Source organism: Acomys russatus, chromosome 3 (assembly GCF_903995435.1).
Source record: "Acomys russatus chromosome 3, mAcoRus1.1, whole genome shotgun sequence".
NCBI lineage: Eukaryota > Metazoa > Chordata > Mammalia > Rodentia > Muridae > Acomys > Acomys russatus.
The window spans coordinates 84857014-84929102 of record NC_067139.1 but is presented as its reverse complement, the minus strand read 5'-3'; the positions used below and the strand labels follow the sequence as shown (position 1 = coordinate 84929102).

The following is a 72089-nucleotide window of genomic DNA, read 5'->3' as shown; positions in this document are numbered from 1 at the left end:
ATCCTCCCATTCCTCCCCCCCCCCATTTTCCCATTATTCCCCTCCCCTATGACTGTTCCTGAGGGGGATTACCTCCCCCTGTATATTCTCATAGGGTATCAAGTCTCTTCTTGGCTACCTGCTGTCCTTCCTCTGAGTGCCACCAGGTCTCCCCCTCCAGGGGACATGGTCAAATGTGAGGCACCATAGTACGTGAGAAAGTCATATCACACTCTCCACTCAACTGTGGAGAATATTCTGACCATTGGCTAGATCTGGGAAGGGGTTTAAAGTTTACCTCCTGTATTGTCCTTGGCTGGTGCCTTAGTTTGAGCGGGACCCCTGGGCCCAAATCTGCCTATCATATTGTTCTACTTGTAGATTTCTAGGACCCTCTGGATCCTTTTATTTTGCTGTTCTCCCATGCGTCTCTCATTTAGAGTCCCAATAGGATGCCTTTCCCTCTGTCCCAGTTTCCTGGTAAGTGAAGGCTTTTGTGGGACATGCCCCTTGGGCTAGTATGCAGATATAAGTGAGTATATACCATTTGATTCTTTCTGCTTCTGGGTTAACTCACTCATTATGATCATTTCTAGCTCAATCCATTTATCCACAAATTTCGGGAATTCCTTGTTTTTAATAGCTGAGTAGTATTCCATAGTGTATATGTACCACAGTTTCTTTATCCACTCTTCTATTGAGGGACACTTAGGCTGTTATGAACATGGTTGAGCAAATGTTCTTTTTGTGTGCTGAAGCATTTTCTGTGTGTATTCCAAGGAGTGGAATAGCTGGGTCTTGAGGAAGCCCTATTCCCATTTTTCTGAGATAGCACCAGATAGATTTCCAAAGTGGCTGTACTAGTTTGCATTACCACCAGCAATGAAGGAGTGTTCCTCTCTCCCCACATCCTCGCCAGCATGTGGTGTCACTTGAGTTTTTGATCTTAGCCATTCTGATGGGTGTAAGATGGAATCTCAGAGTTGTTTTGATTTGCAGTTCCCTGATGACTAAGGAGGTTGAGCATTTCTTTAAGTGTTTTGCAGCCATTTGATACTCCTCTGTTGAGAATTCTCTGTTTAGTTCCAAGCCCCATTTCTCTATTGGGTTATTCGGTTTGGTGGTGTTTAATTTCTTGAGTTCTTTATATATTTTGGATATTAGACCTGAGAATATAAGATCACATCCTTAATGGAATAAGATGTTACCCAGAGAAGGTGGGCAGGGCTGTATCCCCTGTTCAGGTAAATATTGCCAAGGCCTCTTTTCTCCCTAGAGCTTCCAGGCCCAGGCAGAGAGGTCCCAAGTGCAGCTCTCAGAAGCCTGGCAGGAGCCCCAGTCCACCTAGTTCCTCTGTGATCATAACACAAAAACAAGTTGTGGTGACAGAGATCCAGAGGCACTATCTAAAGAGAGGGCTGGATAGGAAAAGAGAGAGTGAGCAAAGACAGAATGGGAACAGGCTTGCACGGCCTGGACAGTTGTCTGAGTTCATCCTGCATACAGTCCACTGAGCTATATTGGAGGGCTTCAGAGACTCTTTTTTTCCATCAAAAATGACAAAATTTCTCCCATTACATTCATGTCCTTTTACCTGGCCCCTTCTGTCATTACTTTCTGGAGATGTCACTCACACCTATTATGTATGTTCACTGACCCATTACAATGTGAGCCCCATTTGATTCCCTTCTTTCTGTTCACAAAGTCCTAAGGCAATTACACCCTCATCAGTGAGATCCCCACATGAGCAACCAAACTACATCCCCCATAGTGTCTGAGCGCATGCACAGACTCTCCAGTCCTGAGTCAGAACAGCAGTCAACTCTGAGAAAGGACACATGTACACCAGGCCTCTCTCAGTGTGGCAGCTTGACAGTGCCAACTAGTTCCCAAGAAGCCCCGAGAGAATCAGGCTCTGCATCATGTGTGAGGCAGAAGGCTCCTCAAGAGCCTGCCCCAATAACTAACAGGAAGTATAACTACCATGAAAATGTGGTACCACTATCAAGATGTGAGAAATCAGAAGTGAAAATTGTGACAGATCTGGACCAGATGGGTTTAATTGATATGAATGTATACATATAATTGATATATATAATTAAATTATATATATATATATATATATATGTTCTCCCATTAACTGTGAGCCCCATTTAATTTTCCTGTAGTTACTCACAAAGTCCTAAGGCAACTACACCACATTCTTCAGTGGAATCCTTAAGCAAACCAACCACATTCTCCCAGTGTCTAAGCTCATGCACAGATTCTTCAGCCATTGGTCAGAAAAGCAACCAACTCTGAAAAGGACCACAGGGAGCACCAGGGGCACTCACAGCGTGGACTGGTTCCCAGGAAGCCCTTAGAGGACCGGGCTGTGTGTGAGGCACAAGGCTAGCCCAAGAGCCTGCCCCAATAACTCAGAGGACATTTAACTACCAGGAAATGTGATACCACTATCAAGATGTGAGAAATCAGAAGGGGAAATTGTGACAGAGCAGGACCAGATGCATTTAAATGATAATCAGTTGCTGCAAGAGCAACAGTGTAATCTAACATCTTAACTTTTCTTTTTCGTTTTCTTTTTTTTTTATTTTTTTTATTAATTTATTTTTGTTATATCACAATGTTTATCCCATCCTTTGTATCCTCCCATTCTTCTCTCCCTCCCATTTTCCCCTTACTCCCCTCCCCTATGACTGTTCCTGAGGGGGACCTCCTCCCCCTGTATATGCTCATAGGGTATCAAGTCTCTTCTTGGCAACCTGCTGTCCTTCCTCTGAGCGTCACCAGGTCTCCCCCTCCAGGGAGCATGGTCAAATGTGAGGCACCAGAGTATGTGAGAAAGTCATATCCCACTCTCCACTCAAGTGTGGAGACTGTTCTGACCATTGGCTAGATCTGGGTAGGGGGTTAAAGTTCACCGCCTGTATTGTCCTTGGCTGGTGCCTTAGTTTGAGCAGGACCCTTTAAGAAGGACAGTAGTATGTATTTTTGGAAATTCACTCCATAAGTTGTGCACAAATGAGAATTAAAAGCTTCACAAAACCATTAATTGACAGAAGTGAATGAATAAATAATCACTAGATAAACATAGCATTTTAAAGTCATTAATGCATACTACTGACAGTTTTGAAATAAAACTAATACCATCGCATCATTTCCCCTCCCTGTCCTCCCTGCAAATATACTCATGCACCTCTAAGCTCTCGCACACTCATGGCCTCTTCTTCCTTGTTAATGTTGTATATGTTTTACGCTTTTTTCTTCTTTTATTTTTTTACATATACATGTATATTATTGCACATGTATACAATAAACTACCTACAGCAAGAACCACGAAATAATCAGGAATTATATTAATGTTACATTCATAGTGTTCTGGCTGTTTGTATTTGGCAACCTTGAAGTAAACATCATTCCAATTTTGGTACATCTAGAGTTATGAATGTAAATCAATATCAATCATATCTCATCATTATCAACTTAGAAGATCTATCTAGACCTAAAAACATCTTAACCCCTAAACTACTAAGCCACATTGTAAAACTAAACTGTCTGGTCTTCAACTCCATCAGAGACTACAGAAGGAATAAAATCAATTACCTGAGTAAACAGGGAATGTAGGTGAGCAGCTTCCAAAATGAGAAAATTTGTTGCCCGAACAGTCACCCAAAGCTCTCTTCAGCCTCCTGGCCAAATCTATCTGGCAGACATATTTGTGAGGCAGGAACTATTGAAGACTTGCTTACCCTGTCTTGGCAAAGTCTAGCCTCTGACTCTGCCTGCATCCAAGCTTGCCCAATTTTAGGCAGAATTCTGTCTGTGATAAAAATGAAAACATCTTGCCCAATGGCTTGTTTGCCACATTTGAAGCTATGTCCATAAGGAGGTTTTTTGATGCTTGTTATCTTCTTTGAAGTAGGCTAGTTGTTCCAGGAGTTAACCTGTCTCGTTATCAAGGAACCTTTAAAATAATAAAAAAAAAATCTTTAAATGCCATATTGTGTAGGTCTCTGAGATTTTAGAAGACCTTATCTAACTATTTTACCTTATCTTTCTATAAAATCATACCTATCTGTTACACTTAGGATGTATATTCTTGTGATAAAAATAGACTAGTAATTGACATGGCCATGATTTGATCAACTAACAATTAGCTTGTATAACTTACTTATCCTAAACAGCCAGAATTAGCACTTTCAAAGTATTAGAATTAAACTTTGTATTATAACTGAGTTGTATGGGTGCAATACCTCATATTAGATATAATGTGTGGGAAGAATACTTTTAAATCAGAATTCTATGCCAATATATCAAAATTAAACTTATTTTGCACCAATACACAAAATTCTATGCCAGTGAATTAAAAGTAACCTTGTGAGTAACAATTAAGTCATTAAGTTGAGGAGTATATTCACTAATATAATTTTTTCATATCATCCCAATATATTTCTGTATTCCCCCTTCTTTCTCTTCAACCCCTAACTCTAAACAAAAAGAGAAACATCCCTGAGTCTAACCTTCTCTCTCTCTCATATATATATAATAAATCACATGGATTCTGTAACCAACAAGAAACATTGTCTGTGCATAGACATTCGTGTCTCAGCCAGTCTCAGTGCTGTTCCCATGTAGTGGGATTAGCAGTATAAGTTACCTGCTTGTTCTGCAGTTGAAATTCTTCATATCCTGATTGTGCCCTCCTCTCATTGCCTCCCAGTCTCCTCTCCCTCCCTCATCACCTCTCCCTCCCTTCCCTAGTCCTCAGAAAAGGGATCCCTCCTCCCTAATATTTGACCTCATCCTATCAAGTCTCATCTATATTACCTGTGTCCTCTTCCTCTGTAGGATGACAGGGCCACCCTTCAGGGAGAAGTGATCAACATTTGGGGCCAGAGTCCATATCAGAAGTAGTTCTTATGCCCCGTATTGTGAGACTCACAAAGAGACTGTGCTGCCTCTTTACTACATATGAGCAGAGGGTCTAGGTCCACATCATACATGGTCCTTGGTTGGTGCATCAGTCTCTGTACTGTAGTGTGGTTATACTGTATTATGTGGCTAATGTCAGCTTATGAGTGAGTATATACCATGCTTGTCTTTCTGGGTCTGGGTTACCTCACTCAGGATGATCTTTTCTAGTTCCACCCATTTGCCTGCAAATTTCAAGATTTCCTTGTTTTTAATGGCTTAATAGTCTTCCATTGTGTAACTGTACAACAGTTTCTTAATCCATTCTTTGGTTGAGAGACATCTAGATTATTTCCAGATTCTGCCTATTACAAATAAAATTGCTATGAACATAGTTGAGTAAGTGTCCTGTTGTATGGTGGAGCATCTATAGGGTATATGTCCAGGAGTGGTATGGCCAGGTCTTGAGGCAGAATTATTCCCAATTTCCTGAGAAAGTGCCAGACTGATTTTAAAGGTGGTTGTACACATTTTCACTCCCACCAAAAATAGAGGAGTGTTCTACTTTTGCTGCATCCTTGCCAGTAGGTGCTGTCACTGGATTTTCTTTTTTTTTTTTTTTTTTTTTTTTTTTTTTAATTTATTTATTTATTTATTTATTTATTTATTTATTTGTCACTGGAATTTTTTGTCTTAGCCATTCGGATAGGTGTAAGATGGAATCTCAGAGTTGTTTTGATTTGCATTTCCCTGACGACTAGCGATGTTGAGCATTTCTTTAAGTATTTCTCAGCCATTTGATACATTTCTTTATGTATTAGCCCTTTGTCTAATGTAGGGTTGGTGAAGATCTTTCTCAAGTGTGTACGTTGTTGTTTTGTTCTGTTGACAGTGTCCTTTGCCTTACAGAAGCTTTTGGGTTTCATGAGATCCCATTTATTAATTGTTGATCTTAGAGCCTGAGCTGTTGGTGTTCTGCTCAGGAAGTTGTCTCCTGTGCCAATGAGCTCAAGGCTTTTCTCCACTTTTTCTTCTAACATATTTAGTTTGTCTGGTTTTATGTTGAGGTCTTTAATCCATTTGGACTTTAGTTTTGTGAAGGGTGATAGCTGTGTATCTATTTGCATTTTTCTACACATATCCATCAACTTAGACTAGCACCATTTCTTGAAGATGCTATCTTTTTTTCCATTATATGGATTTGGCTTCTTTGTCAAAAATCAAGTGTCCATAGGTTTGTGGGTTTATTTCTGGGCCTTTGATTCAATTCCACTGATCAAACCAGGGTATTTTTAAGCTAATACCATGCTGTTTTTACTACTATTGCTCTACAGTACAACTTGAGATTCAGGATGGAGATTCCTCCAGAAGGTCTTTTATTGCACAGGATTGTTTTTTAGCTATTCTGGGTTTTCTGTTTTTCCATATGAGGTTGAGAATTGATCTTTCAAGGTAGGTAAAGAATTGTGTAGGTATTTTGAAGGGAATTGCATTGGCTCTGTAGATTGATTATGGTAGGATGGCCATTTTCATTATGTTGAGTCTCCCAATCCACAAGCATGGGAAATCTTTCCATCTTCTAAAGTCTTCTTCAATTTCTTTCTTCAGAGATATGAAGTTTTTTTCATATAAGTCTTTCACTTTCTTGGTTAGATTTACACCATGAAACTTTATGTTATTTGTGGCTATTGTGAAAGGTGTAGTTTCCCTAACTTCTTTCTCACCCTGTTTGTCAATTGTATACAGGAGGACTACTGATATTTTTAAGTTGTTTATATATCCAGCAACATTTGCTGAAGGTGTTTATCAGCTGTAGGAGTGCCTTGAAAGAATTTTTGAAGTCACTTATATATTCTATCATACCATCCACGAGTAGTGACAGTTGACTTCTTCCTTTCCGATTTCTATCCCCTTGATCTCCTTTAGTTGTAGTATTACTCTAGTTATATTAAAGAGAGATTATTGCTCTACCCTATGGAAGATATATGGAGACAGTGGACAGCCTTGTCTTGTCCCAGATTTCAGTGAAATTGATTTAAGTTTCTCTCCATTTAGTTTGATGGTGGATATAGGCTTGCTGTATATTGCCCTTATTGTGTTTAGGTATGTGCTTTGTATCCCTGCTCTCTCCAGGACTTTTAACATGGATGGATGTCAGTTTTTGTCTGCATCTAAAGAGATAATCATGTGGTCTTTTTTCTTTCAGTTTCTTTATGTGATGAATGACATTGATGGATTTCCATATATTAAACCACCCCCTGCATGCTTGTTTCATTGAATTTTCCTGTAATATTTTATAGGATTTATTTAATTCCTCCATCTGTTTGAATATATTTTCCTGTGTTTCTTTGAGTGATTTATTTTCCTCTTTCCAGGCTTCTATCATTTCCAACACCTCAGATTTAAAGTCTTTTTGCACTGCATGGGTGTTCATATCTCCAGTACTTGCTGCAGTAGGATCCCTGGTTTCCAGTGGTGTCACATGGCTCTGAGTTTTGTTGCTTGTCTTCTTGCACTGGCCTCTAGGCATCTGGTTGTCTCTGGTGTTAGCAGGCCTAGAGGTTCCTCCAATGCTGTCACTGTCTGTGTCCCACGTGGGCCAGGCAGGTTGGGAGAAAGCAACAAGTTATCCAAACTGCAGACTATTTCCTAAGGTTCCCCAGAGGCTTCCTCAGGATGATAGAGAGTGGGTATTAGAGCCTACACCCAGATCAGCTCTGCTGGATTCACTGTCTGTACCCCAGTTGCATCAGGCAGGAGAGGATCAGGCTGAGAGAGTTGCAAGCTCAAAGCTGCTCAGATGCCCTACACTCCTTTTCGAGATGACAGTGCTCTGCCTACCTGCTCTGTGTCCCAGATGGGCTAGGCTTCTACACATCTGGGGGTGATCCAAGCCCAAATCTTCTCAGATAACCCACAGACCTTCTTGTGATGGCAGAAAATATGGGTTGTGGTCCACACCAGTCTCTGCTCTGCCTATCTTCTCTGTGTCTCAGATGGGACAGGCTGGTAAGTTTCTGGGGACAGGATGAAAGGGATCTGATCCCAAAGCTGCTCACAGGATGGCAGCTAATGTAGAGAGTGGCCACACAGGAATCAGCTCTGCCTGTCTGCTCTGTGTCCTTCATGGGTCAGGCCAGTAAGCTTCAAGGTTGGCAGAGAGAGATCTGAGCCTAAAGCTGTTCAGGTGCTCCACGGGCTTTCTCAAGATGATATGGCTCTGCCTATCTGCTCTGTGATCCAGATGGTCTAGGCTGGTAAGCAGTTGGTGGGCAGAGAGAGGTCAAAGCACAAAGCTGTTTGGGTGTCCCCGAGTCTTTCTTGGAATGATAGCTAACGTGGATTGCGGTCAGTGCCAAGATTCAGCTCTGCAAACCTGCTGTGTGTCCCAGATGACAGAAGCAGCACTTGAGCTGAGAGAGCTCAAAGGTGCATGGTGACTCACAGTCTTTAACAAGATGATGTCCCTGGGGCTTTTCTGTGAGTTAGCCGGATGATCAGGGGTCACACCAACTGTGCTTCACACAATGTGGATCCCTTTCACCTGAGAATCAGCAGTACTTGTGTTTTGTAGTGCTGTGTTTGGTCTTTTGGTCGCTGCACAGTCCTGGCTGTCGTGATAATCAAACATGGTGTGCAATCAGCACCTCCACCTTGGATCCATCCTGTGTCTTCAATTTTCTTTTATTTATTCGTTTGTTTATTTTATTAAGTTATTCAGATTACATTTCAATTGTTATCCCCTTGCTTGTCTCCTCCCATTCCTCCCTCTCTCTTTCACCCTATTCCCATCCCCTAGGTCTATGACAGAAGGGGACCTCCTCTCCCACCATATGGTCACAGCCTAACAAGTCTCATCTTGGTAGCCATCCTAGTCTTTCTCTGAGTGCTACCAGGCCTCCCCAACAAGAGGAAGTGGTCAAATATGGGGCACCATAGTGCATGTCATAGTCAGTCCCCCCCCCTCCACACAACTGTTGATAATGTCCTGTCCCTTGGCTAGATCTGAAAAGGAGTTCAATATTTACTGCATGTATTGTCCTTGAGTGGTTCAGTAGTTTGAGCAGACCACCCCGGGTCCAGATCTGCCCATCATGATGTTCTTCTTGTAGGTTTCTAGGACCCTCCGGGTCCTTCTATTTCCCCATTCTCTTACCTAGAGTGCCAATAGGAGATCCCCACATCTATTGCAATCTCCTGATAAGTGAAGACTTTCAGGGGATATCCCTGTTTGGTTAGTGTCCAATTATAAGTGAGTATATACCATATGAGTCTTTCTGAGTCTGGGTTAACTCATTCAGTATGGTCATTTTTTAGTTCCATCCATGTGCCCACAAATTTCAATATTTTATTGTTTTTAATAGCTGAGTAGTATTCCATACTGTAAATGTACCACAGTTTCTTTATCCATTTTTCAACTGAGGGACATTTAGGTTGTTTCCAGGTTCTGGCTATTACAAATAAGGCTGCTACGAACATTGTTGAGCATATGTTCTTAATGTGTGGTGGAGCATCCAATGAGTGCAATAGCTGGGTCTTGAGGTAGCCTTATTCCCAGTATTCTGAGAAAGCACCAGATTGCATCTTCAATTTTCTATGTGTGTAATCTCATAGATTTCATTTTAGCAGATATATAGTACCACACAGATATTTATTAATTACTCTAACATTACTGAATGTGTTCATCATTTGCAAATTGATGGGGAAAGGTTGCAAATAGATTAACAGAGTAACAAGATAACAATATTCTCTTTAATATCTCCTGAAAGGAAAACACAAGAGAAAGTGTTTGAATATTCCAGCTTTGGTATGACATATGCAAAGCCACCATGAGGACTACAGGCAGCAAACATCAGACATCTCCTTATGTCTGTGCCACATGACAAGATTGCCAAGAACAATAATCTCATTGTCCTATTGACTCTGGCATTCTGTGAAGAACTGCACTTCAGTTTCACATTCCAACGCCAGCATTCTCCAGGCACCTGCAGGTACAGAACTGCATGAGGAACAACAGCTGACTCCTCAGTGAAGACTGAGAAGTGAGAACCAAAGAGCTTTGCCTGCATCACATCCTTCCCTGGAGGACCAGATTGCCTTGACAGTGCAGAACAAGAGCAAATGCAGGCACCTGACACAAACAGCACAATTTGTTTCTGCTCTTCATCTCTACGATGGTCCAACTAACCACTTTGGTGATGAAAGATTTTAAATCCTTGAAATGTCAAAAATATAAGGACATCAGTGTCTATAGATTGTATTGGGAACCTAAACATTTGCCAATCAAATCCTTCCTATGAAGCTGCCTTGTTCAGTTGTTTTACTAGTGTGGCACGTAGAGATGTCACTTTTTAAAGGAGACAACTACCTGATCACAAATTCAAGACACAGAAGCACCATGCTGCAATTCCCTGAGCACTGACAGGAGAAGGGGACTTTGCCACTTCTTAGTGTGGAAGCCCTCAATAGGTTCATCCACCCTTCTCAGCGTGCAAAATTCCTGTGGGGAATGTGGGCATGCTCACCAGCAATGGATTCACTGTGCTTCCTGCACACTCACCATGTAGATGCTGCAAGAACTCTTAAATACCACACAGGAAGTTAGTGGTCTCAGGCCTGGGGCCTCTTTCCTCACCTGATGGTTTAAAAGTTGTGAGAAGTAAACAGGTGGCAACAGAGACCTGGTCAGACCTCTGAAGAAGATGCTCCTGCTCCTGGTCTTTCTGGTGTCTGTCCTACCACTCAGCACTGATGGAGGTAAGCAGGCTTCCCTTCCCTAGAGGACTGGCATGTGGCACACTGACACTTAGATAGTACCCTTCTCAGGCTATATCTAAGAGATACACTTCACTCTGCTGAACTGAGAAGGTTGCTGAACACCAGTTTTACAACTGGATAAATAGGGCACCAAAATCACACTGGCTTACTCTCAATGGCATCTGGTACGTGAGATCTCAGTCATCTAAATGGGATGAACTATAAAAATATCATAGGACCGTAGTGGAAAGATGCAGTTGAAATGGGGCTCAAAGTTCTAATTGGCCAAACCTAAGACTGAGTGAATGTCTGCAGCGGCCGCTGTCTGCATTAAGACTAGAAGAACAGTTCAATTCAGGTTCCAGGTGTCCCCTTTTCATCTTGTGTCTGTTCTTCTGAACTATATGGGTCTACCATGACAGTTACCCGCAAGCTTACAGAGCCGGCAAAGGGTGACTTTATCCCTGCTCCACAGGTTGGTGGAAACAGGCTGATACAGGATCATTTAACCCATTTTCCCATCTCACTGTGAGCCCTATTTCCCTGTGTTCGCCCTTCTTCCTGGAGGGGATATCAAGGCCTTAGGAAGACAAATCCATTCAGAAGTTTACACTACATTATGAACTCTCATCCCAGCTACTGGCGTGCCACATTTGGGAAGGTTTTTTTAATTGTTTATAAAATAATCTTGTTTCAGAGTAGTTCTTAGAACGTCATGAATCAGAATGGAACATAAGGCAGCCAGAGCTTTCAAGTCCCATGGTGCAGGATGCTTCCTTCAAGCACAACCCAGATCTTATTGATCAACTGTAGTTGGCTGGAGTCTATTCTAGGTCCTCTGTATGCTAAATTCTTCCAAATGTGTGCATGAGGTTTAGTTTGATTCAGGGAAAAGTCTTGGCACCATCACTGCTACAAGAAGAAACTGAAAACTAGGGAGAAATTGAAGGCATGCTGTGAGCTCTGCATGACCCCATTCAGAGGCCAGGCACCCTCTCTTGTTGTGTGACAGTCCGTACTACAGGCTTTCTTCCCCAGCCCTGCCACATCCACAGACTCTCCGGGCGTGGAGTGTCCCTAATCCAGCCACTGGAATTGTTGCAGTTTTCCTGAGCACAGAGGTTCAGAACAAGTTTTCTGTTTCAGGAGAAATCTTTTTGGGTACAGAATCCAAACCCCATTCCCGACCCTACATGGCATTCATAAAATATTATGATAGAAACTCGTACATCCACCGCTGTGGTGGTTTCCTGGTGGAAAAGGACATCATAATGACAGCAGCTCACTGTCTTGGAAGGTAAGGAGAAGCAACTGGGTCTTCTTGCCTGGGACTGACAAATAACAACACATCTTGGCTCTTCCTAATCATATACAACTAAAGGTTAAGAACAACCTGACCATATACATTTGACCTAAAGTGATTGTGAAATACAGGGACATATGGTTTCAGTGAAGGGTCAGAGTGATTGGGGAGTTAACTGAAGACACAATGTTTCCCTAAATTCCTTGCTATTTGACTCAACCAATCTCTGCCTTAGGCTGAGCCCTCAACCTGCATTTCAGACACTACTTCATTGCTGCTACCTTGTACTTAATCCATCTTATTTTCACAGAAAAATGAGTGTAACATTGGGTGCTCACAATATCAGGGAACAGAAAAACATCCAGATCATTCCTGTTCATAAAGCCAAACCTCACGAGGACTATAATGGCATAACACTGGTTAATGACATCATGCTACTAAAGGTACCATTTTACTGACCTCTGCTGTACTCCCACAGATTACGAGTGTATCATTCCAGTGTTCTCTTGGTGGCTGATCTATTGGTCCTATGGCAGGGGAATAGGGCGGGAGGGTAGTGGGGGCTTTATAAGTGGGAAAGATAAAGGCAACCTATTTCCTGATTAAGCTTGCTAAGAGGGCCAGACCTGAACCACTATTCTTCATCTTTCTTACCAGCTGGAACGCAGAGCTCAACTCAATAGTTTTGTGAAGACCATCGCCCTGCCAAAAAGCCAGGACTGGGTGAAACCTGGCCAGGTGTGCACAGTGTCAGGCTGGGGTGAACTGCCCAACTGTAGTCTGTCTGACAGACTTCAGGAACTAAACCTAGAAGTTCAAAATAGCCAGAAGTGCCAAATCCTCGAAAGTTACAACAACTCTACCCAGCTCTGTGTGGGAAATCCCAAGGAGACAAGAGCTACTGGTGAGGTAAGGACATAGTCATCTTCAAATGTTTACCTAAACAGAGCTATTCTACGAACACACAACCGGGTCTTCTCCCACTGTAAAACCACTGCTAGTCTAGAGTATATGTAGTGGTCAACATACAGGGATCTAGCATTTTCCCTCAGCCAGTCTTGTCTTTACAGCATGGGAAAACAGGAGCGCTAAGTCTAGCTAAACTGAAGAAAGGACACAGCCAAGCACAGACACTCTAGTGAGTCACAGAGTTCAGTACCAAAAGCAATGGTGGCACTGAGCCTTTCCCACCTGAAAACACATGCCTTAGTGGGGTCAGAGAATAACATGGAGAAAACTAGTCTAGAAAGAGGCAATAGGATATTTACTAAGACTTCTCCTTTTTCTCCCTACAGGGAGATTCTGGAGGACCCTTTGTGTGTGACAATGTGGCCCAGGGCATTGTCAGCCGACCCCACTGTACTGGACAACTTCCTCAGGTATTCACCAGAATATCCAGCTTTATACCTTGGATTAAGAAAACAATAAAACTCCTTCAACAACCCTAGAAGACAAGACCTGTGTCTGGCTCGGTGTTTAACATCTTGAGGTGCAACTATCTGAGTCTTAATAAAGAAATCTGTGTTCAGGTTCAACCTGGCATCATTTTCTTCCATGAATGCATACCTTAAAACATGTTCCTGCATCATCGTCCTCTTCACAGTCTTCATCTCATGGTAGCTATCTTCAGCTACTTCTCACAAAGCTTGTGCATCTTACCTGTGCGCCAACCCCATCACAACAGCATGTGTAAAAGCCAGTACCTGTCAGTCCTGGAAAGCCATGTCTGATAAGGGGGTCTTCTCTTTCTAAATTCTTCAAAAATATCAGACTTCAAAAGGGGAGATCAAAGGCCCTTACATCCCACTCTAACCATTTCTCTAAAGATGTCCTACAGAATCTGCTGTTCTCTCAAGATCCTTCTACATCTCCTGATCCAGCCTCTCTACCAAGCTGTCACTTCATCTTAGAAGTGTATCCACTTCTCTTCACCTTGCCCAAAGGGACCTGAGATGGCAGAAGCAGATCAGCACTTCTCATATAATATATCGTGCCCCAGAGCCCCAGTGTGAGCTCAGAGTCACAGTGCAGATTGCTCACAGCAACCTACTGAATGACAAACATCTCATTCAGTTTGTACACCTGGTCACAGACTGCAGCTTGATTTTTTTTATATTTTCTTATATGTATTCCATGCATACTGAACATTCTTAACCCCTCTCATCTCCCTACCATCCCTGTATATCCTAGACTCTCCTCACAATCCCCATGACACAGTCATGTCTGTGGGTTTAGGTTTGTAACTCACTGAGATTAACAAAGATCATCCATGTGACTCCAACTCTAAAGGAATAACTATAGGCAATTAAGGAATCATGAGAACAGAATAAAAAGGATTGAGCCTCTGATGTTTGTCTAGTACCAAGTATTCAGACCTGAAATTATATGCAAACTCAACAAGTTATATTCATATATGTATACATTTGTATATATGTAACAATAGTAATTACAGGGAAAAAAGTGCTTTGGGGTTGGGGAGATGGCCCCACAGGTAAGAATGCTTACTGCTCAAAGTACTCTGAACTTGGTCCCCAGCACCCACATCAGGCAATTCCCACCTGCCTGTAACTGCTGTCTCCCATCTCCCAAAACATAGGACACACATACACATAAATAAAAATGAATATATACAAAAAGCAAGAAAAGGGGCTATGAATATGAGAGGAAGCAAGGAAAGCATTGAGAGGAGAAAGGAAAAAGGGGAAGTGATGTAATTTTACCTTAATCTAAATAACAATAATAATTAAAGTCACAACAACGGTGAAAATATTCAATTTGGATGAGAGATTCAAGTTGGCAGCACCAAGCTTGCATGGTATCTGGGTAGCAGGACTATAGTGACTGCAGAGCAAGCAAGAAGCCATGCTGCAGACACCAAAATGTGGCTGTCTATGTTTTCCAGGAGAGAGAAGACCTGGGAACAAACTGTTCCAGCCTCTGGCCACCCTGCTATGCCCAACATCTTGGGGAAAGTGTCCAGGATCCAGGGGTGCTTGATTCCAACATCTGGCCACCAAGCTATCCCACCATCCCTAGAAAAGCTCCCAGGTACCAGGAGCATGCATCTCCAGCCTCTCTCCACCTGATTCCTGGGATCCAGGGAAGTGGCATAGCCTCTGGTCCACAGCTCTACCTGTCTCCCTGAGGAGACAGGATTTGAGAAGGAGAAATCAGGATTTGAGGATCTCATCCAAGATTGCAGCACCCACCTCATGGTGTCTGGGCAACTTGAGCTAAGAGACAATGGAACAAGCCAGGAATGTCAGGGGTGTTCACTACAGGAGTTCCCCCACCACCACAAGAGGAGTGGTCCCAAGGTCCTGGGGAGATGTGCTGGTCCTCAGAATCATACAGACTAGACACCACAACTCCAGTATCTTCCCATGGGTCTACCTAGGACACAATCACAGCAGGCTATTCTCTGAGACCCAGCAGTCAGTCCACAACCACACCCACCTTTCCATTCTCAGAAGGCCTGCTCCAGCACCATACAGCTTCTTGCTCAAGTCTCTACCCACAACCCAAAGCCAATGCCAGAGACAACCAGATGGCTAATGACCTGCATAAGAACACAATCAACATGGCAATAGGGCTCCACCAGAACCCAGTTATCATCCCACAGAAAGCAATCATGCACACTTTAACGTAACTGAAACACAAGAAAATGACCTTAAGCTATGCTTAGGAAGATGATAAAGGCATTTAAAGAGGAAACAAATGAATCCATGCCAAGAAGAGACTTGATACCCTATGAGCATATACAGGGGGAGGTAATCCCCCTCAGGAACAGTCATAGGGGAGGGGAATAATGGGAAAATGGGAGGGAGGGAAGACTGGGAGGACACAAGGGATGGGATAACCATTGAGATGTAACAAGAATAAATTACTAAAAAAATTTTTTAAAAAAAGAAATAATAGAAAAAAATAATTACAGGAAAATACAAACAAGCAGGTAAAGGAAATTAATAAAACACATCAGGATATGGAAATTGAAACAATAAAGAAAATGGAGAAAATTCTGGAGATGAAAAACTTGAGAAAGAAAACAGGAACTACAGAAGTATTACCAACAAAATACAAGAGAGGAGAGAATCTGGTGTAGAAGACTCAATAGACGAAATCCATACATATGTGAAAGGAAGTGTTAAATCCAAAAATTCCTGACATTATACATCCAAGGAATCAAGGATACCATGAAAAGCCAAAACCTAAAAATAATTGGAATATAAAAAAAGAATATTCACAGCTCCAAGGCCCAGAAAATATTTTCAAGAAAATGTCACCAAACTAAAAAAGAGATGTTTATATCATACAAGAGGACTACAAAACACCAAGCAGATTAGACCAAAAATAAAATACTCCTGCCACTTAATAATCAAAACACTGAATGTACAGAACAAGGAAACATATTAAAAGTTGTGATGGAAAAGTGCCAAGTAACATATAAAGACAAACCTATCAGAATCACACCTGACATCTAAACAGACCTTTCTAAATACCAGAAGAGCCAGAAAAGACATCTTGCAGACCTAAGAGACTACAGATGTCAACCCAGACTACTATACCCAGAAAAACATTCAATCACCATAGATGGAGAAAACAATATATTCTATGGCAAAACCAAATTTAAACAATATCTATACACAAACCCAAGCCTACAGAGAATACTAAAAGAAAAACTACAACCAAAGGAGGATAACTACACCCAAGAAAACATAGGAAATAAAAAAATTCCACTGCACCTAAAACAAAATAAGAGAAACACATAAACACACTACAAACACCAAGAAAAAAACAACAGGATCTAGCATCACTGTTTATTACTATCTCTCAACATAAATGGACTTACTTCTTCAATAAAAAAAAGACACAGACTAACTGAATGCATGTGTAAGCAGGACTTATCATTATGCCGCATACAAGAAACACACCTCAGTAGAAAAGACACCCGTTACCTTAGAGTAAAGTGATGGAAAAGTTGTTCCAAGCAACTGGACCCAAGAAGCATTTTGGTCATTCTAGTATCTAACAAAACAGAATTTCAACCAAAATTAATCCAATGAGATGAGGAAGGAAAGTTGTTATTCATCCAAAAAATTTCCACCAAGATGACATCTCAATTATGAATATCTATGCCTCAAATTCAAGAACACCAACATCTGTAAAAGAAACATTACTAAAGCATAAATCTCACATACATTCTCATACATTAATAGTGTGAGACTCCAACACCCAACTCTCACCAAAGTACAACCATTGATAGAAAACCAAACAGAAATAATAAAGCTAATAAAAGTCATTAATTAAAAAGACCCAACAGATAACTACAAAACTTTTCACCCAAACACAGAAGCTTTTCAACACCTCCCAGAACTTTCTCCAAAATTGACGCTATAGTCAGCCACAAAATAAATTTCAACTGACACAAGAAAATCGAAATAACACCTTGTGTTTTATCAGAGCACCGCAGATTAAAGATGGACTTTAACAACAATAGAAACAAAAAAAAAGCCTATAAACTCATGGAAACTAAACAACCCTCTACTTAACACCTGGGCCATGGAAGAAATAAAAATAAATAAATTAAGGACTTCCTAAAATTCAGTGAAAATGGAGGCACAATATACCCAAATTTATGGGACACAGTGAAACCATTGATAAGAGGAATGTTCTTGGCACTAAGTGCCTAGATAAACAACATTGGAGAGATTTCATAATAGCAACTTAACAACACACCTGAAAGTCCTGGAAAAACAAACACACCCAAGAGGAGTAGAACACAGGAAATAATCAAGCTCCAGGCTGAAATCAATAAATTACAAACAAAGAGAACAATACAAAGTATCAATGAAAACAAGAGCTGGTTATTTGAGAAAATCAACAAGATAGGAAAACCCTTAGTCAAACTATCTAAAAGTCAGAAAGACATTATCCAAATCAACAAACTGAGAAATGAAAGGGGGAACATAATAGATATTGAGGAAATCCAAAGAATCATTAGGTCTCACTTCAGAAGGCTGTATGCCACAAAATTGGATAATCTAAATGGAATGGACAATTTTCTTCATAGACTCCACTTACCAAAGTTGAATCAAGATAAGGTAAACAAGTTAAATAGTCCTATATCCACAAAAGAAATAGAAGCAGTCATCAAAATTATACCAAGGAGGAAGAAGAAGAAGAAGAAGAAGAAGAAGAAGAAGAAGAAGAAGAAGAAGAAGAAGAAGAAGAAGAAGAAGAAGAAGAAGAAGAAGAAGAAGAAGAAGAAGAAGAAGAAGAAGAAGAAGAAGCCAAGGACCAGGTGGATTCAGTTCAGAATTTTACCAGACCTTCAAAGAACTAATACCATTATTCAAACTATTCCACAAAATAAAAACAAAAGGAACACTATCAAATTCATTCTGTGAGGCCACAGTCACCCTGATACATAAAGCATATAATGATTCAACAAAGAGAGAATTTTTCAGAAGAATTTCCCTTATGGATATTGACACAAAAATACACAATAAAATACTCACAAACCGGATACAAGAACACATGAAAATTATCATCTACCATGATTAAGTAGGCTCCATTCCAGCCATGCAGGGGTGGTTCAATATATGGCCATGCAGGGGTGGTTCAATATATGGAAATCCATCAATATAATCCACCATCTAACCAAACTTAAAGAAAAAAACACATGGTCGTCTCATTAGACTCCATAAAAGCATTTGACAAAATCCAACACCTGTTCGTGTTAAAAGACTTGGAGAGATCAGGGATAAAAGGCACATTTCTAAATGCAATAAAAAGCAACATACATCAAAATAATATCCAATTTCAAACTAAATGGAGAGAAAAATTAAAGCAATTCCATTGAAATCAGGGATGAGAAAAGGCTGTTCACACTCTCCATAACTCTTTAATATAGTACTTGAAGTTCTAGCTAGAGCAATAAGACAACTAATGGAGATCAAAAGGATACAAATTGGAAAGGAAGAATTCAAAGTATGACTATTACTCGATGATATGATAGTGTACAAAAGTGACCTCAACTATTCTACCAGGGAACACCTACAGCTGATAAACACCTTCAGCAATGTGCATGGATACAAATCAACACAAAAACATCAGTCACCCTACTGTATACAAGGGACAAACAGGTTAATAAAGAAATTAAGGAAAATACACCCTAGAGAGAGAGAGAGAGAGAGAGAGAGAGAGAGAGAGAGAGAGAGAGAGAGAGAATATCTAGGTGTAACTCTAACCGAGCAAGCAAAAAACTTGTATGAAAAAAACTTCAAGTCCCTGAAAAAGAAATTGAAGAAGATATCAGAATATGGAAAAAAACTCCCATGCTCATGCATTGGTAGGATCAACATTGTAAAGATGGCCATCTTATCAAAAGCAACCTACAGATTGAATGCAACTCCCATAAATGTGCCAACACTATTCCTTCCCGAACTTGAAACAGCAATGCTCAACTTCATATGGAAAAAAACCAGAATAACTAAAACAATCTTGTACAATGAAAGGTCTTCTAGACATGTATCCATCACTGATTTCAAGCTGTACTACAGAGTAACAGTAATAAAAAACTACATGGTACTGACATAGAAACATATCAAATCAAAGACCCAGAAATAAACCCACACACCTACAGACACTTGATTTTTGACAAAGAAACCAAAACCATACAATGGAAAAAGAATAGCATCTTCAACAAACGGTGCTGGTCTAATTGGATGTCTATATTAGAAACATGAAAATATTTCCATATTTATAACCATGGAAAAACTAAAGTCAACATGGATCAAGGACATTAACATAAAACAAGAAACAGTAAATCTATTAGAAGAGAAAATGGGGAAGAGCCTTGAACTCATTGGCACAGAAAACAACTTCCTGACTAGAACACCAACTTCTCAGGCTCTAAGATTAACAATTAATAAATGGGACCTCAGGAAACTGAAAAGCTTCTGTAAAGTGAAGAACACTGTCAATAAAACAAAATGACAGCCTCCAGACTGGGGAAAGATCTTGGCCAACCCTACAGCTGACTAGTGCTAATAGCCAATATACATAAAGGACTCAAGAAATTACACAGCAACAAACCAAATAATCCAATTAAAAATTGGATACAGAGCTAAACAGAGAATTCCAACAGAAGAATATCAAATGAAATGCACTTAAAGAAATGTTCAATGTCCTAAGTAATCAAGGGAATACAAATCAAAATGACAATGAGATTCCCTCTTACACCCATCTGAATCCCTAAGATGGAAAATACAAGGGACACCATAGCTGGTGAGGTGTTGGGAAACGGGAACACTCCTCCATTTCTGCTGGGAGTCAAACTTGTACAACCACTTTAGAAATCAATCTTGAGCTTTCTCAGAAAATTGGGAACAGCTCTACCTCAAGACCTAGCTATGCCACTTCTGAATATATACCCAAAAGATGTTCCACTAAACAACAAGAACTTTTGCTCAGCTATGTTCATAGCCACACTATTTGTAATCGGCAGAAGATTGAAACACCATGATGTCCCTCAACTGAAGAATTGCACTAGCCAAGTACAATACAGGCGGTAAACTTTAAGCCCCTACCCAGATCTAGCCAATGGTCAGAACAGTCTCCACACTTGAGTGGAGAGTGGGATATGACTTTCTCACATACTCTGGTGCCTCACATTTGACCGTGTCCCCTGGAGGGGGAGACCTGGTGACACTCAGAGGAAGGACAGCAGGTTGCCAAGAAGAGACTTGATACCCTATGAGCATATACAGGGGGAGGTAATCCCCCTCAGGAACAGTCATAGGGGAGGGGAATAATGGGAAAAGGGGCAGAGGGAAGAATGGAAGGATACAAGGGATGGGATAAACATTGAGATGTAACAAGAATAAATTAATAAAAAAAAATTTTAAAGAAACTGTAGTACATCTCTGTAGGCTCAATTTTCTTAAACGATATATTTTATTACAACTTCTTAACCAAGTGTACGTCACTTATAACCCGACTAACCAAAACAGTAGAAAAAGAGGATTAAGGAACACAATAACAAAACCATAAGAATATCAGTTCCAAGGAGTGATTCTCCTGGCCTAATCACCATGATTTCTTCACTGGAACCTGGAGTAACCAGAACCCGGAACCTCAGCAGGAGTTGGAACCCCAAAGCTTTTTCTTGAATAGTTCTGTCTAGGAGCATCTCGAAGTGCAGCGATGAACATCCAAAACTATCCGAAGTCTCCAAAAAGGCCCCCCTCCAGTTTTCAGCTCATTTATATATCTCCTCCCAGAGTCTGTTCACGGGATCTTTTCAGCTGACAACAATCAAGCTCCCCACAAGGTGGTTGGTCTTCTAGTGGATTAACCTCACCTGTTCTCTCACAAGACCGTTCTGATCCCACACTTGGGATCATAGAAAACAGGTTTGTCTCTCCTTCACAAGTCTATGGGATACTGTTCAGCTATTAAAAACGGGGAAATCATGAAATTTGCAGGCAAATGGAAGGAACTAGAAAAGATCACACTGCGTAAGACAATCCAGACCCAGAAGGACATGCATGGTGTATACTCACTTATAAGTAGATATTAGCCATTAAATACAAGATGATCATACCACAATTCACAGACCTAAAGAAGATAAGTATCAAGGAGGACCCTAGGGAGGATGCTTAATTCTCATTCAGAAGGGCAGGTAGACTAGACACTAGAAATTGCTGAAGACAGGGAATAGGACCAGATTACATCATAGATGTCCTCTGAAAGACTCCACCAAGAAGGAGATCAAGGCAGATGCTGAGACTCACAGCAAAGATTTGGGTGGAGTGCAAGGAGTCTGGTGGAAGAGGGCAGGGATGAAAGGACCTGGAGGGGACAGGATCTTCACAGGAAGACCAACAGAGCCAACAAATCTGAGCCGAGGGAGACTGATGCACAAAACAAGAACCATTAATGATGAGGACCTGGGCCCCTTGCTCAGACGTAGCCAATGGGCACCTCAGGTCCATATGTGTCACCTAGTAAGGGGAGCAGGGCCTGTGTCTGCCATGGACTCTGGTGTCTGCCCTTTGATAACTTCTCCTTTACGACCACAGACTAAGAGGATGCAGGCAGTACTGATAAGACTTGATAGAATGAAGTCAGTTGGTGGGAGAGGAGGGCTCCCCCTCTAAGAGGACAACAGAAGGGTCACAAGGGAAGAGAGGGAGGGGGGATGGTGATAAAGTAATGGAGAGTGGAACCAGGAGGAGAGGGGGTGAAAGCTCTGATCAAGATATAAAGTGAATAAATTTTGGGTGCAGGTCCACGCGGCAGGCAGGGGTACATGAGGTTCGAAAGATGAGGTCCTCAATGCATTCTGCGGAGGATGATTGTGTTCAGGAGCTACACAGAAATAGTCACCCCAAGAGTGGGCTGATTGGCAGGAAACAATTAGAGCAATGTATTAGAAATACTCAAGCCAAGATCATCCAAAATGGCATTGATCACACTGTGTCTGATCCATGGAATGGCAGTGACTGCACAGACACCAAAGGATCATACTGAGAGCTCCAAAACACAGTGCTAGTGTTTCTGAGAAAGAAGGAAATCCTGTCATGTGGATCATCCATGCCCTACCACCACAGGACCATGGGACCAGGCTTCAGTGAGCTACCAGGGACCCCAGGCCACCACCCCTGCTGCTGCAACCCAAAAAAGCAGTGGCCTGGTGAAGTGCGGGCTAAGGAGATGGTGTCTGAGGAGGGGATGCTGTTTGAGTCACGCCCAAACGAGGACTGCACCACCCACACCACAAGCCTCATGGACTTCCTTTCATAGGCCAGAGCCATGCTCAGCGCTGAGAGCTAGATGATGCAGAGGCAGAGACCCGTGGTGGATGGAGCATGCAATGGAACCAGAGACTCAGGAGACACAAGTCAACAGAGCGACAAGTTCCCTGGGACAAGAAGCTGAGCTGAGCCAATATCAATGGTTTCTGCGAGCTACTCAATGAAGACTCTGAGGGACCTCCATTTGCCACCTGCTTGATGGCCCACAAGATTCAGTACCCACAGGAGTAGGAGGCCAGCAACAATCTGGCAAATTGAACAGGAGCAGGAGAGCTGGCCTTGAGGACACAAGAACAGGAGAGCTGGCCCTGAGGACACGGGAGCAGGTAAACCAGCCCCGGAGACATGGGAGAAAGATAGCAGGTCCTGCCCTGAGGGCACAGGAGCGGATGAGCCAGCCCTGCCATGATGATACCAGAGCAGGAGAGTAGGCCCTGCCCTGAGTACATGGAAGCAGGAGAGCCTTCCCTGCACTGATGACATGGAGCAGGAGAGTGGGCCCTGCCCTGAGGACACAGAAGCAGAAGAGTGGGCTCTGCCGTGATGACATGGAAGTGGGAGAGTAGGCTCTGACCTAAGGACAGGGAGTGGGTGAGCCGGCCCTGGCCTGAAGACATGGGAGCAGGAGAGCTGGTCCTGCTCTGAGGACATGGGAGTGGGCCCTGATCCAAGGCTCTGAGTGGACCTCACCCCAACATCTCCCCATGTACAAACTGCTAGAACACATGAAGGGGCCGGACCTGCAGATTTAAATATTAATAATCTCCTTGACACACAGCAACAACGGGATTTCTGACAGCAGTCCCAGTGAGGATCTGGTAACAATAGTGCAGGCCTCAAACCAGACCCACGACTCGTAGCAATGAACACTTGAAAGCAAACATATGTGGACAAGAGGCTATACTGAGTGATACACTACAGCTTGTGACAAGAAAAAAAGTGAATAAGTTTTTAAAATAAATTAAATTCTTTTCAAAAATCAGGTAAACAAGTTAAATAGTCCTATAACACCTAAGGAAATAGGAGCACTCATTAAAAGTCTCCTAACCAAAAAAAACACCCTGGAGCAGATGGTTCAGCACAGAATTCTACCAGAACTTCAAGGAGAGGTAAACCAGTGTTTCCCAAACTATTGTGCAAAATAGAAAGAGAAGAAACACTGCCAAACTCATTCTATGAGACCACAGTAACCCTGATACCTAAACCTCGTTTAGACCCAACGAAAACAGAAAATTTCAGAACAATTTCTCTTATGAACATTGACACAAAAAATACGCAATAAAATACTCACAAACCAAATCCAAGAACACATCAAAATTATCATCCACCATGACTAGGTAGGCTTCATCCCAGGCCTGCAGGGGTAGTTCAATATATGGAAATCCATCCGTGTAATCCACCACATATGCAAAATGAAAGAGAAACACATGAACATCTTATTAGCCTCCAAACAAGCATTTGACAAAGTCCAACACCTATTCATGTTAGAAGTCTTGGAGAGATCAGGGATATAAGGCACATTCCTAAACACAATAAAGGCTATATATAGGAGGATACATGGGATGGGATAACATTGAGATGTAATATGAATGAATTAATAAAATTATAATAAAAATGCTATATTCAGCAAACCAATAGCCAACTTGAAACTGATTGGAGAAAAACTTAAAGCAATTCCACTGAAATGAGAGACGAGGAAAGGCTTACCAGTCCCTGCTTATCTCTTCAATACAGTGCTTGAAATCATAACTAGAGCAGTAAGGCAACTAAAGGAGATAAAGAGGACATTAACTGCAAAAAAAGGAAGTCAAAGTGCCACTGCTCATGGATGATATGATAGTATACATAAGCGACTCCAAAATTTCTCAGGGAAATCCTAAAGCTGATAACACCTTCAGCAAAATGGCTGGATACAAAATTAACTAAAAATAACCAGTAACCTTCTTGTATACAGGTGGCAAACCAGGTAAGAAAGAAATTAGAGGAACTACACCCTTCACAATAGCCACAAATAATGTAAAGTATCTTGGTGTAACACTAACCAAGCAAGTAAAAGACTTATGTGACAAGAAATAATTGAATAATATGTCAGAATATGGAAGAACTCACATACACATGGATAGGTTGGGTTATGGTAATATCATATGCAGCCAACTGTCCTAACCCTAATGTACACCCCTTGATGCTCTTCTTCAAATCTATGGCCTTAAAAAAATTAATTGCTTTTATATTCATATCTAATTCCTAAAGAAGGTTAGATTCCCAGGTGTAAGAAACCATCATTATGGTCCATTTTGGTGAGAGGTGTACTCAGAGCTTCTCAGAGACTTGGGAGGATATTTTCTCCCTAGCTTGCAGGAGATAATGAGGATCATAACTCTCTGGAGAGACAGCCTGTGAGAAAAAGAAGGCAGACATTTCTCACATTCAAAAACTTCAAATTCCTCTGTTGAGAATTCTCTGTTTAGTTCTGAGCCCCATTTCTCTATTGGGTTCTTTGGTTTGGTGGTGTTTAATTTCTTGAGTTCTTTATATATTTTGAATATTAGACCTTTGTCAGATGTAGGGTTGGTGAAGATCTTTTCCCAGTCTGTAGGCTGTCACTTTGTTCTCTTGACAGTGTCTCCTGCCTTACAGAAGCTTCTCAGCCTCATGAGGTCCCATTTATTAATGGTTGACATTAAGGCCTGGGCTGTTGGAGTTCTGTTCAGGAAGTTGTCTCCTGTGTCTATGTGTCCCAGGCTCTTCCCCACTTTTTCCTCTAACTGGATTAATGTCTCTGGTTTTAGGTTGAGGTCTTTAATCCACTTGGACTTGAGTTTTGTGTGTGGTGACAAATAGGGGTCTAATTGCATTTTTCTACATGTAGACATCCAGTTAGACCAGCACCATTTGTTGAAGATGCTGTCGTTTTTCCATTGAATGGATTTGGCTTCTTTGTCAAAAACCAAGTGACCAAATGTGTGTGGATTAATCTCTGGGTCTTCAGTTTGATTCCATTGTTCCACTAGCCTATTGCTGTGTCAGTACCATGCTGTTTTAATTACTGTTGCTCTATAGTACACAAACTCTGGTGCCCCATATTTGACCATGTCCCTTGGATGGGGACGCCTGGTGGCACTCAGAGGAAGGATAATAGGTCACTAAGAAGAGACTTGATACCCTATGAGCATATACAGGGGGAGGAGGTCCCCCTCAGTCACAGACATAGGGGAGGGGGATAGGGGGGAAGCGGGAGGGAGGGAGGAATGGGAGGATACAAGGGATGGGCTAACAACTGAGATGTAATATGAATAAATTAATAATAAAAAAGGAAAAAATAAAAAAAAAAAAACCTTCAAAATCTGCTGTCCTGTGCAAAAACAGAAGGTCAGCCATTTTTTCCTTTCCTCTGTGCTGGCTTCCATCTCTGCTAAATAGGATGTCAAATATAGTTTCACTTTTGCAACTCTCTTAAATTTGTTATTACAGATTGAGAGTCATGTCTCTCACATGCGCTCATTTCCTTTTAGTGCTAAGTACAATTCCATTCTCTGTAGGTTCCGGGATTGATTGTTTGTCTACCTAGTCCAGGAGACTTGGTTGCTCCCAAGTTTGGAAATTATGAATGAAATTGCTATGAACAACAGACAACTAACCAGCACAGGTGAGTTAGGCAGGGACTACAACACATACTGCTCACTATCCCAAGGATGCTTGTGGGGAAGCTGAGCAACTTTCAGCTTCAATCTCTCTCCAAATGTTACTCACCAGCCAGGTGCATCTGGGGCACAGACAGTGAACCCAGCAGAGCTGAGATGGGACTGGACCACAACCAAACTGTCTGCCATCCAATGGAGGGTTGAATAACCTGTTTCTACTGGATTCTCATGTTGGTGTGACTCCTGAATGAATATCTAAAAAGGGTCATTTGTCATCTTTTTCACATGCATTGATTTTCTGTCTGCCTCTGTGTGTATGTGAGAGTGTCAGATCTCCTAGAACTGGAGTTACAGACAGTTGTGAGCTGCCATGTCAATAATGAGAGCTGAACTTGGGTCCTTTGGAAGAGCAGCCAGTGCTCTTAACTGCTGTACTACCTCTCTATCCCTGTAATGGGTAATCTCTAGACCAAAGAATTCTCCCAAATGATTCTCATAATAAAATCAAACAGTGTCTGTGAGGTTCATTACAGCACACCTCGCACAAAGAGCATGGGCTTGCATAGACTTGTTTAACCTCTCTGGAAGCAAAAGGAGAAAGTCCCCCTGGGTTAAGTGATCCTTCTTACTGTAGGACAGTTGTCATAGTCACCTCCCTTTCAATACCATTCTTCTCTGCCCCACACCAAACTCCTCCTCTCCAGTTCTCCATCTGCCATCTTCATGTGCTTGGAAGTCCATTCATTTCCCAGGATCCTCTCTTGTGGGAAATGACCTTATGATGGGACCTTCTATCACAGCCTCAAGCTGAGTGAGCTTGTCAGGTAAGAGGAAGAACTAAACCAGTGAGGAAGTATCCCCCCCCTTAGACACATGAGCAGCTCAGTACACACTCAGGCCTTCTACTGTGGTTCCTGCAAGCAATGCATCAAATATCTCAATGGCATGTACGATTTTGTTTGCACTTCTATGACCTACAGAAAAGAGGTAGAAGAAAGATACATGGGGTACAGAAATATTTATTGACTTCTGGGGATGTTTATTCATTGGAAACAGGAATGGGCCAGTGCAAGGCTTCAGGCTATATCCTGTTGAGTCTGAAGATATCCATTTCCCACAAACAGAACAGTTGCTTCCCATGAATTTTTTTTAATATATCCAATATTGTGGTAACCCAAATCCTCTAGTCTGTCCTATGGCACTCAGGAGGGCATGTAAGCAAACTCCCTCCTGAAAGAGTCACCCTAGTGGTCCACATCAGAAGGATGATTTCAGGTTTTTGAGTCATCACCTTACCCCCTCCCCAGCTCTCGCTCTGGTTTTTACACTCTCCCCGTTTTCTAGACTCCACCATAGTCCTGATTATGCAGAGTTTTCCCACCATCTAATAAGGTCTGGTTGGTAAATAAAGTGACATCCATGTCTGAAACATGACATAGCATCATGCTCAGGGTTCTGGCACTTGTGCCACAATCTCCCACAGATCTATGAAGACACAAATAGAGTCAGACCGGAGAACCAACAGGACAGCGTTACCTTTCAGGTTCAGTGTTTCCATACAGAAAGTTGAAAAATGTCCAAGAAGGGTGTTGTTGATAGCAGACGGCATGTCTACACAAGGACACTGAACTTCATTAATGAAAACACCTAACACTGTCAAATTTGTGTTTCCTATATTTTGCAGCAATGGTATTTTTCACATTTTAAACAAACTCTGAGAATATAAGAAGATCAAATCTTTACTGAAATACAATGCTGCCCAGAGAAGGTGGGAAGAGCCATCCCCTGTTCAGTAAAATATTGCCAAGGCCTCCTTTTCCCCTGGAGCTTACAGGCCAAAGCAGAGAGGTCCCAAGTGCAGCTTTTGGGAGCCTGGCAGGGGCCATGATCTACTTTGCTCCTTTGTGATCATAACACAGAAACAGAAGTTGTGGGTGACAGAGATCCAGAGGCACTATCTATAGAGAGCACTGGATAGGAAAAGAGAAAGCGAGCAAAGACAGAAGACGAACAGGCTTGCATGGCCTGGAGAGCTGTTTGAGTGTATCCTGCATACAGTCCACTGAGCTCAGTGAGAAGACGTCATTGATTCTTTTTTCCATCAAATATGAAAATGTGTCACCCATTACACTCATGTTCTTTTTCCTGGCCTCTTCTGTCATTACTTTCTGTAAACGTCACTCACATCTGTTATATATGTTCACTGTCCCATTAAAATGTGAGCCCCATTTGATTCCCTTCTTTCTGTTCACAAAGTTCTAAGGCAGTTACACACTTGTCAGTAAGATCCTCACATGAGAAAACAAGCTACATGCCCTGTAGTGTCTAAACTCATGACTAGACTCTCCATCCCTGGATCAAAACAGCAGTCAACTCTGAGAAAGGACACAGGTGCACCAGGACACTCACTGTGTGTCAGCTTGGCAGTACCAACCGGTTTCCAGATAACCCTGAGAGAACTGGGCTGTGAGCCATGTGGGAGGCACAAGGCTAGCCCAAGAGCCTGCCCCAATAACTCAAAGGAAGTTTAACTACCAGGAAAATGTGATAACACTATCAAGATGTGAGATATCAGAAGGGAAATTTTTGGCAGAGTGGAACCAGATGCGTTTAGGTGATAATTAGCTCCTGCAGGAGAAACACTGTAATCTAGCATCTTCAATTTCCTATGTGTAACCTCATAGATTTTGTTTTAGAAGATATATATTACCACACAGATATTTATTAATTCCTCCAACATTACTAGATGTCTTAATCATTTGCAAATTGTTGGGGAAAGGATACAAATGGGTTAACAGAGTAACAAGATAACAATACTCCCTTTAATATCTACTTGGAGGAGAATACAAACGAGAACGTGTTTGAATATTGCAGCTTTGGTGAGACAGATACAAAGTCAGCATGGGGGATAAATGTGCATTACATCAAAAGTCTCCTTACATTTTTCCGCATGACAAGATTGTCAGGAACAGTAATCTCAGTGTCCGGTTGACTCTGGGATTCTGAGCAGAAACGCATTTGAGCTTCACATTCAAAGGTTAGCATTCTCCAGGCACCTGCATGTACAGAACTGCATGGAGAACTCCTCACTGGAGACTGAGAAGTGAGCAGCAGAGCTTTGCCTGTGTCACATCCTTCCCTGGGGACCAGATTGCCTTGTCAGTGCAGAACAAGAGCAAATGCAGACACTTGGCACAAACAGCTTTGTTTCTTCTCTTCATCTCAGCTGTGATCCCACTAAATACTATGGTGATGAAAGGTTTTAATGATGAAATGTCAAGAATATGAAGACATCAGCGGCTATAGACTGTCAGGGAAAACTGAACATTTGTCTGTCAAATCCTTTATATTAAGCTGCCCTGTTCAGTTGTTTTAGTAGAGTACGGCATGTAGAGATGTTATTTTTTAGAGCAGACAATTACTTGATCACATATTCAAGACACATCATGCTGCAATTCCCTGAGCAATGACAGGACACAGGGACTCACCCTGGCTTGGTGTGGAAGTTCTCAATAGGTTCAGCCACCCTTATCAGAATGTAACATTCCTGTGGGGAATGTGGTCATGCTCACCAGCAACGGACTGAAAATGTCCTTCCTGCATATCACCACACTGATGCCGCAAGAACTCTTAAATACCACACAGGAAATTAGTGGGCTTGGCCCCAGAGCCTCTTTCCTCACCTGACGATTTAAAAGTTGTGAGAAGCAATCAGGTGACGACGGAGACCTGGTCAGACCTCTGAAGAAGATGCTCCTGCTCCTGGTCTTCCTGGTGTCTGTCCTACCACTCAGCACTGATGGAGGTAAGCAGGCTTCCCTTCCCTGGAGGGCTGGCATGTGGCACACTGACACTTAGATTGTGCCTTGGTCAGGCTGCACCTAAGAGCTGCTCCTGACTTATTTCACCTGAGAAGGTTGCTGAACCACAGATCTAGCACTGAATAAATAGAGACCCAGTATCATGATGACCTACTCACAACGGCACCTGGTGAGTGAGAGCTCAGTCATCTAAATGTGATGAATTGTAAAAATATCATAGGACCCTAGTGGAAAGATTCATCGCAAATGAGGGCAGGATTACCCATTGGCCAAACCTACTAAGAGTGGGCGAGTTTATACAGGGGCTACTGTCCGCATTAAGACTAGAGGAACACTTCAATTCAGGTTCCAGGCTCCCCTTTGTCTTGTCTCTGTTCTTCTGAACCACATGTGTCTACCACGACAGTTAGCCACAAGCTCACAGACCCAGTGCAGTGCGGGTTTATCCCTAATCCACAACATGGTGGAAACAGGCTGACACAGGATCCTCCATCGCATTTCCCCATCTCACTGTGAGCCGTACTCCCCTGTGTCCTCCTTTCTTTGGTGTGAAGGTCATTTAAAGACCTTAGGTGGACAAATCTATGCTGAAGAGTAGACTACATCAGGACTCTCCCCCCACCTACAGGAACAGCATGTTTGAGGGTTTCGTATTGTTTATAACGTCGAAGTGGTGTGCTTACTATGTATCAGGAATCAGAATGCAAAAAAGCAGGCAGAGCTCTCAAGTCCCACAATGCATCATGCTCCCTTCAGACAGTCCAGTGCTTAATGACCAATTGCAGTTGGCTGAAGTGTATTCCTGGTCTTCGGGACAATATATGCAGAATTCTTCCTTAATGTATGTATGATTTTTAATTTGATTGAGAGAAAAGTCTTGGCACCATGATTGCTACAAGACAAAATAAAAACTAAGGGAAAAGTGAAGGCATGCTGTGAGCTGTACATCAGCCAATGTAGAACGCGGGCACCCTCCAGGCTCTTTTCCCCATCCAAGTCACATCACAGACTCACCATGCATGAAGTGTTCCTTAATCTAGTCACAAAATTGTTGCAGGTTCCCTGGGCACAGAGGTTCAGAACAAGTTTTCTTTTTCAGGAAAAATATTTTGGGGTACAGAGGTCAAGCCCCATTCCCGGCCCTACATGGCATACTTAAATATTGATAGGAACAATTCACACTATGTCTGTGGTGGTTTCCTGGTGGATAAGGACATCGTAATGACAGCAGCTCACTGTAATGGAAGGTAAGGAGAAGCAACTGGGTCTTTTTTGCCTGGGACTGACCAAATAAGAACACATCCTGGCTGTTGCTAAACACAAAGAGCCAAAGGTTTATATAACATGACTTTATCCTATTTGACATAAAGTGATTGTGAGACACAGGGCCATATGGTGTCAGACAAAGGTCAGAAAGGCTGGGGAGATTACTAAAGACCAAAGGCACAGTGTTCCCATAAATTTCATGCTATTAGATTCAGCCAAGCTCTGCCTTGCGCTGAGACATTTCAGAGACTGTTTCATTGCTCCTATCTTGTACGTAATCCATCTTATTTTCACAGCCATATAACTGTAACCTTGGGTGCTCATGATATGAGGAACAAGACAAACACCCAGAAAATTCATGCTATTAAACACGTACCTCATGAGGGCTACACTAAGAAGAAAAAGTTTAATGACATCATGCTACTAAAGGTACCATGTTACTGACCTCTGCTGTACTCCCACAGATTACTAGAGGACACTCCAGTCCTCTCCTCTGGGTGGCTGATCTGTCGGTGCTAGAGCAGGAGACTGGAGCTGGGGAGGAGGACGTGGGCAAGCTTTTCAAATGGGAAAGATACAGGAAAACCCATCGCTGGTTAAGCTTGCTGAGAGGGCCACACCTGACCCCTGATTCTTCATCTTTCTAACCAGCTGAAACGCAAAGCTCAAATCAATAGTTTTGTGAAGACCATTGCTCTGCCAAAGAGTGAGGACTGGGTGAAACCTGGCCAGGTGTGCACAGTGTCAGGCTGGGGAAACCTGGCCAACTGCAGTTCATCTAACACACTTCAGGAAGTGAATCTAGTAGTTCAAAAAAAACAGTTGTGCATGGAAATGTCAAGAAACTACAATGACTCCATCCAACTCTGTGTGGGAAATCCCAATGAGAAAAAGGCTACTGGTTCTGTAAGTACATAGTCATCCTCAAATCTTTGCCCAGCTACAGGGCGCTACTATGAACACACAGCAGGGATTTCTCCCACTGTAAAAACCACTGCTAGTCTAGAGTATATGTAGGGATCAACATACAGTGATCTAGCATTTTCCCTCAGCCAATCCTGTCTTTTAAGCATGGGAAAATAGGAGAGAGAGGTTGAGCTAAACTGAAGAAATGACACAGCCAAGCAGAGACACTCTACTGAGTCACTGAGCTCAGAACCAAGGGCAATGGTGACCCACAGGCTTTCCCATGTGAAATCTCAGGCCTTAGTGGGATCGCAGAATAACGTGGAGGAAAAGAGTCTAGAAAGAGGCCATAAGAGGATATTTACTACGAATTCTCCTTTGTCTGCCTACAGGGAGATTCTGGAGGACCCTTTGTGTGTAACAATGTGGCTCAGGGCATTGTCAGTCATCGCTTTTGTACTGGACAACCTCCTCGGGTATTCACCAGAATCTCCAGCTTTATACCTTGGATTAAGAAAACAATGAAACTCCTTCAACAATCCTAGGAGAAAATCCCTGTGTCTGGGTTAGTGCCCAGCCTTCTGGGGTACAGCAATGTGAGTCTTAATAAAGAAATTTGTCTTCAGGTTGGAGTTGACATCCTCTTCTTCTGTGAATGCGTATCTTACAACATGTTCCTGCATCATCTTCCTCTTCACCCTCTTCATCTCATGGTTGCTGTCTCAGCTACTTCTCACAAAGCTTGTGCATCTTACCTGTGCGCCAACCCACCACAACAGCATGTGTAAAGGCCATAAATGTCAGTCCTGGAAAGTCCTGTCTTTGTCTGAGAAAGGGACCTTCTCTTTCTAAAGTCTTCAGAAATAACAGACTACAAAAGGGGAGAAAGATCAAAAGTCCTTACCTACCTCTTGACCATTTCCCCTAAGGATTTGCTATGTTTCTACAAAGTCTGCTGTTCTCTCAAGCTCCTCCTGGGTCTCCTGATCCAGCCTCTCTACTAAGCTGTTATCTCATCTTAGAACTGCATCCAATTCTTTCCATATTGTCCAAAGGACTTAGATTATGGCAGGCCCAGGTCAGCACTTCTCATACAACATATCTGGCCCCAGAGCCCTTGTGTGAGTTCAGAGTCACAGTGCAGATTGTTCAGAACAACCCACTGACCGACAACTGAACTTCAGCTTGTGCACCTGGTCATAGACTACAGCCTGATTTTTTTTTTACAGTTTCTCACATGTAATCGATGCATACTGAACTTTCTCAACCCCTCTCACCTCCCTACCATCCCTGTGCACCAGGGCTCTCCTCACAATCCCCGTCACACAATCATATCTGTGGGTTTAGTTTTATAACCAACTGATATTAACAAAGACCATCCGTGTGAATGTGGGTTTAAATCCATCCATTGGAGTCTGGTAGGCTCAGCAGTGGATACACAACTAAGGCAGTGAGTTCCTGCTCCCCTCCCAGAATCTGGCACTAGACAATAGTTCAAGAGACCCTGCGAGCCTCTCCCCGTTTTTGACTGATTACTGATAGAGGCAGTCTTGTGCGAGCCCCATCCTGGTAACTAACTACAGCTGGTATGAATTGAGGACTGCAATAACTGTGTCATCTAGAGAATGGAACTTTGCAGCCCTTCATCCTATCTTCCAGCTCTTACATACTTCACATGCTCTGTTCCTTAATGTGCCCTGAGCCTTACAAGGAGAGAATAAATGACTTGTTTAGAGATGGACCCACAACCACCACTTATTTCTGCATCTTGGGCAGCAGTGGTCCTCTGCATTCACCACCATAGGAAGGTGACTCTGATTAAGGCTTCTCTGAATCCCGACTTTTGTCTATGGGGGAAAGTATAGGTGTTTGGAAGACAGTTTGCTCTTCATCAGTTTAGTTTACCATCAGAAATACACTCCCCTGTGTGTACTTAGCCAGGCGTTCAGGGGAAGGCATTCTTCCCCTCTACCCTATAGTGTGAGGCTCAAATCAGATCAGAAGACAATTGGTTAGAGGCAAAACAGAGAAGCCACTATTGCTCAGGTGGGAGGATCTGGCTTCCCATATGGTTTCTTTATCTCATTTAATTCTTCCCTCCATCCTACACCCTCAGATCCCAACCCTCTGCCTCTCTTGCTGCCCAGATCTTTCTACATCAATTTGACCATTCTTTACTACCTCCCTCCTTGAAGGTAATTTCTCCTGTTTCTCTCATATTTCCTGGCTTCCACTGTTACCCCGTGTTAGACACACAACACAAAACATTCACAGAACTATGATTCCCATATTAGAAATAATATGCACTTTTTCTCCATTGAGGCCTGGCTTATATCACTCAGAAAAATAAATTCCCCTGCTCACCCATTTTTCTGAAAATGGCATTTTTCTTATATGTACCACTTTTTTATTATCTATTCTTCAGTCAATGGGGAGCTGACTGCTTCCATTTCCTAGTCAATGTGAATACAGCAGCAGTGAACATGGATGTGCAGATGAGCGTGTCATGGGGTATAGAGTGCTTTTGATGAATGCTCAGTAGTGTTCAGCTGGATCATGCAGTAGTTTTAATTTAGTTTTTTATGTCATTTTTGTTTTGAGAAATCTCCAGACTGAATTCCAATGTCCCTGCACCGAGTTCACATTCCAATCAACAATGTGAAGGTTCCTCTTTCCCTACAGCCAACCAGAATTTGTTGTTAATATTCTTCATGATGGCCATTCCTGGATTAGATTAAACTTAAGTGGCTTTACTCTGCATTTCCCTAATGTCTAAGGATGTCTAAAGACTTTTTCTTTGTAACCATTTATATTTCTTCTCCTCTTGAGAGTTTTTTCTTTTTTAGTTCTGTTATGGCACCTTTTTAATCTTTTTGATTTTTAATTCTTCTATACTTAGGAGAATTTCATACATGTGTCCAATATGAGCACATGTGGTCTCCATTTCCCCTGTCTAGTGCCCACCACACACTCCTTGACAAAGCCCTTTCCCACTTCATGACACAGAAGAAAGAGAAGAACTCTACACCATAACATGGCTGATATTCTCAGTGAAGTAACAGAAGAACATCTCCCAAATACAAAGAAAGAAATACTCACCCAAGTAAAAAGGCTTACACACAAAAATAGGCAAGTCCAAAACAGAAATTACCCATGATATATTACAGTCCAAATGCTAAAAACAAAGGCTAAAGAAAGAGTGTGGAAGCTTCCAGAGAGAAGGGCCAAGTCACATATACAGGCAGACTCATCAAACTGATAGCTAATATCTTGATGGAAATTTCTAGAGTCAGAAGGGCTTTTTTATTAGACCCACTAAGTCTAATTAGTGGTGCCCACATGTACATGGGTGTAAGTCTGTCCATCACCTAGGGGAGTGGTTCTCATCCTGCTGCGACCCTTTAACACAGTTTCACATGTTACGCTCACCCCAACCCATAAAATTATTTCATTGCTACTTTATAACTGTAGTTTTGCTACTGTTGTAAATATATAGTATTATGGAATATAAATATCTGTTATGCAGGATGTCTGATATGCTACCCTTGTGAAAGGGTCAGTTTAACCCCAGTCAAACCCCAAGAACCACAGATCAAGAAAACCTGCACTGAAGCATGAGAAACATCCCAGCAACCACCACTGATTATTCCTCCCAAAAAACCATCCAGAGCCAATAGCTACCTGGAGGTCACCGACCCCATCTCAGGCACAGAAGGCCACATTTAAAGTTAGTCAAGGGAGAGAATGAGAGGAACCAAGGAAGGGTCAACAACGTTTCCCCAGCTCTCGGGAATTCTCCCATGCAGGCAGCATCCTGAACTGTGATGGCCCATCTCTGCTTCCTTGTAACAGTGCTACCCTGAGCACACTGATTCCATGCCCCAAGAAATCTAAGCTCACCCCACCTCCACTTTCATATCATAATTGCTCCTCTGCTCATGTGAGTTTTCCCACTGAGACTCTAGAATACCACCATCCCTGCTTCTATGTCACAACCCTCCTCTAAGCCCAGATCCACAGACTCCACAGGGTGGCTGTGGACCTAGAGCAGTTCCCAGATTCCCAGCCAGGTCTTCATCCCTTGACACTCATTTGGTGCTTCCATGTTCTTAGCACAGCCCTTGGTACACACATGCACACTCACATATACTCAGGAGTTACAGTCTCACTTGGGGTCCTCACATGCTAACATAGTTAGATCGACGCTGGGAAGAAATCCTACTCTAAAGGGAAATGTGATGCCCAGTGTTGTGCCTTCTCATGATCAAATCAATGGGCTCAGTATAGTGAAAAGAGCTAAAGGGCCTGAGGGACTGGGAGACCACTCTACCCCAGCACCTGTTCCCACTGTTTCGCTCACACCTCTCTGGTGAGAGTCTGGAAGCCCTCATTAACCATTTGTTGTAACAGTGGTGACAGCCAGTATGTTTCTCTGGTGCCAGTCTACCTTGTACCTCAGCAAGGAGGGCTATAAGCTGGATTCTGAGCAGGTCCTGAGCATCTATCTAACTTCACAACATTCATGCACTACCCAGTCATTCAGCAGATCAACATACATCAGCCCATCCCTCTGCTAACAGCTGTCAGCATCACTCCTGAGCCACACCCTGCCTGTGAACACTTGTGTTTCTTCTGCCTATTGTGTAAAAGGGGCCTTGGCATGCAGTTCTCCCCCATCCCTCTGTTAACAGCTGTCAGCATCACTACTGAGCCACACCCTGCCTGTGAACACCTGTGCTTCTTCTGCCTGTTCCATAAGAGGGGGCTTGGAATGCTCTGACCCTGATCCCTCTGCTAACAGCTGTCAGCCTCACTTCTGATCCACACCCTGCCTGTGTCCACCTGTTCCTCCTCTGCCTATTTTGGAAGAGGGGGCTTGGCATGCTGTGGCCTTCATCCATCAAGACACAGACTAACAGAATGAATGTGTTAGCAGGACCCATCATTATGCCACATGCAAGAAATACACCTCAGCAACAAAGATAAATATTACCTCAGAGTAAAATGATGGGAAAAGGTGTTCCAAGCCCATGGACACAAGAAGCATGCTGAGTGGTTATTCTAATATCTAATAAAATAGAGCTTCAACCAAAATTAATCAAAAGATATGAGGAAGTAAAGTTGATATCCACCAAAAATATATTCCACCAAGATGATATCTCAATCATGAACATTAATGCCCCAAATTCAAGGGCACCAACATTCATAAAAGAAACATTACTAGGGCTTAAATCTCACATCCACTCTCCTCACACATTAATAGTGGGAGACTTCAGCAAATCACTCTCACAAAAAGTACAGCCATTAAGGAAATGAATCTAACAGAAATAATGAAGCTAATAGATGTCATTAAGCAATGGAACTTAACAGATAAATACAGAAGTTTTCACCCAAACACAGAAGATTCTCAGCATCTTACAGAGCTTCTCCAAAACTGACCACATGGTTAGTCACAAAGTCAACTTCAACTGCTACAAGAAAATCAAAATAACCCTTGTGTTTTATTAGATCACAACAGATTAAACTTGGATTTCAACAGCAACAGAAACAACAAAAAACCTACAAACTCATAGGAACTGAATAACACTCTACTCATTGACATCTGGGTCAGGGAAGAAATAAAGAAATAAATTAAAGACTTCCTACATTTCAAGGAAAACTAAGGCACAACATACCCAAACTGATGGGACATAATGAAACCATTGTGAAAAGGAGAGTTCATAGCACTAAGTGCCTTCATAAACAAAGGTGGTGAGACCTCATACTAGCAACTTAACAACACATCTGAAAGCACAAGGGAAAAAGGCAAACACAGCCTAGAGGAGTAGACTGCAGGAAACAATCAAGCTCAGGGCTGAAATGAGTAAATTAGAAATATAGAAAACAGTCCAAAGAATCAACAAAACCAGGAACTGCTTCTTTAGAAAAAAATCAACAAGATAGACAAATCCTTAACCAAACTATCTAAAAGGTAAGCACTATATCCAAATAAACAAAATCAGAAATGAAAACAGGGACATTATAAATATTGAGGAAGGGGGATCCAAGATGGCGGAGAGCAGTGTGGACCATGTTTAGAAGCTCCAGTAAACAATTCAGGAAATTGCACGGTATTCTGAACCAGAAACACCGAAGTTCGCACACCACTGCAGCAGGAGTCCTCCACAGTTCAAAGAGACCTGGGTGCAGAGAACCTGCGTGCCCCTGCACATGGGAGGAGCACAAATTTTCTCAGACCAGAGCAGCAGTGGCAGCAGCGGCTGAGGTTGCAGCTCGGAGCCCTCCGGGGGAAGTGATTGGTGTGGTGGCCGGTGGGATTTGCTGTGGGAGAGGAGACTCTAGGCAGGATTTGGGCCACTCTGCATGGTTTGGGCTCCAGGACCCAAGCTCAACTTGGCGCACGGCTCGTGCCCTGAAACCCAAAACTGGACTCAGTGGGCAGTTCAGCTCCTGAGATGCTAGCTGAGCTCAGCACGCAGTTCCGCTGCAGAGACGCTGGCTGAGCTCAGCGCGCAGTCTTGGCCCAGAGTCCCTAGCTGGACTTGGTGGGTAGTGTGGGTCCAGAGACTCTAGCTGAGCTTTGCACACAGTCGCAGCCCTGAGTCTCTGGCTGGACTCTGTGCACAATTTTCGCCCGGAGTCCCTGCCTGAATTCAGCGCACAGTGTGGGTCCAGAGTCCCTGGCTGAGCTCGGTGCACAATTCCACCCCTGAGACTCTGGCTGAGCTCAACATGTGGTTTGGGGCCAGAGTTCCTAGCTGTGCTTGGCAGGCAGATTGGGCCCATAGACTCTAGCTGAGCTTTTCGAGCAGTCTCAGTCCTGAGACTCTGATTGGACCCGGTGCGCAGTTTGGGTCCAGAATTCCTGGCTGAGCTTGGCAGGCAGTTCAGGCCCTGGGACTATAACTGACTGAGGAACGTACTTTGGGCCCAAAGTCGCTAGCTGAGAGTATCACACAGTCCCAGCCCGGAAACTCTGGCCGAACTCTGTGTGCATTTTGGGCCCAGAGTCCCTAGCTGGGCTTGGCAGACAGTACACCATGACGAGGTAGGATTCATTCCAGGCATGCAGGGATGGTTTAATACATGGAAATCCATCAATGTAATTCACAATATAAACAAACTGAAAATAAAAAACCACATAATCATCTCCATAGATGCAGAGAAAGCACTTGATAAAATCCAACACCCATTCATGTTTAAAGTTTTAGAGAGATCGAGGATACAAGGCACTTTCCTCAACATAATAAAGGCTATATACAGCAAGCCAATAGCCAAAATCAAAGTAAATGGTGAGAAACTCAAGAAAAATCCTCTAAAATCGGGAACAAGGCAAGGCTGCCCACTCTCTCCATATCTCTTCAATATAGTACTCAAAGTTCTAGCCAGAGCAATAAGACAACAAAAGGAGATCAAGGGTATCCAAATGGGAAAGGAGGAAGTCAAATTATCCCTATTTGCAGAAGATATGATAGTGTACATAAGTGACCCTCAAAATTCCACCAGAGAACTACTACAACTGATAAACACCTTCAGCAAATTGGCTGGATACAAAATTAACTCAAAAAAGTCTGTAGCCTTCCTATACACAAATGCCAAGCTCGCAGAGGAAGAAATTAGGAAACCACACCCTTCACATTAACCACAGGCAATATAAAATATTTAGGAGATATTCTAACCAAGCAAGTGAAGGACTTGTTTGAAAACAATTCAAAACTCTGAGAAAGAGATTGAAGATGACATGAGAAGATGGAGTGATCTTCCTTGCTCATGGATTGGGTGAGTCAGCATAGTAAAAATGGCCATCTTACCAAAAGCAATCTACAGATTCAATGCAATTCCTATCAAAATACCTACACAATTTTTTAAAGATATTGAACGTTCAATTCTGAACTTCATATGGAAAAGCAAAAAACCCAGTATAGCTAAAACAATCTTGTACAATAGAAGATCCTCCAGAGGAATTTCCATACCTGGTCTCAAACTGTACTATAAAGCAACAGTAATTAAAACAGCATGGTACTGACACAGCAACAAGCTGGTTGATTGATCAGTAGAATCGAATCAAAGACCCAGATATGAATCCACACACACATGGTCACTTGATTTTTGACAAAGAAGCCAAATCCATTCAATGGAAAAAGGATAGCATCTTCAACAAATGGTGCTGGTCTAACTGGAGGTCTATGTGTAAAAAAAATGCAACTGGACCCATATTTGTCACCTTGCACAAAACTCAAATACAAGTGGATCAAAGACCTCAACATAAAACCAGAGACACTAAGTCAGTTAGAAGAAAAAGTGAAGAAGATCCTGGGACACATTGGGACAGTACACTACTTCCAGAACAGAACATCAACCACCCAGGCCTTAATGTCAAACATTAATAAATGGGACCTCATGAGGCTGAGAAGCTTCTGTAAGGCAGGAGACACTGTCAAGAGAGCAAAGCAATAGCCTACAGACTGGGAAAAGATCTTCACCAACCCTACATCTGACAAAGGTCTAATATCCAAAATATGTAAAGAACTCAAGAAATTAAACACCACCAAACCAAATAACCCAATTGAGAAATGGGGCTTGGAACCAAATAGAGAATTCTCAACAGAGGAATATCAAATGGCTGAGAAACACTTAAAGAAATGCTCAACCTCCTTAGTCATCAGGGAAATGCAAATCAAAACGACACTGAGATTCTATCTTACACCCATCAGAATGGCTAAGATCAAAAACTCAAATGACACCACGTGTTGGCGAGGATGTGGAGAGAGAGGAACAATTCTTCATTGCTGGTGGGAATGCACACTAGTACAATCACTTTGGAAAGCTATCTGGCGCTTTCTCAGAAAAATGGGAATAGGGCTTCCTCAAGACCCAGCTATCCCACTCCTTGGAATATACCCAGAAAATGCCCCATCACACAACAGGGACATATGCTCAACCATGTTCATAGCTCCTTTATACATAATAGCCAGAACATGGAAACAGCCTAAGTGTCCCTCAGTAGAAGAATGGACTAAGAAACTGTGGTACATTTACACTATGGAATACTACTCAGCTATTAAAAACAAGGAATTCCCGAAATTTGTGGACAAATGGATTGATCTAGAAATTATCATAATGAGTGAGTTCACCCAGAAGCAAAAAGAGACAAATGGTATATACTCGCTTATATCAAAACACTAGTCCAAGGGATACGTACCATGAAAAACTTTACTTACCAAGAAAGTGGGTCAGAGGAGAGGACATCCTATTGAGACTTTAGGCGAGAGTAACATGGAAGAATAAGGGAATAGTAGGATCCACAGGGTCCTGGAAACCTACGAAGAACTTTATGACAGGCAGATCTGGGTCCTGGGGTCCTCCTCAAATTAAGGCAGCAGCCAAGGAGAATATAGGCATTAAACTTCGAACTCCTACCAAGACCTAGCCGATGATCATGATATTCTCCACCATTGAGTGGAGAGTGAGGTCTGACTCTCACATGAACTCTGGTGCCCCTTTGCTGACCATGTCCCCTGGATGGGGAGGCCTGGTGGCACTCAGAGGAAGGATAATGAGTTACCAAGAAGAGACTCGATATTCTAAGAGCATATATAGGGGGAGAAGGTCTCCCTCAATCATAGACATAGGGGAGGGGAGAAGGGGGTAAGTGGGAGGGAGGAAAGAATGGGAGGAAACAGGGGAAGGGCTAACAATCGAGATGTAATATGAATAAAATAATAAAATTTAAAAAAGAAATGCGCAATCTCCTTAGTCATCAGGGAAATGCAAATCAAAACAACTCTAAGATTCCATCTTACACCCATCAGAATGGCTAAGATGAAAAATTCAACTGACACCACATGCTGGTGGGAATGCAAACTAGTACAGCCACTTTGGAAATCTATCTGGTGCTCATAAAACTGGGAATAGGGCTTCCTCAAAATCCAGCTATTCCACTCCTTGGAATATACCCAGAAGATGCTCCAGCACACAACAAGAAAATTTGCTCAACTATGTTCATAGCAGCCTTATTCATAATAGCCAGATCATGGAAACAGCCTAAGTGTCCCTCAGTAGAAGAATGGATAAAGAAACTGTGGTACGTTTACATTATGGAATACTACTCAGCTATTAAAAACAAGGAATTCCTGAAATTTGTGGACAAATGGATTGAACTAGAAATGATCATAATGAGTGAGTTAACCCAGAAGCAGAAAGACTTAAATGGTATATACTCACTTATATCTGCATACTAGCCCAAGGGGCATTTCCCATGAAAGTCTTCACTTACAAGGAAACTGGGACAGAGGGGAGGACATCTATTGGGACTCTAGATGAGAGAAGCATGGGAGAATGGCAAAGTAGAAGGATCTAGAGGGTCCTAGAAACCTACAAGAAGAACATTATGATAGGCAGATTTGGGCCCAGGGGTCCCGCTCAAACTATGGCACCAGCCAAGGACAATTAAGGTCATAAACTTCAAACCCCTATCCAGATCTAACCAATGGACAGGATATTCTTCACAGTTGAGTCGAGAGTGGGGTATGACTTTCACACGAACTCTGGTGCCTCATGTTTGACCACGACCCCTGGATGGGGAGATTGGGTGGCATTCAGAGGAAGGATAGCAGGCTACCAAGAAGAGACTTGATAACCTATGAGCATATACAAGGGGAGGAGCTCCCCCTCAGTCACAGTCATAGGGGAGGGGAGTAAGAGGAAAATGGGAGGGAGGGAGGAAATGGAGGACACAAGGGATGGGATAACCATTGAGATGTAATATGAATAAATTAATAAAAATTTCAAAAAAATACTGAGGAAATACAAATAATGATTAGGTCTTACTTCAGAAGCCTGTATGCTACAAAATTGAAACTGCAGAGGTGAGTCAGACATGCATTGCCCACCATCCTGAGCATGCCTTTGGGGCACCCAAGCAGCTCCAGTCTCTCTCCACACAATTCTCACCAGCCAGGTACACCTGGGACACAGACAGTGAACCCAGCAGAGCTGAGATAGGACTGGGCCACAATCAGACTCTCCACCATCCAAAGGAGTGTTAAATAACCTGTTTCTGCAGGATTCTCATGTTGGTGTGACTCTTGAATGAATCTCTAGGAAGGGTCATTTATCATCTTTTTTATTTTTATTTTTTATGTGCATTGATATTCTGTCCGACTCTATGTGCATGTGATAGTGTCAGATCTCCAGGAACTGGAGTTACAGACAGTTGTGAGCTACAATATGAATGACAGGAGTTGAACCTGGGTGCTTTGGAAGGTCAGCCAGTGCTCTCAACTGCAGTGTTATCTCTCTGCCCCTCTCATTTGTCATTTATAGACCAAAGAACTCCCCCAAATGCTTCTCACCATAAAATCAATCAGTGGCCATGAGGTTCTTTACAGACTTGTTTAACTTCTTCTATCCCATCCCTGGAAGCACAAGGAGAAAGTCCCACTGGGCTAACAGTCATTCTTACTGTACGACAGCTGTGATAGTCACCACACTTTCACTACCATTCTGCTCTCTACACCAAAGTCCTCCTCTCCAGTTCTCCATCTGCCATCTTCATGTGCTTGGAAGTCCATTTGTTTCCCAGAATCCTCTCTTGTGGAAATCCACCTTACCGTGGGACCTCCTATCACAGCCTCAAGCTGAGTGAGCTTGTCAGGTAAGAGGAAAAACTAAACCAGTGAGGAAGGATCCACTCCTTAGACACACAGAGCAACTCAATATACACTCGGGCTTCGACTGTGGTTCCTGCAAGCAATGTAACAAATATCTCAACTGCATGTATCGTTTTGTTTGCAATTGTAGGACCTATAGAAAAGAGGCAAAAGAAAGACCCACACAGGACAAGAATATTGCTTTAACTAGGGATGGTTATTTTTTGTAACCAGGAATGGAGGCCTGTGCAAGGTTTCAGGGTCTTCTCAGTTGAATCTGATGACATCCATTGCCCAGAATCAAAAACTTGCTTCTCATGTATTTCTTCTTAAACATCCAATATTGTGGTAACACAAGCCGTGTTGTCTCCCCTATGGCACTTAGGAGGACGTGTGAGCAAACTGACCCCTGGAAGACTCACCCTAGTGGTCCAGATCAGAAGGATGGTTTCAGGCTTTTGAGTCATCACCTTACCTCCTCCCCAGCTCTCTCTCTCTGCTTTTTTAATGCTCCCTGTTTTCTAGGCCCCAGCATAGTCCCAATTATGCAGAGTTTTTCCAGCTATATAATAAAGTCTGGTTGGTAAATAAAGTGATGTCAATGTATCGAACATGACATAGCATCATGCTGAGGAAGCTGGTGTTTCGGCAACAGCCTACCGTAGATCCATGGAGACTCAAACAGAGACAGACAGGAGGAGCAACACGGCAGCATTACCATACAGGTTCAGTGTTTCCATACAGATGAAAAGTGTCCAAGCAGGATGTTGATGATAACATTACAAGACGGTGTGTCTACACAAGGACACTGCACTTCTTTACCGAAAACTGCTAAAATTGTCAATTTCTGTTTTCCAATTTAAAAAAACTCTGAGAATGTAAGCTCACATCTTTAATAGAATGAGATGTTGCCCAGAGAAGGTGCACAGGGCCGTGCCCTGTTCAGGTAAATATTCCAAGGCCTCCTTTTTCCTTGAAGCTTCCCCCTTTCCAGGTCCAAGCAGAGAATTCTCAACTGCAGTTCCTGTCAGCCTTTCAGGGGCCCCAGTCTACTTTGTCCCTCTGTGATCATAACACAGACAGAAGTTGTGGTGACAGAGATCCAGAGGCACTATCCAAAGAAGTGTTGTAGGGAAAGAGAGTGAGCAAACACAGAAGGGGAACAGGCTACCATGGCCTGGACATCTGTCTGAGTTTATTCTGCATCCAGTCCACTGAGCTCAGTGAGAAGACTTCATTGATTCGTTTTTCCATCAAATATGAAAATGTGTCACCCATTACATTCATGTCCTTTTACCTGGCCCTTTCTGTCATTACCTTCTAGAAATGTCACTCACATCTGTTATATATGTTCACTGTCCCATTAAAATGTGAGCCTCATTTGATTCCCTTCTTTCTATTCACAAAGTCCTAAGGCAATTACACACTCGTCAGTAAGATCCCCACATGAGAAAACAAGCTACATTCCCCATTCATAGTGTCTGAGCTCATGCACAGACTCTCCAGCCCTGGGCAGAACAGCAGTCAAATCTGAAAAGGACCACAGTGAGCACCAGGGGCACTCACTAGGTGGCAGCTTGGCAGTTCCAACTGGATCCCAGGAAGCCCTGAGAGAACCAGGCTGTGAGCCATGAGTGAGGCAGAAGGCTAGCCCAAGAGCCCGCACCAATAACTCAAAGGAAGCTTAACTACCAGGAAAATGTGATAGTACTATCAAGATGTGAGAAATCAGAAGTAAAAAATTTGGCAGAGCAGAACCAGAAGTTTTAGTGATAATTAGCTACTGCAGGAGCAACCTTGTAATCTACCATCTTCAATCTCCTATGAGTGTAACAAAATACATTTTGTTTAGAAGATATATATTACCACATAGATATTTATTAATTACTCTCACATTACTGAACGGGTTCATCATTTGTAAATTAGGGGGGAAGGATACAAGTATCTTAACAGAGTAACAAGATAACAATAATTCCTTTACTACCCACTGTGAGGAGAATACAAACAAGAATGTGTTTGAATATTGCAGCTTCCGTGAGACAGATGCAAAGTCAGCATGGGGGATAAATGTGTATTACATCAAAAGTCTCCTTATGTCTATGCCGCATGACAAGATTGTCAGGAACAGTAATCTCAGTGTCCAGTTGACTCTGGGATTCTAAGCAGAAATGCATTTGAGCTTCACATTCAAAGGTCAGCATTCTCCAGGCACCTGCATGTACAGAACTGCATGAAGAACTACAGCCAACTCCTCACTGGAGACTGAGAAGTGAGCAGCAGAGCTTTGCCTGTGTCACATCCTTCCCTGGGGACCTGATTGCCTTGTCGGTGCAGAGCAAGAGCAAATGCAGACACTCTGCACAGACAGCGCAGCTTTGTTTCTGTTCTTCATCTCTGCTGTGGTCCCACTCACTACTTTGGTGATAAAAGGTTTTAAATCCTTGAAATGTCAAGAAGATGAAGACATCAGTGTCTATAGACTGGCATGAAAACCTGAACATTTGTCAGCCAAATCTTTCCTATAAAGCTGCCCTATTCAGTTATCTTATTAGTATGGCATATAGAGATGTTATTTTTTAGAAGAGACAATTACCTGATCACATATTAAAGACACAGAGGCATCATGCTGAAATTCCATGAGCACTGACAGGAGAAGCGGACTCACTTAGTGTGGAAGCTCTAAATAGGTCCGTCCGCCCTTCTCAGAGTGTAACATTTCTGTGGGGAATGTGGTCACACTCAGCAGCAACGGACTGACAGTGTGCTTCCTGCATATCACCACACTGATGCCGCAAGAACTCTTAAATACCACACAGGAAACTAGTGATCTTGGCCCCAGAGCCTCTTTCCTCACCTGATGGTTTAAAAGTTGTGAGAAGCAATCAGGTGACAACAGAGACCTGGTCAGACCTCTGAAGAAGATGCTCCTGCTCCTGGTCTTCCTGGTGTCTGTCCTACCACACAGCACTGATGGAGGTAAACAGGCATCCCTTTCCCGGAGGGCTGGCACGTGGCACACTGACACTTAGATTGTGCCTTGGTCAGGCTGCACCTAAGAGCTGCTCCTGACTTATTTCACCTGAGAAGGATGCTGAACCACAGATCTAACACTGAATAAATAGAGACCCAGTATCATGATGACCTACTCACAATGGCACCTGGTGAGTGAGAGCTCAGTCATCTAAACATGATGAATTGTAAAAATATCATAGGACCCTAGTGGAAAGATTCATCTCAAATGAGGGCTTGAAGTTCCCGTTGCCCAAACCTAAGAGTGGTTGAGTTTATCCAGGGGCTGCTGTCTGGATCAAGACTAGAGGAACACTTCGATTCAGGTTCCAGGGTTCCCTTTGTCTTGTCTCTGTTCTTCTGAACCACATGTGTCTACCACGACAGTTAGCTACAAGCTTACAAAGCCAGCAAACTGTGGATTTATCCCTAGTCCACAGATTGGTGGAAACAGGCTGACACAGGATACTCCATAGCATGTCCCCATCTCACTGTGAGCCGTACTCTCCTGTGTCCTCCTTTCTTTGATGTGAAGGTCATTTAAAGGCCTTAGGTGGACAAATCTATGCTGAAGAGCAGACTACATCAGGAACTCTCCTCCCAGCCTCTGGAACAGCACATTTGAGGGTTTCTTATTGCTTATTCAACACTGTGTCTGAGTAGTGTGCTTACTATGTATCAGGAATCAGAATGTGAAAAAGCAGCCAGACCTGTCAAGTCCCATAATGCATCATGATCCCTTCAGACAGCCTCGTGCTTAATGACCAACTGCAATGTCCTGGAGTGTATTCCAAGTCTCCTGGAAAAATATATGCAGAAATCTTCCTTAATGTGTACATGAGGTTTAATTTGATTCAGGGGAAAGTTTTGGCACCATCGTTGCTACAAGAAGAAACTGAAAACCAGGGAGAAACTGAAAGCATGCAGCAAGCTCTGCAAGATCCCATGCCGAAGCCAGGCACCTTCTCTTACGTGACAGCCCAAACAACTGGCTCTCTTCTCCATCCATGTCACATCCACACACTGTCCTGGCATGAAATTTCCATTAATCCAGATACCAGGATTGTTGCAGTTTCCCTGGGCACAGAGGTTCAGAACAAGTTTTCTTTTTCAGGAAAAATATTTTGGGGTACAGAGGTCAAGCCCCATTCCCGGCCCTACATGGCATACTTAAATATTGATAGGAACAATTCACACTATGTCTGTGGTGGTTTCCTGGTGGATAAGGACATCGTAATGACAGCAGCTCACTGTAATGGAAGGTAAGGAGAAGCAACTGGGTCTTTTTTGCCTGGGACTGACCAAATAAGAACACATCCTGACTGTTGCTAAACACGAAGAGTCAAAGGTTTGTATAACATGTCTTTATCCTATTTGACATAAAGTGATTGTGAGACACAGGGCCATATGGTGTCAGACAAGGGTCAGAAAGGCTGGGGAGGTTACTGGAGACCAAGGGCACATGTTCCCCTAAATTTCATGCTATTAGATTCAGCCAAGCTCTGCCTTGCGCTGAGACATTTCAGAGACTGTTTCATTGCTCCTATGTTGTATGTAATCCATCTTATTTTCACAGCCATATAACTGTAACCTTGGGTGCTCATGATATGAAGAACAAGACAAACACCCAGAAAATTCATGCTATTAAACACGTACCTCATGAGGGCTACACTAAGAAGAAAAAGTTCAATGACATCATGCTACTAAAGGTACCATGTTACTGACCTCTGCTGTACTCCCACAGATTACTAGAGGACACTCCAGTCCTCTCTTCTGGGTGGCTGATCTGTCGGTGCTAGAGCAGGAGACTGGAGCTGGGGAGGAGGACGTGGGCGAGCTTTTCAAATGGGAAAGATACAGGAAAACCCATCGCTGGTTAAGCTTGCTGAGAGGGCCACACCTGACCCCTGATTCTTCATCTTTCTAACCAGCTGAAACGCAAAGCTCAAATCAATAGTTTTGTGAAGACCATTGCTCTGCCAAAGAGTGAGGACTGGGTGAAACCTGGCCAGGTGTGCACAGTGTCAGGCTGGGGAAACCTGGCCAACTGCAGTTCATCTAACACACTTCAGGAAGTGAATCTAGAAGTTCAAAAAAAACAGTTGTGCATGGAAATGTCAAGAAACTACAATGACACCACCCAACTCTGTGTGGGAAATCCCAATGAGAAAAAGGCTACTGGTTCTGTAAGTACATAGTCATCCTCAAATCTTTGCCCAGCTACAGGGCGCTACTATGAACACACAGCAGGAATTTCTCCCACTGTAAAACCACTGCTAGTCTAGAGTATATGTAGGGATCAACATACAGTGATCTAGCATTTTCCCTCAGCCAATCCTGTCTTTTAAGCATGGGAAAATAGGAGAGAGGGGTCGAGCTAAACTGAAGAAATGACACAGCCAAGCAGAGACACTCTACTGAGTCACTGAGCTCAGGACCAAGGGCAACAGTGACCCACAGCTTTCCCATAATAAATCCCATGCCTTAGTGGGATCACAGAATAACGTGGAGGAAACTAGTCTAGAAAGAGGCCATAAGAGGATATTTACTACGAATTCTCCTTTGTCTGCCTACAGGGAGATTCTGGAGGACCCTTTGTGTGTAACAATGTGGCTCAGGGCATTGTCAGTCATCACTTTTGTACTGGACAACCTCCTCGGGTATTCACCAGAATCTCCAGCTTTATTCCTTGGATTAAGAAAACAATGAAACTCCTTCAACAATCCTAGAAGAAAATCCCTGTGTCTGGGCCAGCGTCCAACACCCTGGGGTACAGCAATGTGAATCTTAATAAAGAAATCCACCTTCAGGTTGGAGTTGACATCCTCTTCTTCTGTGAATGCGTATCTTACAACATGTTCCTTCATCATCTTCCTCTTCACCCTCTTCACCTCATGGTTGCTATCTCAGCTACTTCTCACAAAGCGTGGGCATCTTACCTGTGCAAATGTGCATGTCATGGGGTATAGAGTGCTTTCAATGAGGGCTCAGGAGTGTTCAGCTGGATCATGCCGCAGTTTTACTTTAGTTTCTTTTTATGTCCTTGTTGTTTTGAAAACCCTCCAGACTGAATTCCAATGTCCCTGCACCTAGTTCACATTCCAGTCAACAACGTGAAGGCTCCTCTCTCCCCACAGCCATCCAGGCTTTGTTGTTGATGTTCTTGATGGTGGCCATTGCTGGATTAGATGAAATGTAAAGTGGCTTTAATCTGCGTTTCCCCAATGTCTAGGGATGTCTAAAGGCTTTTCCTTTGCAACCATTTATATTTCCTCTCCTCTTGAGAGTTCTTTTTAGTTCTCTTATGGCCCAGTTTTAATCTTTTTTATGTTCAATCCTTCTTTACCTAGGAGAATGTCATACATGTATACAGTATAAGCACATGTGTTCTCCATTCCCCCTATCTAGTGCCCACCATGCTCTCCTTGACAAAGCCCTTTCCCACTTCATGACACAGAAGAAAGAGAAGAACTCCAGGCCAATAACATGGCTGATATTCTCAATGAAGTAACAGAAGAACATCTCCCAAATACAAAGAAAGAAATACTCACCCAAGTAAAAAGGCTTACACACAAAAATAGGCAAGTCCAAAAGAGAAATTACTCATGACATATTACAGTCCAAATGTTAAAAACAAATGCTGAAGAAAGAGTGCTGAAAGCTTCCAGAGAGAGGGGCCAAGTCACATACACAGGCAGATTCATCAAACTGATAGCTAATGTCTTGATGGAAACTTCTAGAGTCAGAAGGGCTTTTTTCTTAGACCCACTAAGTCTAATTAGTGGTGCCCACACGTGCATGGGTGTGAGTCTGTCCATCACCTAGAGCAGTGGTTCTCAGTCTTACTACTGCTGTGACCCTTTAATACAGTTCCTCATGTTACGCTCGCCCCAACCCATAAAACTATTTCATTGCAACTTTATAACTGTAGTTTTGCTACTGTTGTGAATTTATAGTATTATGGAATGTAAATGTCTGTTGTGCAGAATGTCTGATATGCTACCCCTGTGAAAAGATCAGTGGAACCCCAGTTGATCCCCGAGAATCACAGATCAAGAAACGCTGCACTGAAGCATGAGAAAAATCCCAGCGACTACAAGTGATTACTCCTCCCAAGAAACCATCCACAGCCAATAGCTACCTGGAGGTCACCAACCCCATCTCAGGCACAGAAGGCCACATTTAAAGTTAGTCAAGGGAGAGAATGAGATTAACCAAGGAAGGGTCAGCAACGTTCCCCCAGCTCTCATGAGTTCTCCCATGCAGGCAGCATCCTGGACTGTGATGGCCCATCTCTGCTTCCTTACACCAGTGCTACCCTGAGCACACTGATTCCACCCCCCAAGAAATCTAAGCTCAGTCCACCTCCAGTTTTGTATCATACTGCTCCTCTGCTCATTTGAGTTTTCCCACTGTGACTCTAGACTACCACCATCCCTGCTTCTATGTCACAACCCTACTCTAACCCCAGACCCACCCACTCCACAGGGTGCCTATGGGCCTAGAGCAGTTCCCAGATTCCCAGCCCGGTCTTCATCCCTTGACACTCATTTCGTGCTTCCATGTTCTTAGCACAGCCCTTGGTACACACATGCACACTCACATATACTCAGGAGTTACAGTCTCACTTGGGGTCCTCACATGCTAACATAGTTAGGTCGACGCTGGGAAGAAATCCTACTCTAAAGGGAAATGTGATGCCCAGTGTTGTGCTTCCTCATGATCAAATCAATGGGCTCAGTATAGCAAAAAGATCTAAAGGGCCTGAGGGACTGGGAGACCACTCTACCCCAGCACCTGTTCCCACTGTGTCGCTCACACCTCTCTGGTGAGAGTCTGGAAGCCCTCCTTAACCATTTGTTGTAACAGTGGTGACAGCCAGTATGTTCCTCTGGTGCCAGTCTACCTTGTACCTCAGCAAGGAGGGCTCTAAGCTGGATTCTCAGCAGGTCCTGAGCATCTATCTAACTTCTCAACATTCAGGTACTGCCCAGTCATTCAGCAGCTCAACATACTTCAGCCCATCCCTCTGCTAACAGCTGTCAGCATCACTACTGAGCCACACTCTGGCTGTGAACACCTGTGATTCTTCTGCCTATTGTTTAATAGGAGGCTTGGCATGCTGTGACCCCCCCATCCCTCTGATAAGAGCTATCAGCCTCACTTCTGATCCACATCCTACCTATGAACACCTATTTCTCTTCTGCCTATTGCATAAGAGGAGCCTTGGAATGCTCTGCCCCCCATCCCTCTGCTAACAGCTGTCAGCCTCACTTCTGATCCACACCCTGCCTGTGCCCACCTGTATTTCCTCTGCATATTTGTAAGAGGGGGCTTGGCATGCTGTGGCCTTCATCCATCAAGACACAGACTAACAGAATGGATGTGTTAGCAGGACCCATCATTATGCCACATACAAGAAACACACCTCAGCAACAAAGATAGACATTACCTCAGAGTAAAATGATGGGAAAAGGTGTTCCAAGCCCATGGACACAAGAAGCATGCTGAGTGGTCATTCCAATATCTAATAAAATAGAGCTTCAACCAAAGTAGTCAAAAGATATGAGGAAGGACATTGATATTCATCAAAAAATATATTTCACCAGGATGATGTCTCAAATATGAACATCTATGCCCCAATTTAAAGGGCACCAACATTCATAAAAGAAACATTTCTAGGGCTTAAATCTCACATCCAGCCTCCACACACATTAATAGAGGGAGACTTCAGCAAATCACTCTCACAAAAAGTACAGCCATTACGGAAAAAAAAACTTAACAGAAATAATGAGGCTAATAGATGGGTCCTAATCAATGGGACCTAACAGATAAATACAGAAGTTTTCACCCAAACACAGAAGATTCTCAGCATCTGACAGAACCTTCTCCAAAACTGACCACATAGCCACAAAGTCAACTTCAACTGGTACAAGAAAACCAAAATAACCCTTTGTGTTTTCTTAGATCACCACAGCTTAAAGTTGGACTTCAACAGCAACAGAAACAACAAAAACCTACAAACTCATAGAAACTAAATAACGATCTACTCAATAACATCTGGGTCAGGGAAGAAATAAAGAAATAAATTAAAGACTTCCTACATTTCAAGGAAAACTAAGGCACAACATACCCAAACTGATGGGACACAATGAAACCATTGTGAAAAGGAGAGTTCATAGCACTAAGTGCCTTCATAAACAAAGGTGGTGAGACCTCATACTAGCAACTTAACAACACATCTGAAAGCACAAGGGAAAAAGGCAAACACAGCCTAGAGGAGTAGACTGCAGGAAACAATCAAGCTCAGGGCTGAAATGAGTGAATTAGAAATATAGAGAACAATACAAAGTATCAATGAAATCAAGAGCTGGTTCTTTGAAAAAAATCAACAAGATAGACAAACCCTCAACCAAACTATCTAAAAGTCAGACACAATAGCCAAATAAACAAAATCAGAAATGAAAACAGGGACATTATAAATATTTAGAAAATACAAAGAATGGTTAGGTATTCCTTCAGAAGCCTGTATGCTACAAAATTGAAACTGCAGAGGTAAGTCTGACAAGGCTCACAACACACATTGCCCACCATCCCGGAGATGCCTTTGGGGCACCCAGGCAGCTTTGAGCTCCAGTCTCTTTCCACACAATTCTCACTAGCCAGGTACACCTGGGACACAGACAGTGATCCCAGCAGAGCTGAGATAGGACTGGGCCACAATCAGACTCTCCACCATCCAAAGGAGTGTTAAATAACCTGTTTCTGCAGGATTCTCATGTTGGTGTGACTCTTGAATGAATCTCTAGGAAGGATTATTTATCATCTTTTTTATTTTTATTTTTATTTTTATTTTATGTGTATTGATATTCTTTCTGACTCTATGTGCATGTGAGAGTGTCAGATCTCCAGGAACTGGAGTTACAGACAGTTGTGAGCTACAATATGAATGACAGGAGTTGAACCTGGGTGCTTTGGAAGAGCAGCCAGTGCTCTTAACTGCAGTGTTATCTCTCTGCCCCTCTCATTTGTCATTTATAGACCAAAGAATTCCCCCAAATGATTCTCACTATAAAATCAATCAGTGGCCATGAGGTTCTTTACAGCACATCTTGCACAAAGAGCATCTGCTTACATAGACTTGTTTAACTTCTTCTATCCCATCCCTGAAAGCACAAGGAGAAAGTCACACTGGGCTACAGTCATTCTTACTGTACGACAGCTGTGATAGTCACCACACTTTCACTACCATTCTGCTCTCTCCAACACCAAAGTCCTCCTCTCCAGTTCTCCATCTGCCATCTTCATGTGCTTGGAAGTCCATTCATTTCCCAGAATCCTCTCTTGTGGGAATCCACCTTACCATGGGACCTCCTATCACAGCCTCAAGCTGAGTGAGCTTGTCAGGTAAGAGGAAAAACTAAACCAGTGAGGAAGGATCCACTCCTTACACCCAATGAGTAGCTCAGTGCACACTCAGGGCTTGGACTGTGGTTCCTGCAAGCAATGTAACAAATATCTCAACTGCATGTATCGTTTTGTTTGCAATTGTAAGATCTATAGAAAAGAGGCAAAAGAAAGACCCACACAGGACAAGAATATTGCTTTAACTAGGGATGGTTATTTTTTGTAACCAGGAATGGAAGCCTGTGCAAGGTTTCAGGGTCTTCTCAGTTGAATCTTATGAGATCCATTTCCCACAAGCAAAAACTTGCTTCTCATGTATTTCTTCTTAAACATCTAATATTTTGGTACCACAAGCTGTGTAGTCTGCGCCATGGCACTCAGGAGGACGTGTGAGCAAACTGCCCCCTGGAAGACTCACTCTAGTGGTCCAGATCAAAAGGATGATTTCAGACTTTTAAGTCATCACATTAACACCTCCCCACCTCTCCCTCTGCTTTTTTCATGCTCCCTGTTTTCTAGGCCCCAGCATAGTCCTCATTGCGCAGAGTTTTTCCCACTATATAATAAAGTCTGGTTGGTAAATAAAGTGATGTCAACATATCGAACATGACATAGAATCATACTGAGGAAGCTGGTGTTTCGGCAACAGCCTACTGCAGATCCATGGAGACTCAAACAGAGACAGACAGGAGGAGCAACACGGCAGCATTACCGTACAGGTTCAGTGTTTCCATACAGAAAGATGAAATGTGTCCAAGCAGGATGTTGATGATAACAGTGCAAGTCTACACAAGGACACTGCACTTCTCTACCAAAAACAGATAAACTGTCAGTTTGTGTTTTCTACATTTTGAAGTGATTGTATTTTTTACACTTTAAACAAACTCTGAGAATATAAGCTCACATCTTTAATAGAATAAGATGTTGCCGCAGCCGGGCGTGGTGGCGCACACCTTTAATCCCAGCACTCGGGAGGCAGAGGCAGGCGAATCGCTGTGAGTTCGAGGCCAGCCTGGTCTACAAAGTGAGTCCAGGATGGCCAAGGCTACACAGAGAGACCCTGTCTCGAAAAACCAAAAAAAAAAAAAAAAAAAAAAAAAAAAAAAAAAAAGATGTTGCCCAGAAAAGGCAGGCAGGGCCATGCCATGGCCAAGTAAATATTGCCAAGGCCTCCCTTTTCCTTGAAGCTCCCACCTTTCCAGGCCCGGGCAGAGCATTCCCAAGTGAAACTCTCGGCAGCCGGGCAGGGGCCTCAGTCTACTTTGTCCCTCTGTGAACATAACGCAGACAGAAGTTGTGGTGACAGAGATCCAGAAGCACTATCTAAAGAAGTGTTGTAGGGAAAGATAGTGAGCAAAGACAGAAGGGGAACAGGCTACCATGGCCTGGACAGTTGTCTGAGTTTATCCTCCATATAGTCCACTGAGCTCAGTGGGAGGAATTCAGTGATTCTTTTTTCCTTCAAATATGAAAATGTGTCACCCATTGCATTCATGTCCTTTTACCTGGCCCCTTTTGTCATTACTTTCTGTAAACGTCACTCACATCTGTTATATATGTTCACTGTCCCATTAAAATGTGAGCCTCATTTGATTGCCTTCTTTCTATTCACAAAGTCCTAAGGCAATTACACACTCGTCAGTGAGATCCTCACATGAGAAAACAAGCTACATTCCCCGTTCATAGTGTCTGAGCTCATGCACAGACTCTCCAGCCCTGGGCAGAACAGCAGTCAAATCTGAAAAGGACCACAGTGAGCACCAGGGGACTCACTAGGTGGCAGCTTGGCAGTTCCAACTGGATCCCAGGAAGCCCTGAGAGAACCAGGCTGTGAGCCAAGTGTGAGGCAGAAGGCTAACCCAAGAGCCTGCCTTAATAACTCAAAGGAAGCTTAACTACCAGGAAAATGTGAAAGCACTATCAAGATGTCAGAAAGCAGAAGGGAAAATTTTGGCAGAGCAGAACCAGATGTGTTTAAGTGATAATTAGCTGCTGCAGGAGCAACACTGTAATCTAGCATCTTCAATCTCCTATGGGTGTAACGAAATACATTTTGTTTTAGAAGATATATATTACCACACAGATATTTATTAATTACTCTCACATTACTGAATGTGTTCATCATTTGTAAATTGGTGGGGAAAGGATACAAGTACATTAACAGAGTAACAAGATAACAATAATTCCTTTACTACTCACTGTGAGGAGAATACAAATGAGAATGTGTTTGAATATTGCAGCTTTGGTGAGACAGATGCAAAGTCAGCATGGGGGATAAATGTGCATTACATCAAAAGTCTCCTTACATTTTTCCGCATGACAAGATTGTCAGGAACAGTAATCTCAGTGTCCGGTTGACTCTGAGATTCTAAGCAGAAATGCATTTGAGCTTCACATTCAAAGGTCAGCATTCTCCAGGCACCTGCATGTACAGAACTGCATGAAGAACTACAGCTGACTCCTCACTGGAGACTGAGAAGTGAGCAGCAGAGCTTTGCCTGTGTCACATCCTTCCCTGGGGACCTGATTGCCTTGTCGGTGCAGAGCAAGAGCAAATGCAGACACTCTGCACAGACAGCGCAGCTTTGTTTCTGTTCTTCATCTCTGCTGTGGTCCCACTCACTACTTTGGTGATGAAAGGTTTTCAATCCTTGAAATGTCAAGAAGATGAAGACATCAGTGGCTATAGACTGGGATGGAAACCTGAACATTTGTCATTCAAATTCTTCTTATATAACCGCAGCACTCGGGAGGCAGAGGCAGGAGGATCGCTGTGAGTTCGAGGCCAACCTGGTCTACAAAGTGAGTCCAGGACAGCCAAGGGTACACACAGAAACCCTGTCTCGAAAAAAAATCCTTCCTATAAAGCTGCCCTATTCAGTTGTTTTAGTAGAGTATGGCTTGTAGAGATGTTATTTTTTTAAAGGAGGCAACTACCTGATCAGAAATTCAAGACACAGAGGCATCATTCTGCAATTCCCTGAGCCCAGACAAGAGAAGGGGACACACCCTGGCTTAGTGTGGAAGTTCTCAATAGGTTCGTCCACCCTTCTCAGAGTGTAACATTCCTGTGGGGAATGTGGTCACACTCAGCAACGGACTGACAGTGTGCTTCCTGCATATCACCACACTGATGCCGCAAGAACTCTTAAATACCACACAGGAAACTAGTGATCTCGGCCCCAGAGCCTCTTTCCTCACCTGATGGTTTAAAACTTGTGAGAAGCAATCAGGTGACAACAGAGACCTGGTCAGACCTCTGAAGAAGATGCTCCTGCTCCAGATCTTCCTGGTGTCTGTCCTACCACTCAGCACTGATGGAGGTAAGCAGGCTTCCCTTCCCTAGAGGGCTGGCATGTGGCACACTGACACTTAGATTGTGCCTTGGTTAGGCTGTACCTAAGAGCTGCTGGTGACTTATTTCACCTGAGAAACCCTGTCTCGAAAAAAAATCCTTCCTATAAAGCTGCCCTATTCAGTTGTTTTAGTAGAGTATGGCTTGTAGAGATGTTATTTTTTTAAAGGAGGCAACTACCTGATCAGAAATTCAAGACACAGATCTAACACTGAATAAATAGGGCCCCAGTATCATGATGACCTATTCACAATGGCACCTGGTGAGTGAGAGCTCAGTCATCTAAACGTGATGAATTGTAAAAATATCATAGGACCCTAGTAGAAAGATTCATCTCAAATGAGGGCAGGAAGATCTCACTGGCCAAACCTAAGAGTGGATGAGTTTATCCAGGGGCTGCTGTCTGGATCAAGACTAGAGGAACACTTCGATTCAGATTCCAGGTTCCCCTTTGTCTTGTCTCTGTTCTTCTGAACCACATGTGTCTACCACGACAGTTAGCCACAAGCTCACAGACCCAGTGCAGTGCGGGTTTATCCCTAGTCCACTGCTTGGTGGAAACAGGCTGACACAGGATCCTCCATAGCATGTCCCCATCTCACTGTGAGCCGTACTCTCCTGTGTCCTCCTTTCTTTGATGTGAAGGTCATTTAAAGGCCTTAGGTGGACAAATCTATGCTGAAGAGCAGACTACATCAGGAACTCTCCTCCCAGCCTCTGGAACAGCACATTTGAGGGTTTCTTATTGCTTATTCAACACTGTGTCTGAGTAGTGTGCTTACTATGTAACAGGAATCAGAATGTGAAAAAGCAGCCAGACCTGTCAAGTCCCATAATGCATCGTGCTTCCTTCAGACAGCCTCGTGCTTAATAACAACAATATATGCAGAAATCTTCCTTAATGTGTACATGAGGTTTAATTTGATTCAGGGGAAAGTTTTGGCACCATCGTTGCTACAAGAAGAAACTGAAAACCAGGGAGAAACTGAAAGCATGCAGCAAGCTCTGCAAGATCCCATGCCGAAGCCAGGCACCTTCTCTTACGTGAGAGCCCCAACAACTGGCTCTCTTCTCCATCCATGCCACATCCACACACTGTCCTGGCATGAAATTTCCATTAATCCAGATACCAGGATTGTTGCAGTTTCCCTGGGCACAGAGGTTCAGAACAAGTTTTCTTTTTCAGGAAAAATATTTTGGGGTACAGAGGTCAAGCCCCATTCCCGGCCCTACATGGCATACTTAAATATTGATAGGAACAATTCACACTATGTCTGTGGTGGTTTCCTGGTGGATAAGGACATCGTAATGACAGCAGCTCACTGTAATGGAAGGTAAGGAGAAGCAACTGGGTCTTTGTTGCCTGGGACCTGGGACTGACCAAATAAGAACACATCCTGGCTGTTCCTAAGCATAAAGAGCCAAAGGTTTATATAACATGACTTTATCCTATTTGACATGAAGTGATTGTGAGACACAGGGCCATATGGTGTCAGACAAGGGTCAGAAAGGCTGGGGAGGTTACTGGAGACCAAGGGCACATGTTCCCCTAAATTTCATGCTATTAGATTCAGCCAAGCTCTGCCTTGCGCTGAGATATTTCAGAGACTGTTTCATTGCTCATATCTTGTACGTAATCCATCTTATTTTCACAGCCATATAACTGTAACCTTGGGTGCTCATGATATGAAGAACAAGACAAACACCCAGAAAATTCGTGCTATTAAACACGTACCTCATGAGGGCTACACTAAGAAGAAAAAGTTTAATGACATCATGCTACTAAAGGTACCATGTTACTGACCTCTGCTGTACTCCCACAGATTACTAGAGGACACTCCAGTCCTCTCTTCTGGATGGCTGATCTGTCGGTGCTAGAGCAGGAGACTGGAGCTGGGGAGGAGGACGTGGGCAAGCTTTTCAAATGGGAAAGATACAGGAAAACCCATCGCTGGTTAAGCTTGCTGAGAGGGCCACACCTGACCCCTGATTCTTCATCTTTCTAACCAGCTGAAACGCAAAGCTCAAATCAATAGTTTTGTGAAGACCATTGCTCTGCCAAAGAGCCAGGACTGGGTGAAACCTGGCCAGGTGTGCACAGTGTCAGGCTGGGGAAACCTGGCCAACTGCAGTTCATCTAACACACTTCAGGAAGTGAATCTAGAAGTTCAAAAAAAAACAGTTGTGCATGGAAATGTCAAGAAACTACAATGACACCACCCAACTCTGTGTGGGAAATCCCAATGAGAAAAAGGCTACTGGTTCTGTAAGTACATAGTCATCCTCAAATCTTTGCCCAGCTACAGGGCGCTACTATGAACACACAGCAGGGATTTCTCCCACTGTAAAACCACTGCTAGTCTAGAGTATATGTAGGGATCAACATACAGTGATCTAGCATTTTCCCTCAGCCAATCCTGTCTTTTAAGCATGGGAAAATAGGAGAGAGAGGTCGAGCTAAACTGAAGAAATGACACAGCCAAGCAGAGACACTCTACTGAGTCACTGAGCTCAGAACCAAGGGCAATAGTGACCCACAGGCTTTCCCATAATAAATCCCATGCCTTAGTGGGATCACAGAATAACGTGGAGGAAACTAGTCTAGAAAGAGGCCATAAGAGGATATTTACTACGAATTCTCCTTTGTCTGCCTACAGGGAGATTCTGGAGGACCCTTTGTGTGTAACAATGTGGCTCAGGGCATTGTCAGTCATCACTTTTGTACTGGACAACCTCCTCGGGTATTCACCAGAATCTCCAGCTTTATACCTTGGATTAAGAAAACAGTGAAACTCCTTCAACAATCCTAGAAGAAAATCCCTGTGTCTGGGCCAGCGTCCAATACCCTGGGGTACAGCAATGTGAATCTTAATAAAGAAATCCACCTTCAGGTTGGAGTTGACATCCTCTTCTTCTGTGAATGCGTATCTTACAACATGTTCCTGCACCATCATCCTCTTCACCCTCTTCACCTCATGGTTGCTATCTCAGCTACTTCTCACAAAGCGTGGGCATCTTACCTGTGCAAATGTGCATGTCATGGGGTATAGAGTGCTTTCGATGAGGGCTCAAGAGTGTTCAGCTGGATCATGCCGCAGTTTTACTTTAGTTTCTTTTTATGTCCTTGTTGTTTTGAAAACCCTCCAGACTGAATTCCAATGTCCCTGCACCTAGTTCACATTCCAGTCAACAACGTGAAGGCTCCTCTCTCCCCACAGCCATCCAGGCTTTGTTGTTGATGTTCTTGATGGTGGCCATTGCTGGATTAGATGAAACGTAAAGTGGCTTTAATCTGCGTTTCCCCAATGTCTAGGGATGTCTAAAGGCTTTTCCTTTGCAACCATTTATATTTCCTCTCCTCTTGAGAGTTTTATTTTTAGTTCTCTTATGGCCCAGTTTTAATCTTTTTTATGTTTAATCCTTCTTTACCTAGGAGAATGTCATACATGTATACAGTATAAGCACATGTGTTCTCCATTCCCCCTATCTAGTGCCCACCATGCTCTCCTTGACAAAGCCCTTTCCCACTTCATGACACAGAAGAAAGAGAAGAACTCCAGGCCAATAACATGGCTGATATTCTCAATGAAGTAACAGAAGAACATCTCCCAAATACAAAGAAAGAAATACTCACCCAAGTAAAAAGGCTTACACACAAAAATAGGCAAGTCCAAAAGAGAAATTACTCATGACATATTACAGTCCAAATGTTAAAAACAAATGCTGAAGAAAGAGTGCTGAAAGCTTCCAGAGAGAGGGGCCAAGTCACATACACAGGCAGATTCATCAAACTGATAGCTAATGTCTTGATGGAAACTTCTAGAGTCAGAAGGGCTTTTTTCTTAGACCCACTAAGTCTAATTAGTGGTGCCCACACGTGCTTGGGTGTGAGTCTGTCCATCACCTAGAGCAGTGGTTCTCAGTCTTACTACTGCTGTGACCCTTTAATACAGTTCCTCATGTTTCGCTCACCCCAACCCATAAAATTATTTCATTGCAACTTTATAACTGTAGTTTTGCTACTGTTGTGAATTTATAGTATTATGGAACGTAAATGTCTGTTGTGCAGAATGTCTGATATGCTACCCCTGTGAAAAGATCAGTGGAACCCCAGTTGATCCCCGAGAATCACAGATCAAGAAACGCTGCATTGAAGCATGAGAAAAATCCCAGCGACTACAAGTGATTACTCCTCCCAAGAAACCATCCACAGCCAATAGCTACCTGGAGGTCACCAACCCCATCTCAGGCACAGAAGGCCACATTTAAAGTTAGTCAAGGGAGAGAATAAGATTAACCAAGGAAGGGTCAGCAGCGTTCCCCCAGCTCTCATGAGTTCTCCCATGCAGGCAGCATCCTGGACTGTGATGGCCCATCTCTGCTTCCTTACACCAGTGCTACCCTGAGCACACTGATTCCACCCCCCAAGAAATCTAAGCTCAGTCCACCTCCAGTTTTGTATCATACTGCTCCTCTGCTCATTTGAGTTTTCCCACTGTGACTCTAGACTACCACCATCCCTGCTTCTATGTCACAACCCTCCTCTAAGCCCAGACCCACCCACTCCACAGGGTGCCTATGGGCCTAGAGCAGTTCCCAGATTCCCAGCCTGGTCTTCATCCCTTGACACTCATTTGGTGCTTCCATGTTCTTAGCACAGCCCTTGGTACACACATGCACACTCACATATACTCAGGAGTTACAGTCTCACTTGGGGTCCTCACATGCTAACATAGTTAGGTCGACGCTGGGAAGAAATCCTACTCTGAAGAAAAATGTGATGCCCAGTGTTGTGCTTCCTCATGATCAAATCAATGGGCTCAGTATAGCAAAAAGATCTAAAGGGCCTGAGGGACTGGGAGACCACTCTACCCCAGCACCTGTTCCCTCTGTGTCGCTCACACCTCTCTGGTGAGAGTCTGGAAGCCCTCCTTAACCATTTGTTGTAACAGTGGTGACAGCCAGTATGTTCCTCTGGTGCCAGTCTACCTTGTACCTCAGCAAGGAGGGCTCTAAGCTGGATTCTCAGCAGGTCCTGAGCATCTATCTAACTTCACAACATTCAGGTACTGCCCAGTCATTCAGCAGCTCAACATACTTCAGCCCATCCCTCAGCTAACAGCTGTCAGCATCACTACTGAGCCACACTCTGGCTGTGAACACCTGTGATTCTTCTGCCTATTGTTTAATAGGAGGCTTGGCATGCTGTGACCCCCCCATCCCTCTGATAAGAGCTATCAGCCTCACTTCTGATCCACATCCTACCTATGAACACCTATTTCTCTTCTGCCTATTGCATAAGAGGAGCCTTGGAATGCTCTGCCCCCCATCCCTCTGCTAACAGCTGTCAGCCTCACTTCTGATCCACACCCTGCCTGTGCCCACCTGTATTTCCTCTGCATATTTTGTAAGAGGGGGCTTGGCATGCTGTGGCCTTCATCCATCAAGACACAGACTAACAGAATGGATGTGTTAGCAGGACCCATCATTATGCCACATACAAGAAACACACCTCAGCAACAAAGATAGACATTACCTCAGAGTAAAATGATGGGAAAAGGTGTTCCAAGCCCATGGACACAAGAAGCATGCTGAGTGGTCATTCCAATATCTAATAAAATAGAGCTTCAACCAAAGTAGTCAAAAGATATGAGGAAGGACATTGATATTCATCAAAAAATATATTTCACCAGGATGATATCTCAAATATGAACATCTATGCCCCAATTTAAAGGGCACCAACATTCATAAAAGAAACATTTCTAGGGCTTAAATCTCACATCCAGCCTCCACACACATTAATAGAGGGAGACTTCAGCAAATCACTCTCACAAAAAGTACAGCCATTACGGAAAAAAAAACTTAACAGAAATAATGAGGCTAATAGATGGGTCCTAATCAATGGGACCTAACAGATAAATACAGAAGTTTTCACCCAAACACAGAAGATTCTCAGCATCTGACAGAACCTTCTCCAAAACTGACCACATAGCCACAAAGTCAACTTCAACTGGTACAAGAAAACCAAAATAACCCTTTGTGTTTTCTTAGATCACCACAGCTTAAAGTTGGACTTCAACAGCAACAGAAACAACAAAAACCTACAAACTCATAGAAACTAAATAACGATCTACTCAATAACATCTGGGTCAGGGAAGAAATAAAGAAATAAATTAAAGACTTCCTACATTTCAAGGAAAACTAAGGCACAACATACCCAAACTGATGGGACACAATGAAACCATTGTGAAAAGGAGAGTTCATAGCACTAAGTGCCTTCATAAACAAAGGTGGTGAGACCTCATACTAACAACTTAACAACACATCTGAAAGCACAAGGGAAAAAGGCAAACACAGCCTAGAGGAGTAGACTGCAGGAAACAATCAAGCTCAGGGCTGAAATGAGTGAATTAGAAATATAGAGAACAATACAAAGTATCAATGAAATCAAGAGCTGGTTCTTTGAAAAAAATCAACAAGATAGACAAACCCTCAACCAAACTATCTAAAAGTCAGACACAATAGCCAAATAAACAAAATCAGAAATGAAAACAGGGACATTATAAATATTTAGAAAATACAAAGAATGGTTAGGTATTCCTTCAGAAGCCTGTATGCTACAAAATTGAAACTGCAGAGGTAAGTCTGACAAGGCTCACAACACACATTGCCCACCATCCCGGAGATGCCTTTGGGGCACCCAGGCAGCTTTGAGCTCCAGTCTCTTTCCACACAATTCTCACTAGCCAGGTACACCTGGGACACAGACAGTGATCCCAGCAGAGCTGAGATAGGACTGGGCCACAATCAGACTCTCCACCATCCAAAGGAGTGTTAAATAACCTGTTTCTGCAGGATTCTCATGTTGGTGTGACTCTTGAATGAATCTCTAGGAAGGATTATTTATCATCTTTTTTATTTTTATTTTTATTTTTATTTTATGTGTATTGATATTCTTTCTGACTCTATGTGCATGTGAGAGTGTCAGATCTCCAGGAACTGGAGTTACAGACAGTTGTGAGCTACAATATGAATGACAGGAGTTGAACCTGGGTGCTTTGGAAGAGCAGCCAGTGCTCTTAACTGCAGTGTTATCTCTCTGCCCCTCTCATTTGTCATTTATAGACCAAAGAACTCCCCCAAATGATTCTCATCATAAAATCAATCAGTGGCTGTGAGGTTCTTTACAGCACATCTTGCACAAAGAGCATCTGCTTACATAGACTTGTTTAACTTCTTCTATCCCATCCCTGAAAGCACAAGGAGAAAGTCACACTGGGCTACAGTCATTCTTACTGTACGACAGCTGTGATAGTCACCACACTTTCACTACCATTCTGCTCTCTCCAACACCAAAGTCCTCCTCTCCAGTTCTCCATCTGCCATCTTCATGTGCTTGGAAGTCCATTCATTTCCCAGAATCCTCTCTTGTGGGAATCCACCTTACCGTGGGACCTCCTATCACAGCCTCAAGCTGAGTGAGCTTGTCAGGTAAGAGGAAAAACTAAACCAGTGAGGAAGGATCCACTCCTTACACCCAATGAGTAGCTCAGTGCACACTCAGGGCTTGGACTGTGGTTCCTGCAAGCAATGTAACAAATATCTCAACTGCATGTATCGTTTTGTTTGCAATTGTAAGATCTACAGAAAAGAGGCAAAAGAAAGACCCACACAGGACAAGAATATTGCTTTAACTAGGGATGGTTATTTTTTGTAACCAGGAATGGAAGCCTGTGCAAGGTTTCAGGGTCTTCTCAGTTGAATCTTATGAGATCCATTTCCCACAAGCAAAAACTTGCTTCTCATGTATTTCTTCTTAAACATCTAATATTTTGGTACCACAAGCTGTGTAGTCTGCGCCATGGCACTCAGGAGGACGTGTGAGCAAACTGCCCCCTGGAAGACTCACTCTAGTGGTCCAGATCAAAAGGATGATTTCAGACTTTTAAGTCATCACATTAACACCTCCCCACCTCTCCCTCTGCTTTTTTCATGCTCCCTGTTTTCTAGGCCCCAGTATAGTCCTCATTGCGCAGAGTTTTTCCCACTATATAATAAAGTCTGGTTGGTAAATAAAGTGATGTCAACATATCGAACATGACATAGAATCATACTGAGGAAGCTGGTGTTTCGGCAACAGCCTACTGCAGATCCATGGAGACTCAAACAGAGACAGACAGGAGGAGCAACACGGCAGCATTACCGTACAGGTTCAGTGTTTCCATACAGAAAGATGAAATGTGTCCAAGCAGGATGTTGATGATAACAGTGCAAGTCTACACAAGGACACTGCACTTCTCTACCAAAAACAGATAAACTGTCAGTTTGTGTTTTCTACATTTTGAAGTGATTGTATTTTTTACACTTTAAACAAACTCTGAGAATATAAGATCACATCTTTAATAGAATAAGATGTTGCCCAGAAAAGGCAGGCAGGGCCATGCCATGGCCAAGTAAATATTGCCAAGGCCTCCCTTTTCCTTGAAGCTCCCACCTTTCCAGGCCCGGGCAGAGCATTCCCAAGTGAAACTCTCGGCAGCCGGGCAGGGGCCTCAGTCTACTTTGTCCCTCTGTGAACATAACGCAGACAGAAGTTGTGGTGACAGAGATCCAGAAGCACTGTCTAAAGAAGTGTTGTAGGGAAAGATAGTGAGCAAAGACAGAAGGGGAACAGGCTACCATGGCCTGGACAGTTGTCTGAGTTTATCCTCCATATAGTCCACTGAGCTCAGTGGGAGGAATTCAGTGATTCTTTTTTCCTTCAAATATGAAAATGTGTCACCCATTGCATTCATGTCCTTTTACCTGGCCCCTTTTGTCATTACTTTCTGTAAACGTCACTCACATCTGTTATATATGTTCACTGTCCCATTAAAATGTGAGCCTCATTTGATTGCCTTCTTTCTATTCACAAAGTCCTAAGGCAATTACACACTCGTCAGTGAGATCCTCACATGAGAAAACAAGCTACATTCCCCGTTCATAGTGTCTGAGCTCATGCACAGACTCTCCAGCCCTGGGCAGAACAGCAGTCAAATCTGAAAAGGACCACAGTGAGCACCAGGGGACTCACTAGGTGGCAGCTTGGCAGTTCCAACTGGATCCCAGGAAGCCCTGAGAGAACCAGGCTGTGAGCCAAGTGTGAGGCAGAAGGCTAACCCAAGAGCCTGCCTTAATAACTCAAAGGAAGCTTAACTACCAGGAAAATGTGAAAGCACTATCAAGATGTCAGAAAGCAGAAGGGAAAATTTTGGCAGAGCAGAACCAGATGTGTTTAAGTGATAATTAGCTGCTGCAGGAGCAACACTGTAATCTAGCATCTTCAATCTCCTATGGGTGTAACGAAATACATTTTGTTTTAGAAGATATATATTACCACACAGATATTTATTAATTACTCTCACATTACTGAATGTGTTCATCATTTGTAAATTGGTGGGGAAAGGATACAAGTACATTAACAGAGTAACAAGATAACAATAATTCCTTTACTACCCACTGTGAGGAGAAAACAAATGAGAATGTGTTTGAATATTGCAGCTTTGGTGAGACAGATGCAAAGTCAGCATGGGGGATAAATGTGTATTACATCAAAAGTCTCCTTATGTCTATACTGCATGACAAGATTGTCAGGAACAGTAATCTCAGTGTCCGGTTGACTCTGAGATTCTAAGCAGAAATGCATTTGAGCTTCACATTCAAAGGTCAGCATTCTCCAGGCACCTGCATGTACAGAACTGCATGAAGAACTACAGCTGACTCCTCACTGGAGACTGAGAAGTGAGCAGCAGAGCTTTGCCTGTGTCACATCCTTCCCTGGGGACCTGATTGCCTTGTCGGTGCAGAGCAAGAGCAAATGCAGACACTCTGCACAGACAGCGCAGCTTTGTTTCTGTTCTTCATCTCTGCTGTGGTCCCACTCACTACTTTGGTGATGAAAGGTTTTCAATCCTTGAAATGTCAAGAAGATGAAGACATCAGTGGCTATAGACTGGCATGGAAACCTGAACATTTGTCATTCAAATTCTTCCTATATAACCGCAGCACTCGGGAGGCAGAGGCAGGAGGATCGCTGTGAGTTCGAGGCCAACCTGGTCTACAAAGTGAGTCCAGGACAGCCAAGGGTACACACAGAAACCCTGTCTCGAAAAAAAATCCTTCCTATAAAGCTGCCCTATTCAGTTGTTTTAGTAGAGTATGGCTTGTAGAGATGTTATTTTTTTAAAGGAGGCAACTACCTGATCAGAAATTCAAGACACAGAGGCATCATTCTGCAATTCCCTGAGCCCAGACAGGAGAAAGGGACACACCCTGGCTTAGTGTGGAAGTTCTCAATAGGTCCGTCCGCCCTTCTCAGAGTGTAACATTCCTGTGGGGAATGTGGTCACACTCAGCAACGGACTGACAATGTGCTTCCTGCATATCACCACACTGATGCCGCAAGAACTCTTAAATACCACACAGGAAACTAGTGATCTCGGCCCCAGAGCCTCTTTCCTCACCTGATGGTTTAAAACTTGTGAGAAGCAATCAGGTGACAACAGAGACCTGGTCAGACCTCTGAAGAAGATGCTCCTGCTCCAGATCTTCCTGGTGTCTGTCCTACCACTCAGCACTGATGGAGGTAAGCAGGCTTCCCTTCCCTAGAGGGCTGGCATGTGGCACACTGACACTTAGATTGTGCCTTGGTTAGGCTGTACCTAAGAGCTGCTGGTGACTTATTTCACCTGAGAAACCCTGTCTCGAAAAAAAATCTTTCCTATAAAGCTGCCCTATTCAGTTGTTTTAGTAGAGTATGGCTTGTAGAGATGTTATTTTTTTAAAGGAGGCAACTACCTGATCAGAAATTCAAGACACAGATCTAACACTGAATAAATAGGGCCCCAGTATCATGATGACCTATTCACAATGGCACCTGGTGAGTGAGAGCTCAGTCATCTAAACGTGATGAATTGTAAAAATATCATAGGACCCTAGTAGAAAGATTCATCTCAAATGAGGGCAGGAAGATCTCACTGGCCAAACCTAAGAGTGGATGAGTTTATCCAGGGGCTGCTGTCTGGATCAAGACTAGAGGAACACTTCGATTCAGATTCCAGGTTCCCCTTTGTCTTGTCTCTGTTCTTCTGAACCACATGTGTCTACCACGACAGTTAGCCACAAGCTCACAGACCCAGTGCAGTGCGGGTTTATCCCTAGTCCACTGCTTGGTGGAAACAGGCTGACACAGGATCCTCCATCGCATGTCCCCATCTCACTGTGAGCCGTACTCTCCTGTGTCCTCCTTTCTTTGATGTGAAGGTCATTTAAAGGCCTTAGGTGGACAAATCTATGCTGAAGAGCAGACTACATCAGGAACTCTCCTCCCAGCCTCTGGAACAGCACATTTGAGGGTTTCTTATTGCTTATACAATGCTGTGTCTAAGTAGTGTGCTTACTATGTATCAAGAATCAGAATGTGAAAAAGCAGCCGGACCTGTCAAGTCCCATAATGCATCGTGCTTCCTTCAGACAGCCTCGTGCTTAATAACAACAATATATGCAGAAATCTTCCTTAATGTGTACATGAGGTTTAATTTGATTCAGGGGAAAGTTTTGGCACCATCGTTGCTACAAGAAGAAACTGAAAACCAGGGAGAAACTGAAAGCATGCAGCAAGCTCTGCAAGATCCCATGCCGAAGCCAGGCACCTTCTCTTACGTGAGAGCCCCAACAACTGGCTCTCTTCTCCATCCATGTCACATCCACACACTGTCCTGGCATGAAATTTCCATTAATCCAGATACCAGGATTGTTGCAGTTTCCCTGGGCACAGAGGTTCAGAACAAGTTTTCTTTTTCAGGAAAAATATTTTGGGGTACAGAGGTCAAGCCCCATTCCCGGCCCTACATGGCATACTTAAATATTGATAGGAACAATTCACACTATGTCTGTGGTGGTTTCCTGGTGGATAAGGACATCGTAATGACAGCAGCTCACTGTAATGGAAGGTAAGGAGAAGCAACTGGGTCTTTGTTGCCTGGGACCTGGGACTGACCAAATAAGAACACATCCTGGCTGTTCCTAAGCATAAAGAGCCAAAGGTTTATATAACATGACTTTATCCTATTTGACATGAAGTGATTGTGAGACACAGGGCCATATGGTGTCAGACAAGGGTCACATATGCTGGGGAGGTTACTGGAGACCCAATGCACAATGTTACCCTAAATTTCTTGCTAATTTGACTCAGCCAAGCTCTGCCTTAGGCTGAGACCTCACTCTGGGGTTCAGAGACTGTTTCATTGCTCCTATGTTGTACGTAATCCATCTTATTTTCACAGACCTATAACTGTAACCTTGGGTGCTCATGATATGAGGAACAAGAAAAACACCCAGCACATTTCTGTTATTGAATTCAAACCTCACGAGGCCTATGATGACAAAACGTTGGTCAATGACATCATGCTACTAAAGGTACCATGTTACTGACCTCTGCTGTACTCCCACAGATTACTAGAGGACACTCCAGTCCTCTCCTCTGGGTGACTGATCTATTGGTCCTAGGGAAGGAGACTGGGGCTGGGGAGGAGGACATGGGAGGACTTTGCAAATGGGAAAGATACAGGCAAACCCATCGCTGGTTAAGCTTGCTGAGAGGGCCACACCTGAACCCTGATTCTTCATCTTTCTGACCAGCTCAAACACAAAGCTCAAATCAATAGTTTTGTGAAGACCATTGCTCTGCCAAAGAGTGAGGACTGGGTGAAACCTGGGCAAGTGTGCACGGTGGCAGGCTGGGGAAACCTGGCCAACTGTCATCTGTCTAACACACTTCAGGAAGCAAATCTAGAAGTTCAAAAAAAACAGTCGTGCATGGAAATGTCAAGAAACTACAATGACTCCATCCAACTCTGTGTAGGAAATCCCGATAAAAAGATGGCTGCTGGTGCTGTAAGTACATAGTCCTCCTCAAATGTTTGCACAGGGACAGACTGAAACTAAGAACACACAGCCAGGTCTTCTCCCACTGTAAAACCACTGCTAGTCTAGAGTATATGTAGGGATCAACATACAGGGATCTAGCATTTTCCCTCTGCCAATCTTGTCTTTTTAGCATGGGAAAATAGAACAGCTAATTCTAGCTAAACTGAAAAAAGGACACAGCCAGGCAGAGATGCTCTAGTCAGAATTCAGGAGCAAGGGCAATGGTGGTACTTAGCCTTTCCCACCTGAAAACTCAGGCCTTAATGGGACCAGAGAATAATGTGGAAAAAATGAGTCTAGAAAGAGGCCATAAGAGGATATTTACTACGAATTCTCCTTTGTCTGCCTACAGGGAGATTCTGGAGGACCCTTTGTGTGTAACAATGTGGCTCAGGGCATTGTCAGTCATCGCTTTTGTACTGGACAACCTCCTCAGGTATTCACCAGAATCTCCAGCTTTATACCTTGGATTAAGAAAACAATGAAACTCCTTCAACAATCCTAGGAGAAAATCCCTGTGTCTGGGCCAGTGCCCAGCTTTCTGGGGTACAGCAATGTGAGTCTTAATAAAGAAATTTGTCTTCAGGTTGGAGTTGACATCCTCTTCTTCTGTGAATGCGTATCTTACAACATGTTCCTTCATCATCTTCCTCTTCACCCTCTTCACCTCATGGTTGCTATCTCAGCTACTTCTCACAAAGCGTGGGCATCTTACCTGTGCGCCAACCCCATCACAGTAGCATGTATAAAGGCCAGTAACTGTCAGTCCTGGAAAGTCCTGTCTTTGTCTGAGAAGGGGACCTTCTCTTTCTAAATTCTTCAAAAATAACAGACTACAAAAGGGGAGAAAGATCAAAAGTCCTTACCTCCCACTCTACCCATTTTTCTAAGGATTTACCCTGTTCCTACAAAGTCTGCTGTTCTCTCAAGCTCCTCCTAGGTCTCCTGGTCCAGCCTCTCTACCATCTCATCTCAGAACTGTATTCGGTTCTCTCCATCTGGTCCGAAGGAACTCATGAGATGGAAGGGCCAGATCATGACTTCTCTTATAACATATCTGGCCCCAGAGCCCTTGTGTGAGCTCAGAATCACAATGCAGATTGCTCAGAGCAACCTACTGAATTACTACCATCTTATTCAGCCTGTGCACCTGGTCATAGACTGCAGCCTGATTTTTTTTTTACAGTTTCTCACGTGTAATCGATGCATACTGAACTTTCTCAACCCCTCTCACCTCCCTACCATCCCTGTGCACCAAGGCTCTCCTCACAATCACCATCACACAATCATGTCTGTG

General features: G+C 43.2%; 3 protein-coding genes across 3 annotated transcripts; all 3 read left to right on the top strand.

The window, feature by feature from the left end:
• The first annotated feature begins 10592 nt into the window (after window positions 1-10592).
• Window positions 10593-13398, top strand: LOC127186865 (granzyme-like protein 2). Its single transcript, XM_051143172.1, has 5 exons — window positions 10593-10647; window positions 11794-11944; window positions 12261-12393; window positions 12608-12859; window positions 13246-13398. The coding sequence occupies exons 1-5, from the start codon at window positions 10593-10595 to the stop codon at window positions 13396-13398; spliced, it is 744 nt and encodes a 247-aa protein (XP_050999129.1).
• A 16661-nt stretch (window positions 13399-30059) lies between these two features.
• On the top strand, window positions 30060-32957 carry LOC127186858 (granzyme-like protein 2). The gene is made up of 5 exons (XM_051143160.1): window positions 30060-30216; window positions 31332-31479; window positions 31795-31927; window positions 32150-32404; window positions 32797-32957. Exons 1-5 carry the CDS (start codon window positions 30162-30164, stop codon window positions 32947-32949), a joined length of 744 nt encoding a protein of 247 aa, XP_050999117.1. The 5' UTR covers window positions 30060-30161; the 3' UTR covers window positions 32950-32957.
• A 13895-nt stretch (window positions 32958-46852) lies between these two features.
• Window positions 46853-71305, top strand: LOC127186859 (mast cell protease 8-like). The gene is made up of 6 exons (XM_051143162.1): window positions 46853-46991; window positions 68411-68450; window positions 69669-69816; window positions 70150-70282; window positions 70505-70759; window positions 71145-71305. Exons 1-6 carry the CDS (start codon window positions 46977-46979, stop codon window positions 71295-71297), a joined length of 744 nt encoding a protein of 247 aa, XP_050999119.1. The 5' UTR covers window positions 46853-46976; the 3' UTR covers window positions 71298-71305.
• Window positions 71306-72089: the final 784 nt, after the last annotated feature.

What these genes read in the sequence shown, in the direction of transcription:
- LOC127186859 (XM_051143162.1), top strand. An exon ending in ATGACATCATGCTACTAAAG is followed by an intron (nt 70,283 to 70,504) that starts GTACCATGTTAC and finishes CTTTCTGACCAG; the next exon opens with CTCAAACACAAAGCTCAAAT. An exon ending in AAAAGATGGCTGCTGGTGCT is followed by an intron (nt 70,760 to 71,144) that starts GTAAGTACATAG and finishes GTCTGCCTACAG; the next exon opens with GGAGATTCTGGAGGACCCTT.
- LOC127186858 (XM_051143160.1), top strand. Translation starts at nt 30,162, where the DNA reads ATGCTCCTGCTCCTGGTCTTCCTGGTGTCTGTCCTACCACTCAGCACT. An exon ending in ACCACTCAGCACTGATGGAG is followed by an intron (nt 30,217 to 31,331) that starts GTAAGCAGGCTT and finishes TTTCTTTTTCAG; the next exon opens with GAAAAATATTTTGGGGTACA. An exon ending in AGAAAAAGGCTACTGGTTCT is followed by an intron (nt 32,405 to 32,796) that starts GTAAGTACATAG and finishes GTCTGCCTACAG; the next exon opens with GGAGATTCTGGAGGACCCTT.
- LOC127186865 (XM_051143172.1), top strand. Translation starts at nt 10,593, where the DNA reads ATGCTCCTGCTCCTGGTCTTTCTGGTGTCTGTCCTACCACTCAGCACT. An exon ending in ATGACATCATGCTACTAAAG is followed by an intron (nt 12,394 to 12,607) that starts GTACCATTTTAC and finishes CTTTCTTACCAG; the next exon opens with CTGGAACGCAGAGCTCAACT. An exon ending in AGACAAGAGCTACTGGTGAG is followed by an intron (nt 12,860 to 13,245) that starts GTAAGGACATAG and finishes TTCTCCCTACAG; the next exon opens with GGAGATTCTGGAGGACCCTT.